The sequence below is a fragment of the Syzygium oleosum genome, unplaced genomic scaffold (assembly GCF_021117445.2).
Source record: "Syzygium oleosum isolate NSW1041296 unplaced genomic scaffold, Sole_v2.1 Sole_v2.19, whole genome shotgun sequence".
NCBI lineage: Eukaryota > Viridiplantae > Streptophyta > Magnoliopsida > Myrtales > Myrtaceae > Syzygium > Syzygium oleosum.
Window position 1 is genome coordinate 3,604,738 of NW_026607503.1, and position 70,426 is coordinate 3,675,163.

General features: G+C 40.5%; 7 protein-coding genes and 1 pseudogene across 7 annotated transcripts; 2 read left to right on the top strand and 6 right to left on the bottom strand.

Moving 5' to 3' along the window:
- Positions 1-1,353: 1,353 nt before the first annotated feature.
- Positions 1,354-5,143, top strand: LOC130140502 (uncharacterized). The gene is made up of 12 exons (XM_056320033.1): positions 1,354-1,910; positions 2,110-2,191; positions 2,374-2,450; positions 2,548-2,654; positions 3,267-3,384; positions 3,478-3,594; positions 3,682-3,773; positions 4,118-4,184; positions 4,274-4,352; positions 4,447-4,538; positions 4,674-4,817; positions 4,914-5,143. Exons 1-12 carry the CDS (start codon positions 1,776-1,778, stop codon positions 4,938-4,940), a joined length of 1,137 nt encoding a protein of 378 aa, XP_056176008.1. The 5' UTR covers positions 1,354-1,775; the 3' UTR covers positions 4,941-5,143.
- Positions 5,144-5,630: 487 nt separating this feature from the next.
- On the bottom strand, positions 5,631-9,950 carry LOC115662273 (UPF0481 protein At3g47200-like; annotated as a pseudogene).
- Positions 9,951-12,854: 2,904 nt separating this feature from the next.
- LOC130140505 (UPF0481 protein At3g47200-like) lies at positions 12,855-14,614 on the bottom strand. The gene is made up of 2 exons (XM_056320052.1): positions 13,944-14,614; positions 12,855-13,654 (listed from the first exon to the last, which is right to left on the bottom strand). The coding sequence occupies exons 1-2, from the start codon at positions 14,538-14,540 to the stop codon at positions 12,944-12,946; spliced, it is 1,308 nt and encodes a 435-aa protein (XP_056176027.1). The 5' UTR covers positions 14,541-14,614; the 3' UTR covers positions 12,855-12,943.
- Positions 14,615-22,233: 7,619 nt separating this feature from the next.
- LOC115662274 (UPF0481 protein At3g47200-like) lies at positions 22,234-34,192 on the bottom strand. The gene is made up of 2 exons (XM_056320099.1): positions 33,514-34,192; positions 22,234-23,147 (listed from the first exon to the last, which is right to left on the bottom strand). The coding sequence occupies exons 1-2, from the start codon at positions 34,123-34,125 to the stop codon at positions 22,428-22,430; spliced, it is 1,332 nt and encodes a 443-aa protein (XP_056176074.1). The 5' UTR covers positions 34,126-34,192; the 3' UTR covers positions 22,234-22,427.
- An 11,406-nt stretch (positions 34,193-45,598) lies between these two features.
- LOC115673910 (UPF0481 protein At3g47200-like) lies at positions 45,599-47,448 on the bottom strand. Its single transcript, XM_030596173.2, has 2 exons — positions 46,855-47,448; positions 45,599-46,578 (listed from the first exon to the last, which is right to left on the bottom strand). The coding sequence occupies exons 1-2, from the start codon at positions 47,440-47,442 to the stop codon at positions 45,697-45,699; spliced, it is 1,470 nt and encodes a 489-aa protein (XP_030452033.1). The 5' UTR covers positions 47,443-47,448; the 3' UTR covers positions 45,599-45,696.
- Positions 47,449-54,632: 7,184 nt separating this feature from the next.
- LOC115674060 (UPF0481 protein At3g47200-like) lies at positions 54,633-55,512 on the bottom strand. Its single transcript, XM_030596382.2, has 2 exons — positions 55,499-55,512; positions 54,633-55,442 (listed from the first exon to the last, which is right to left on the bottom strand). Exons 1-2 carry the CDS (start codon positions 55,510-55,512, stop codon positions 54,863-54,865), a joined length of 594 nt encoding a protein of 197 aa, XP_030452242.1. The 3' UTR covers positions 54,633-54,862.
- LOC115673934 (uncharacterized) lies at positions 55,511-57,204 on the top strand. The gene is made up of 3 exons (XM_030596201.2): positions 55,511-55,868; positions 55,954-56,051; positions 56,777-57,204. The coding sequence occupies exons 1-3, from the start codon at positions 55,511-55,513 to the stop codon at positions 57,020-57,022; spliced, it is 702 nt and encodes a 233-aa protein (XP_030452061.1). The 3' UTR covers positions 57,023-57,204.
- Positions 57,205-65,047: 7,843 nt separating this feature from the next.
- Positions 65,048-67,067, bottom strand: LOC115673909 (UPF0481 protein At3g47200-like). Its single transcript, XM_030596172.2, has 2 exons — positions 66,337-67,067; positions 65,048-66,064 (listed from the first exon to the last, which is right to left on the bottom strand). Exons 1-2 carry the CDS (start codon positions 67,018-67,020, stop codon positions 65,366-65,368), a joined length of 1,383 nt encoding a protein of 460 aa, XP_030452032.2. The 5' UTR covers positions 67,021-67,067; the 3' UTR covers positions 65,048-65,365.
- Between the last annotated feature and the right edge of the window lie 3,359 nt (positions 67,068-70,426).

Sequence of the window (70,426 nt, forward strand, 5' to 3'; positions counted from 1 at the left end):
GGCGGGGCGGAATCCGAGCAGCGGCAGCAGCGGCTTGTTTCTCTGGACGTGTTTCGCGGCCTCTCCGTTGTGGTAAATGTCGCCTCAGCCTTTTTCTTTCATCTTGTTAGGAAAGCGACGCGAGTCAATCGTTAAGATATTGGTAAAACTAGGAAACTTTTGGGGTTGCCCCACAATGCTCATTCTCAGTGGGCATTTGCCGGAATCCCAGGATCGGCGCACCGGAAAGTTGCCGCCTGTTCAACAGATTTATTGCTGTTGGATTGATAAAAATTGATATTGACGGGGACGTGAAACCTTTTTTAGGAGTAGCGACTATCTTTAATCCGGCATGGTAGAATCGGCAACGGAAGTGTTGAATTTGAGTGCCCGGAGGTCGTGGCCGGTCGGACGTATCTACTATTGTCCAGATGATAGTGGTAGACGCACTGTTATCCTTAGAAACATACGAAAGCTTTATCTTAATTATGGACAAGGTGTTGGTTAATTATCTTAATCATAGTCATTGATAATGCAATTGTTTTGCCTCCTTACTGTAGCTTGGGGAAATGAGCAATGGATTAGGTACTGTTTTCTTCTCATGCAATTCTCCTTAGTTTTGAGGCTTTGGCCGGCTATCAACCTCTCCATTTCTTGTGAACCTGAGAAACAGAGGAAAGAGAAATTATTGGAGAAGGTATTTTTAGTTTTATAACATTTTTATGTTAATAACCTTTGATGAAGCATCTAAGACCCACACCTGGCCCCATCGCATGGACCCTGCATGCCATGGATATTGTTGCTTCTTCTTTACTTAGAGCAAAAGTCAAGACAGAGGAATCTATTATTTATTCTTTGCGTATAAAGTTGCTTTCCATCCTACTCACATTAAGGGAAGAAAGGAGCTTTCTTCTTATTGCCACATTCTGAAGATATAATAATACGGAAAAAAGAACGAGTGTTCTTCCTAGTGCTACACTGTGAAGAAATAATTGTAACCCGGCATACGGTTTTCCTGCAATAGGGGAGGTTTTGGAATGATATGCTTTCAGGTGATGTCACTAGCTCCGGAGAGTCTAGACATGTCGAACTTCACTCCAAAACAGATAGGGCAAAAACTCCCACCCTAATGATGCATTAGTCAAAAGTTCATTTAACTTGGTAAAACTCATTCTGGGAGTGCTCGGGCATGAAATCTGTCCCCGTCAGTTTCCAAATGTATCGGAAGTGAATTACTCCTTTTTAAATATGTTGTAGGGAATTATTAGGTGCGCTAAATGAAGTCTATTTTAGCTCTGTGAGAAATGCAATAGGATGCATTGGCTCTTATCTGGCCATTAATTGCTATAGTTTTGTTGAAGGCAGGGACATTGTGGCTGAATTACGGTGGTAGTTCATATACCATGTTGTCAATATTTCTCTACGTAGAACTTTTACAATCTTGACTGATGTTATGATTCCCTGGATATGAAGTGGTAAGAAAGAAATGAGTTTCAATTCCAGTATTTATGCAACTTTCTCAAGTCAGATTGTTCATGTTTGCTCTGGAGTGGGATTTTTCCTGTTAGTTAAATGATCAATAATTAGCCCATGTACTTGGGAAGCTTTCAATCGTAAAAGGCATGAGAAACATATGATGTAATATTTCAGCCACATGCGATCTTGGAAAAGGTATATTAACGAACCATGAATCACTTAGTGACTGTATCCCTCAGCTTGCAGATTCTTTGATATATTTTTCTGGGTTCTGAAATTGACTTTTACTCTACCTGCTCTTAATTTGCTCTATTCAGCTAATGATTGTGGTGGATCATGCGGGTGGAATCTTCCCTGCCATCAACCATTCACCATGGGATGGTTTAACTCTGGCAGATTATGTAATGCCATTTTTCCTGTTTATTGTTGGTGTCTCACTGGGACTTGGGTACAAGGTACTTGTTGCTGATTTCTTTCTTTACATCTTCAAGCACTCAGTCTGATCTAATATGCTATGCTTTTTTAATCTTGAACCTCAAATCCTAAATCGTAGAGCTAGGTGCCTCCTATGTATGTTGCCTCTTTCTTCTTGACTTCTATTGAGGGAGTTACTTTAATGAACTCAATGATTTGACAGATTTCTTTTGCTTGTAGAAAATGCCGTGCAGAGCTTCTGCAACTCGGAAAGTCCTTCTTCGGGCGCTTAAGCTTTTGCTTTTAGGTCTTTTCCTCCAAGGTACTGTACGTAGTTCTTGGTTATATGTGACAGCCGTAACGTACTCTTTGCAGATTTTGTTGTTTACTTGCTGAATGAGGTTTACGTCACCTTTTCTTTCATCTACGACTGGATTTTTTTTTTTTCTGGTCTGTATCATACTAGGATCTTATGCCTTCTTTCTGCCATTTCTTTCCCTTCAGGTGGTTATTTTCATGGCGTTGGTAGTCTTGATTATGGAGTGGACATGGAACAAATGAGATTTATGGGAATACTGCAAGTATGTGCTTTTATAAAGCTCTTCTTTTAGTTGTTTTTTCTTATTGAAGTTTCATATGCTGTCTAATTACTTGGTAAACACCTTTCTGTCCCTCCAGAGAATAGCTATAGCATTTATGGTTGCGGCACTATGTGAGATTTGGCTGAAGGGAGATGATGATGTTAAGTCAGCATTTTCTCTGCTGAAGAAATACCGAAGTCATTGGTATGGTAATTAGATTAAATAGAGTACCTATTCTCACTATTGAATTGTTTTGATTTCCAGAGGCTGGACAAGCCAGTCCCAATGTTTCCAAAACTGGAAATACTGTGAATATCATTGCTCTGCTAGGCCATGCTAGTTGAGTGATTTTCTTCCATATTTAGGGCAAGAAGCCGGCTAGATTTCTCAGCTTGCTCTACAGGGAATTTTAGCGATTGACAAAATAATTACTCAGATAATGACGGTAATAGTTAATGTGGTGGTAGTGTTAATTAAAGAAGGTTTAAAACCACTTCCACTTGAATGGGACTTGTGCGTCTTCATTGATGGGAAGAATTTCGCTCGAGTATTATCAAGTAACTAAAGCAACAAATTTCTGCCTCATTCCCGTGTCTGTGAAAAAACCTCTGGATATCCGACATTCTCTACAAGACATACATGTTTTTTTTTTTCCTAGGGTAATGAATGGCCTTTGACTCAATAACTCTTCAGGGTTGTCAATTTAAAAGTTTTTCCCCTTGGTTGACCACATTTGTGATGATATTCCCTGAGACTGCATTATTCTTGTACCATGTTGACTTCCTTAGCTGATGCCATGTCCATGTCTTCTTCCAGGGCCGTGGTACTTGTGCTTACCACTGTATATATTTCATTATTATATGGCCTGTATGTGCCCGACTGGGAGTATCGGATTCCAACTGAATCTCCCTCCCTTTCACAAGAAAGAATTTTGGTGAACTTTTCTATTCATTGCTCAATCTTTTCCTGGATTGATCACATTGATAGATTTATGATTAACTAGGTGCTAAAAATTGTCCATTTAAAGGTGAAATGTGGAGTGCGAGGAAATACTGGACCAGCTTGTAATGCTGTTGCAATGATTGATCGTGAGGTGTTGGGAATTAGACATTTATACAGAAAGCCAGCATATGCACGGACAAAGGTCTCTTCATCATATTTGCCTTCTATGTCTATGGTTCTCCTATCTCAGATTTGTTTACTTGTTCTGATAATTCATTCTCTTTCACAGCAATGCAGTATTCATTCTCCAGAGTCTGGTCCTTTGCCTGCTAATGCTCCATCATGGTGCCAGGCCCCCTTTGATCCTGAAGGCCTTTTAAGGTGATTTTTGAGAACTACTCATCAGGGAATGGGGGAGGGACTAGGATGGAAGAGTGGAAGGTGGTAAGATAAAGAGAAGAGATGGGTTTTGAAGGGGGGGGGGGGGGGGTGAAGTTGCAGATTTTGCTATATTAGGTGCTATATCAAAAGTGGTTCTTTCTGTAAAAAGGCCAAAGGCATGTTGTATATTCATTATCTTTCTTGTTTCTGTGTTTAGGTTAGTGATTTAATTACCCAACTTGCCATCAATGATATATGTGGTTGCCTTCTTTGTGGAGAAGGACAATTGTTGATTTTTTACTGATTTCATGTATTCCAACAATGTGTATGCTTTACGTATGCAGTTCAGTGATGGCCGTGGTTACATGCTTGGTTGGCTTGCACTTTGGACATGTGATTGTCCATTTTAAGGTGAGGGAATAGTCTGTTGCCGAGATTTTATCTTACCCAATGGAGATTACCTTTTTGACCTCTTTCTTCTTTTGGCATTTTGCTTCCAGGATCATGGGGATAGAACTTTCCACTGGATGGTCTCATCTTCTTTTCTTGTGGCTCTAGGCCTGGCATTAGATCTTTTTGGTGATTTACTTTCGATCTTGATTATTTATCACAATCAACTATCAGTTCTGAGGACAGTCTTATTAATTATTTATCATTTGCTTTGTCGTTACAGGCATGCATGTGAATAAGGCTCTCTACACATGTAGCTACATGGCTGTCACTGCTGGTGTAGCTGGCATTCTCTTCACCTTAATATACCTGATGGTAATGCATTGTCGATTTCCTCGGTCATGTATTAACTCGTTAACATTTTACACTATAGTGAGGATCTTGTCCTTCTCAAGTCTTATCTTATGTTCCACACATTCTGGTTTTTTCTAATGTGCTTTTTCTCAACAGGTTGATTTCGGTGGACTTAGGCATACTACCACAGTTTTGGAGTGGATAGGGAAGAACGCAATGACTATTTATGTCCTTGCTGCAACAAATGTCTTGCCTGTTTTCCTCCAGGGCTTCTACTGGAGGCGTCCTGAGAATAACATTGTATGTTTGCTTCTCCTTCTATTATTCTATTTCAACTACAAAACATTACTCATTTGTCTGACAATGTCTCAAAATTGGTAACTCTTCTTATGGCAGCTGAGTTTAATCGGAATTGGAAGATGATAGGAAGCTTGATATCGATCTCCAACTCTGAAAGGACACTCGATCGCGGAATATTTATTGAAGCAACTAGCCACATTTATTATATTGCGGTTTGTTGCAATTCATACAGAAAATATATGCTCTGTTCAGTGAGGTTAGAGAACTGCAGTTTTCTCCACATTTATGGGCTTTCTGTACATAATTAGCAATTCGCTGTCACTTTATTCGGTATAGTATTTTATAATGGCGTTCTCTAACATTGAATCTCTTTTATAATTTTGTTGACGAAGGATATTGGAAATTTCAATATGATTGATTGCTTGGCGATTGGGATATACATGACTTTGAATTTTGAGGCCAATGGGGATTAGAGATTTTACTTTGAAAGCCATATTTGTTTGTCACTTGAATTCGCTGCAAACTTAACAAGCTTAATCATGAAGAAGATGGTGGTGCAGTGGAAGATTTCATTTGCCTAAAACTTGATCATCCTTCACACTACCTATCCAAATTGGACCAAACATGATGAAGACTGAAACAAGGGAATCTGTCTTTTGTAATTGATAGATTAAAAGCCGAATGTCCGTCATTTGAAGCATTTAAAGAGGGAAAATGAACGTGACTGAAAACAGGAGGAAAATCATTCATAACGACAGTCAACAATAGCGTCAGTCATCAGGAGAAAAATGTATAGAGGCAGGGGGAGCGCTAGCTAGGGCTATTGTTGTAGCTGAACACGGTATATACAGTCTGTATTATAGTGAGCCCGAAGACTGAGAGGAAGATGGAGGCAACGGGAGACGATAAAAGGATTCCTGAAGTGGGTCTGGATGAGATTAGCCCTCCACATGTTCCAGGGCTTCTTGCAGTACTTGTTGACCTTGCACACGGTGTTGAGGCTGCTGTCAGGTTTGAGAGTCACGTCCTTGGACAGCGAGTTGAACAGCTTGGCAACCACCTTGTTGCTCCCGAGGGAATTCTGGATGATGCCCCGGTCATGGAGCAGCGCGACATCCCATCCCTTGTTGATGATGTTGTCTGTGAAGAAGATGTAGGATGTGACCTCGTTCCCGGCCTCGCTGTGGAATCGCTCGAAGGCCATGACGTTGAGGTGCATGAACTGGGTGGTGTCGTCCACCTCGATCACAGGGAGCCTCAGGACCCCGCTGGTAAAGGAGATGTCCTTGCAGCTGGTGATCTTGCTCTTCTTGAACCGGATCCCTGACCTCGTCGAGCTCGGTGACCGACTGGATTATGTCATCGCCGCGCTCATGGCCCATGTCTTTGTCGCGACCTCCCCGAACTGGCCCAGCCGCCTAAGGGGTTTGGCTAATGGATTACTAAGTTAAACCTAGCTCGAGCTCTCCCAAGCCCATACCAATTCGCGACTTAGGTTTAAGTTGTTAACATGCAAATCAGTTTCATCTAGGAGTCGCCACTAATCGATTCTTGGTGGGTCGATTAGACACCCAAGTAAAGCACGGGAGAAATACTTTACTCCTACGAACCAGAGATTCAATGGGTACGGGGACTTGATTACACTAATTGACTAATTAGTGCCCCTTCGGTACCTAATCTTGCTCAATTCACCACCTGACATGTTCACACTAATTGGGAGTCTCAAAAATTCATTCCTAACCAAGCTAGGGGGAACGACGATCACTACATGAACCTAACATGCATAATCGACCACATGCGAGGTTGAATTAAACGCACCGTTCAAAGTGTGTGAACCAAGCAACATGCAATCAAAAATGACATTAATCATGCAAGAGGGGCAAGAAAAGCTAATTCCAAAGTCCAAATAAATTTTCTGGTTTTTCAAATTTTTTTCGAATTTTTTTTTAAAAAATAATAATAATAATAATAATAAAATAATAAAATAAAATAAAAATAAAATAAGCAAAAATAAATAAAAATAAGTAAATGAAAAAAAATAAAAAAATAAATTTTTTTCCGATTTTTTAAAATAAAAAAAAAAGCACAAAACAGACCGGGTCGGGTCTCCACATCCGACCCGGAAATTCTCTTTTTAATTTTTTTTTTAAAAAAATAATATATTTTTTTTTCGATTTTTTAAAATAAAAAAAAAAAAAAAAAGCACAAAACAGACCGGGTCGAGTCTCCACATCCGACCCGGAAATTCTCTTTTTAAATTTTTTTTTTAAAAAATAATATTAAAATAATACGAAATGGATCCGGGTCGAATCTCCACATCCGACCCGGATCGGGACTGACCCGGGCGCGCCGGCCCGGGTCCATGAACGGACCGAGTTCATTTATTGAACCCGGTCTGGCGAGTTGAAAGAAAGAAAAAGGGCTCAGTCCGAAATTTTTTCATTAAAAAAAAATAAAGGCCCACTAAATATGAAAAGGCCAAAAAAAAGACAATTAAGCCCAAACCCTAATACAAACCAATTCGATTTCGACCCACGAACCCGAATCACCGAAACCCTACCCGATTCGCCCGCGCGTCCGACCCGGTTCGCGACCCGACTCGCGGCCGCCTTCGCACGCGTCACCCAGTCGCGCCAGCCCCGCGGCGCGAACACCGGCGCCTTCGAGCCTCGGCCTTCATGGCCGAGGTCACGCCCGACCAACACCCACCGCCGCGTCTGTTGCCACCGCTCGGCGTGACTCGCCTTCGCCGGCCAGTCGAGACGCCGGCTTCTCCGAGCCCCAGCCTTCGTGACTGGGGTTCCCGGTCCGGCGGCCGCGCCCGTGCTCGGCCGTCGGACGACACGCCCGACCTCCGCGGTCGGGGCTTTGGCCGTGCGGCCGAGCCCTTGCTCGGCCGCCGCTCGGCTCGCGGCTGCGTCGCCGCCCAGCCCGAGGGCCGCGGCGTCCTCCGCTCGGGTCACCGCCGTGGCGGCGGCCGGCACTGCGGGACCGTCAGGCACTCACGCACAAAACAACAAAAAAACACAGCAGAGCAGAGGCAAATCCAACAAGCTTAGTTCAGGCATAACATCAAACAGTTGGCGTGCGTTACAAAGACGAGGGATTTCCGGCACAATCGAGGCTCAAATGCATCCGAAATTCACACACAACAACACGCAGAGTAATAGGACCGAGCCCGAGGTGTCACTGGCCGGGACTCGCGCAAGCCGAACGGCCGCGAGCTCCGGCCAGTGACCCCCCAGAAAAACAGAGTACAAAGGAAAAAACAGGAGCGGCGGCCACAGTCCCTACCCGACTAGGCGGTGGCGAATGGAAGGCGACCGCGGTAGATCGGGCTACGCCCGCGCGCCTTGCACACCCACGAGCCGGGGTCCTCGGGAGACCGACCCCGAATCGAACCAAACCAAAACGAACCCGGCGAGTGCTCGGGACCGGACCTACCGTGAAAGGGGACTCGTCGGCCGCGGCTGAGGCGCGACGGTCACCGACCGGGGACCGTTCGCCTTCGATCTCGCACTCCGAACTCTCTCTCTTGCTAGCTCTCTCTCTCTCAGCTCTCCCCTCTCTCCGGTCCCCCTCTCTCGGCTCTCCCTCTCTCCGGTCCCTCCGTCGATTTCTCTCTCTCTCTCTCGGCTTTAAGGGCGACCGGGGCGCGGAGCCGGCCGGCAGGCGCGCATGGCCCCTGCCACCGCCAGCCCGCACTGCCGGCCTGGCCCCGACCCGCGGATCACGCCGGTGATCGCCTGGACTCCCCCTCCCGCGCCCCTGCTCTGCCTCTGCTCCTCTGCCCTGTTCCTCCCCCGTACCCTCTGAAACGTTGACTGGGGAGGGGGAGAATGAACAGACGCGGGCCGGGCCGAAGGAAAGAGGGCCGGCCCACGTGGGAAAATGAAACAGGAGGAAAAGATAAAAAAAGGGCCGCGTAAAAAAGACGAGGAAGAATGGGCCGACTGTAATTTTTTTTTTTTATATGTCCTAATAGACCATATTAATGCAAATGCGCCTAATGTCTATATGCCATGCAATTTAATGAAAATGTTTTTTGTTTAGTGGTTTAAAAATTAAACCCTAAAATTTTTTATAGGATAAAACCCTGAATAATTTAAGCAAAATTTAGGTGTCAACAGTCTTCCAGCCTGTGACGGACCTTCTTGGGCTTCTTCTCATGGGACAGCAGGCTCTTCCTGAAGACGTCCAGGACGTGGATGCATTTGCCCATCGTCGTGAACCCCGTGTCGGGAGAGCAGAACTTGAGGATGAGCCTGTTGATGAATTTGTCCTCCTGCGTTGTTGGAGCAAAGTCAGTGCATTGAATACCAGATTGCTGTCGTATTGATAGTACCTGCGTAAAAGGAAAAGGAAGAATTTCCGGTAGCGGTGATAGATTTGATAACGAAGTTGTCTGTTGATCTCCAATCGGGAATCCAACATTTTTGGAGCATTAGATTTCATTGATCCCAGGTAGGGTCCATTCGAGATCAATTAGCTGAACATGGTACGCAGTTTGCGTGCTTGCAATAACATCTCTTACGGCGGAACGAAATCTCGCTCTCGACGTCGACCAGCTGATCCAACACTAACATCGGCAGCTGATTCTCCAGCATCAGCTTGTCCCACCTTACGTACTGCATTATGTGGAGCTTCCCGTGTTTGCGGAAGATGTGGTCGTTGGGCACGTAGTCGTCCACCTGCGCAGAGGATCTTGAGCATGAAGCGGCCGTCAGTGATCATCAGCTCCAGGAACCGGCTTGCCATGCCATTGCCGTCGCCCTCCTTCCACTTTGGTTCCAGCGTGTCATAGCTCTCCTTGAGTTCTATCGCCACCTCTCTCAGGGACTCGATGGAGGGCTCGAGGGGCTTCCCAGACCGCCTGAGGAAGTGGATGAGTGTGGGGTGCTTGTGGTCGTCCATGGGGCGGAAGTGGTCCTCGCCGTGGTGATAGGGGCTGAAGGAGACAGCCTGTGGCCGGTCCGCTTTGCAGCTGAGGTCAGTCACGCAGGCGGGGAGCCTCTAGATGGACCGCTTCTTCCAGTACTGTTGCTCGCCGGAGGGCATGAGCTTGACGCTCTCGTCGACCTGGACGATCCAGTTCGTCTTGGTCGGGTCCGACGGTGGCGGCAAAGGAGCCATGATTTTCCAAGCTCAGAACCACCTTCCGATTAATTATAACTTCTCATTAATTAATTTCGCATGGCACACAAGATCGGTTGTAATCATCTCGTGTGAAATTGATAAGCTTCCATTAGTTTCGTATGGAGAAAATTTAATCCGAGCAAAAATATATATCAGAACTCAAGTCAAAGTCAAACTATACCTGCATAGTCATGTTTCAATCAAAAGAACTTGGATCCATTATAACTACTTCTGAGCTCCAACTAAGTACTTGGACTCATTATAATTGCTTTAATTAGTAAACAGTAAACACAAATTTTGCTTGAAAAATGTCGATTTAATTCGAAAGCGACTAATTCCATAAACCAATCAAATCAATACATCATTTCGTGAATTAATTTTCAATATCAGTGATAGTATCCGTGACACGACTTTTATGTCGTACTATTATTTAAGATGCCTTGATTCTTATGTTCTGCAACTTTTTACATCAGCCAACTCTTTGAATTCCCTCCTTTTTAAGATAAATTACACGACATGCATCTTAAGCCCTAAGTTCTAATTAGCTATTGACGATCCCATTTGGGGGCACTTTTGCCCCGTACGACACATGCAATTTTCAATCCCAAGAAAACCACTGTAGAAAATTCCTTTCTTGCTGAAAGAGTATGTGCCTCGGTTTCTCTTTCGAAAACTAATAAACTGATTAAAGGCTCCAATGGAAGAAAAGAGAAGAAGCTGATTAGAGGCTGTTCACTGCTTTTGCTCTTAGAAGAATCCTTGTGAAGCTGGGATGGTATAAGGTTTAAATTAAATTCATCAGCACGAGGGCGCACATATTGTAAGAAAAGCAAGAAAATAAATAAAACAAACGAGGGAACATGGTGGTTTGGATAAAGAAACCATAGCCAATTATCACGATAACCTTCAATTATCAAGTCAATTTTAATTCCGGCGATGGGGCGGCGGCCATGGCGGAGGGAAGAGAGAGAAGAAAATAAAAAAAAGGAAAAAAAATAGAGAAAGGAAAAGAGACAAAAATGCCTATGGGCCAAAATATTGTGGGGTAAATATGTCACAAGTGATATAGTTTGGAGTTATCGTGTCACAAAAAAAAGTTCAGCATAAATTTGTCACAAGTGGCATAGTTTGAGGTTTTTCGTGTCACAAAAAAAATTCAAGGTAAATTTGTCACAAGTGACATAATTTGGAGTTTTTGGTGGTATTTTCCCTAATAATTTTGAAGAAACTAATAGCGCTTTTTGACGCGTGGATAAATTTGAAACTAGAGTAAAAATTGGACTTTTTTTTTTAGACAAAAGAATGTTCCGAGCAGAATTGGAATTGAACATAAAATTAGGAGTTTTTAAGAGTAATAGGCCTTCTTCAATTGTCGGTACTATATCAAGACATTGTACACTAAAAAGAAGCGGCACAGATTTTAAGTGACAGATACTGCCTTTTCACTTTTTACCATGGAAACCAAAATTAGCCTCAAATGATGAGCATAGGCGATCTAAGAAAGAGGAGCGATCGTGTGCTAATCCACAAATGGTTTCCATCTTCTGATACTAAAGATGCGGAGGGGTTCTAGGCTCATGTATCTTCGCCCGTCAAACTCTTGACAAGCAACTTCATCCCCGCAACATTAGGCTGGATTCATCTAAAAATATCCTTGTCAAGAATCGTAACCGTGGGACCGAATGCAATCACAGCGGTTGATCATGTGAAATACGTGTGTGGACGCCGTGTGGGAGCCAATTTTCTTTTTTTCTTTCTTTCTTTCTTTCTTACTTTGGATTTTGGTTCAAGTCTCGGGCATCTCTTTTCTCGCCCTTTCGATTTTCTTTCCCTTTTCTTGGAGGGAAGGGGCACCGGTCGGGGTGGGGATAAGCTTGCGAAGAGAAAGAACTGTGTTGCGGATGGCCCCATAGTTCCACAGTGCGATGGCGTTGTACGAGTGGGTGAAGACGGAGGAGAGAATTAGGCTTCTCCGGATCCTAAGACGAGGTTTCTATGTGCTGATGATGCCCATGTTTTATTGGCAATGACGACATTGAGACGGATTTCCGACTGGAGATCGGCCTAGCCGCCACAATAGTGGCTAGAGTCGTCAAATGGATGGATCGAGTAGAAAATGATATGATCCAAATTGACCTATTTATATATAATACAAATTTGGTGACACATACTCGATCCGACCCATATTACTAAAACATATTTATATTTAACCAAACTTATGAAAACCTCTACATGCTAATTTATATTCCATTAAAATCCATATTTACGATGCGTATACATTCTTAGCTACTTTTTTTTTTCCTTATATTTGCTTTACTCTTTCTAATTTTCTATGCAATATGATATTTGTCTTCTTGAAATTAGAAAAAAAAAATAAAGCTTACACGGTCAAAGTAAATCTAATTTCTATTGTAGCTAGATTATGATTATTTTTCAAAATATAAATCTCAGGAATACCAGGATTATGGTCATCGCATACACACACAGTGGCAATCTCACCAATGGATTCTTTTTTGGCTATAATTTCATGAAGCAATATATCGTGAGCATAGTCCGCAAGCCCATCTTTAATCTCTCACCCTCTTAAACCATCAAATCCTCCATTTGAGTACCGGAAGGTCGTGACCAATGGGGATTAGAGTGACCGTGAAGGTTAAATTCGCTGCAGCTTCTTAGCAAATTTGATCAAGAAGAAAAGGGTGCAACGGAAGATTTCAGTTGCCTATAACTCGATCATCTGTCTACCCAAATTGGACCAACGTGAATTAGACTGAAACAAGAGAATCATCATTTGATAATGATATATAAAAAAGCCAAATGTCCATCATCCAAAACATTCAAAGAGGGAGAATGAACAAGACTGAAAACTAGAGGTAAATCATTCAGAACAAACAATCGACAACCGATCAAGAGATAATGATCGAGCATCAGCGCATCCGGAGAAAAACCCAAAACTGCAAAAAATATATTGCACAGAGGCAAGGGTAGGTTCAACCCTTGTAGCTGATCACCATATATACCGTCTGAATTATGGTGAGCCCGAAGAGGAAGATGGCAGCGATGAGAGCCGATCTAGCCCAAGGATTCCTGAAGTGGGTGTGGATGAGCTTAGCCCTCCACGCGTTCCAGGGCTTCCTGCAGTACCTGCTGACCTCCTTGTGCACGGCGTCGAGGCTGCTCTCGGGATCAAGCGTTACATCCTTGGACAGCGAGTTGAACAGCTTGGCGACCGCCTTGTCGCTTCCGATGGCATTCTGGATGATGCCCCGGGCGTGGAGCAGTGCTACGTCCCGCTCGCTGTCGATGATGTTGTCCATGAAGAAGATGTAGGAAGTGACCTCGTTGCCGGCCCCAACTTGGAAGCGCTCGAACGCTATGAGGTTGAGGAACATGGACTCGGTGTTGTCATCCACCACGATCACGGGGAGCCTAAGGACCCCGCTGGAAAAGGAGATGTCCTTGAGGCTCTCGGTCTCGCTCTTCTTGAATCGGATCCCGGCCTCGTCGAGCTCGGTGGCCGACCGGATAATCTCCTCACCGCTATCGTGCCCCATCTTGTCCAGCTCAGGCTGGGCCGTCTTGGGCTCCATCAGCATGCTCTTCCTGAAGACGTCCAGGACGTGCAGGCATTTGCCCATCTTTTCGTAGCGCGTGCAGGGGCGGCCGAACTTGAGGATTAGCTTGTTGACGAATTCGCCGTCCTGTGTTGTTGGAGTAAAGTCAGTACATTGAATCCCAGATTGTGATCGTACCGATACTATTTGCGTAAAAGGGGAAAACATGAAGTTTCCGATGGCCGTGAAAGATTTAATAAAGATATTGTCGGTTGATCTTGAACCAGCATCCAATGCGTTTGGAGCATTAGATTCGGAGGATCCCTCGAAGGGTTCATGTGAGATCATCAAGATGTACTGTTAGGTGCACATAGCAGAGCGGTTAGTGTACATGAAATAGCCTCTTTTACAACGGACCGAAATCTAAGGAGGTAACCTTCTCGACACCGACCAGCCGATCCAGCACTAGCATCGGAAGCTGATTCTCCAGCATCAGCATATCCCGCTTAATGTACGGCATTATGTTGAGCTTCCCGTGTTTGCTGAAGATGGGGTCGTTGGACGCGTAGTCGTTCGATGTCTCTGTCGCGGACTTCAGGATCTCGAGCATGAAGCAGCCGTCAGTGATCATCAGCTGCAGGAATCGGCCCGCCGCGCCCTCGCCGCCACACTCCTTCCACTCCGGGCCCAGCGCGTCATAGCTCTCCTCGAGTTCCTGCGCCACCGCCGTCAGGGACTCGAGGAAGCACTCGAGGGGCTTCCCGGACCGCTTGAGGAAGTGGAGGAGCGCGCGCTGCTTGTGTTCCTCCATGGGGAAGAGGTGTTTTTGGCCGTAGTGGTAGGGGCCAAAGGAGACAGCCTGCGGCTGGTACGCCTTGCGGTTGAGGTCGGTGACGCAGGCCGGGAGCCTGTAGACACACCGCTTCTTCCAGTTCTGTTGCTCGTCGATGGGCATTTGCTTGAGTTTCTCGTTGATGTAGACGGTCCAGTCGGTCGGGTTCCGGTCCAGCAGTGACGGCAGATCAGGAGCCATGGTTCCGCAAGTTCCACAGGTTCCAAAAGTGTATGCTCTGGAGTGTCTTGTGCTCTCTCTCTCTCTCTCTCTCTCTCTCTCTTTTTATGCTGGAAGGAGTGGGAGAAGAGGTGAATTTATGAAGATATGGAGACAGAGAGATGGGAAGAGTGTCGGGGGGATAAAGTTTGAGATTGTCGGAGCCCCAATGCTTCAAGCTGAAGAGGTATTACTGGACAAGCCACGAGAGTGGGAGTCACGCGTGCGCACAGTGGTAAAGAGAAAAAGTGCCTAGCGTTCCATGGAAGCCGTGGGAATCTTTGCTTCCAGGTACGATCATTGTATATTCGATGCGGCACTAAATTTAAAATAGTGTCTCTTTTTGCTTCATTTGGTAACAATTTTTTTATATCGTAGGTTTGGGGTACTCCGGATTTCTTACTTGAGTTCTCGTTTTTCGGCGGTTGACGCCCTTCTTCAATGCATCCGTCCCATCCATGGCATTTCGATATTACGTGTGCATGGTCAGCTCATGACAATTATATAACTTATCGTTAAATTGACTTCAGATGGCACGCAAGACAAGTTGTAACCATCTTGTGCGAAATTCAAACTCTACTATTGGTTTCGTGGGGAGAAAAATTAATTCTAAGGAAAAAGATATGTTACAACTCAAATAGAAGTCGAACTATATTAGCAAAGTCAAGTTTCTAAGTTAAACTAAATATTAGTGAGGGTTTTTTCTTCTTTTCGTTTCAAATCACTAGTGTAATTAGCCACGAGCAATAATGAGCTCCAATGGAGAAGAACTTGGATTCATTATAACTGGACAATCAGTCATAAATCCTATTATACGGATATGAATTCAGTCTCGAACTTTCTAATTTCGCCAATTAAATCCTAAACGTTTGCGCGAAATTTAATGTGATCTTTCCAGTCAATTTTCGTTGAAAATCGCTAACGTAGCCGTTCAGTCATCACTGGCCATCCCACATGGCACACCGTAAAGGTTTAGGACTCAACTAACAAAATCAAATGGACTAAATTAGCATCCGTAGTATAGGTTTGGGATTGATTAGACGATTTTCCCCATTAGAATTGTTTATGAGCTCCAATCGAGAAGTACTTGGAGCCATAACAGTTTTTGCATCCAAACATGACTTTTCACTTCATACTCACTTCTTTTATCATGCAATTCTTTTAATTCACTCTTTCGAGATAAATTACAGCACATGCATCTCAGGCCTTTAGCTCCAATTAAGAATATTGATGACCCATTTTGGGTCCCATCTGTCCGTACAACATTTTCAATTTTTAGTCCCGAATGAACCAACTGTAGAACATTCCTTTCTTGCTGCCAGAGAAAGTGCCATCCGTTTCTCTTCCAGAAACTGATTAAAGGCTGTTCCCTGCTTTTGCTCTTAGAAGAAAGAATCCTTGTGAACACGGTGGTCTGGATAGAAGAAACCCTAGCCCATTATCATGTATTATAAATGATTCTGTCCGCCACGTCATTATTCAAAGAAGAGGCGGACTTTAATAATGGATGCACATAGGGCATGTACCATTATACTTTCTAACTTAAAAGCCAGACTTAACCTCAAAATGATTAGTATCGGCTCGCTAAGAAAGAGGAGCGATTATGTACTAATCCCCAAAAGTTTTTCATCTTCTGATACCAAGGATGGGAGTTCTGGGCTTCCCGAGCTTAGCCTGTCGAACTCTTGACACGGAACTTTCCAACCACATTAGGGAAAAAACCACCAAAAACCCCAAACTTTCCCACTTGTGACACATTTACCCCGAACTTTTTTTTGTGACACCAAAAACCCCAAACTTTGTTATTTGTGACACATTTACCCCGATATACATTGTCCATGGGCATTTTCGTCTTTTTAGCTTTTTCTTTTTCTTTTTACTTTTTTTTTTTCTTTCCGGCGAGGGCCCTCGCCGGATCCGCGAGGGGGCCCTCGCCGGCGTCAGCGAGGCCGCCCGGCCAGATCCGGCGAGGGCCGCCCTCGCCGGCGTAGGGCGAGGCTCGCCCTCGCTCGCCCGAGCGAGCGGCGAGCCCCGCCGAGCCGGCGCGAGCCTCGCCCTCGCACGGGCGAGCGAGGCGAGCCTCGCCGGCCGGGCGAGCCTCGCCCTCGCTCGCCCGAGGGCGAGGGCGAGGCTCGCCGGCGTCGGCGAGCCTCGCCCGGCTGGGTGAGGAGGCGAGGCTCGCCCGACGCCGGCGAGGCTCGCCCTCGCCCTGGGCGGCGAGGCGAGGCTCGCCGCCGGCGAGGCTCGCCCTCGCTCGCCTAGGCGAGGGCGAGCCTCGCCCTACGCCGGCGAGGCGAGGCTCGCCGGCCGCCGGCGAGGCTCGCCCTCGCTCGCCTAGGCGAGGGCGAGCCTCGCCTACGCCGGCGAGGCGGCCCTCGCCGGATCGGCCGGGCGAGCCTCGCCTGGCCTAGGCGAGCGAGGGCGAGCCTCGCCGGCGTCGGGCGAGCCTCGCCTGGCTTTGGGCGAGGAGGGCAAGGCTCGCCGACGCCGCGAGGCTTGCCCTCGCACAGGCGAGCGAGGGCGAGCCTCGCCGGCGCCGGCGAGGCTCGCCCTCGCTCGCCCGGCGAGGCGAGCCTCGCCGGCGTCGGCGGGGCTCGCCCTCGCTCGGGCGAGCGAGGGTGAGCCTCGCCCGACGCCGGCGAGGGCGGCCCTCGCCCGACGCCGGCGAGGGGCCCTCGCCGGAAAGAAAAAAAAAAGTAAAAAGAAAAAGAAAAAGCTAAAAAGACGAAAATGCCCATGGATAATGTATATCGGGGTAAATGTGTCACAAATAACAAAGTTTGGGGTTTTTGGTGTCACAAAAAAAAGTTCGGGGTAAATGTGTCACAAGTGGGAAAGTTTGGGGTTTTTGGTGGTTTTTTCCCCCACATTGGACCAGGTTAACAATTAATTTACCCACCACTCCCGCCAAAAAATATCCTTGCCTAGAACCGTATCTATGCTATAAATGTAATCACAGTCGTTGATCAAATGAAATACGTAAAGTGGATGCCATCTGGGACCCAACACAACAACGATTGCTATTGATCCAGTCCATGTGGACCCGGGTCCCAGACATGGAAAATCCCCCCAGAGCATGGCATGTTTGAAAATTTCTAGGTCAATTGATACATAAATGCCTGTCTGTGGTCAAAAGTTTTTATATGGGCAATCTTATTTCAGATGGGCCAAATATTCCAAAAGAGGCAAAGATCTTTTATTCCTACGATGCTTCTCTTGATGTCTCAACAAATCCCGATATAGGCCTCATCTGTTTAGAACGGAAGCACTGTATGAGATAGATGATTCGTATCATTTCAAAAGGACTCGAGGAGGCTGCCCAAACATGCTTCTTGATTTTCTCTGCAACCCTCCGAAAACTTTCAGGCCCATCAGATAGTCCATTTGATTCTATTCCTTATTGTTTTCTAAACAATACTTAAAACGGTGTTCAAGGGCTTTACTAAACTAAACTCCCACTAACATTCTAAAATTAGGTTAAGACCAATTAAGTCTTTTTGCCAGTATTGTTTTTCCAATTCAACTCTTCGAACTTTTTAACAAAATCAAGTCCTCTAACATGCTTCATTTGTACAATCAAATTGCCAATCATCAGCATCAAATGAGCTTTAAAGAAAAAACATAATCTTTTCATTGTTAAATACTTGTTCATCTAGATTTAATATCAAAATATGAATATGTCATCATTAAAACGTTTAAGATTTGGTGACATAAAAATTACTTTATGAAATATAAAGAGAGAGCACATGCCTATCGTCTAGGTTGACATAAAAAATAAGGTCTCTCTCTACATGACGAGAGCGCCTTTGTCGGTAGTGCCGATGATGACTACCGCCTTCATCAACTTCACCTGCGGTGAAAGTGGCAACAACCATCGCCATCTTACCTCTTACATTGTAGTTAGATTTCAAAATGTCTAAATTGTATTAATATTACTGACCTTCTCACATACTCTTGAAAGGGTCAAAACTCACACTATAATGCGCATCAAATGTCTCTTAAGAATTATGAATGAGAAATACAAACGCGAATAGAAAAAGGAAAAGAGGCATCACTCTCTCCAAAGTACGTAAGGCACACTATGGAGGTGGTGGTGGATTTTGGCCCTTCAAGATCGGCTACCGTCGCTAATATGTCGAAGCAACTGGTGGAATACTGTTCATCCCGAACATCAATCCTCACACAACACAACTGAACGATGTGGAGTCATATGAGGCCCTCAAATTGTAACCCCCCACCGCCATTTCTCTTTTGACCCGAGTCCTCCCTCTCGCCCACTCTCTCCTTACGTCGCACCCATCTCCATAACAAACAGGGTGATGCAGCTGACAGACAATTTGCCACAAGTTTTTCTACGTCAAACAGGATCTACATCACCTGGTTTTCTCTTTTAATACACCAATTAGATCCTGTGAAAACTATGACTTTGACAAAACTTCGGTTTCATTAATTAGCAGGTTCTATAGGGCCCGTCTGTCTCTACTCTTCAATTGCATGTTGTCCTGTTTGATGGTCCAATGGCAAATTGGGAGTTAGCTCACCCATTGCCAATCAACATCTTTATCACTTTTTTCTTGTAAAAGAAATTATTTTTAGTATTGGGTTTAGGTTTCTTTAATGTCCCTATTCCCCGTTTTTTTTGGTCCGTATTTAATGTCCCTATTCAAAGTTAGTTTTTGTCTTTTAGGATTGATGATATCTCGCTTTGTACATTCTTACACGGCCTTTTGTTACTCTTCAAAAGGCTCTGACTAGGTGTAGCCCTCATCAATAATCAATGATAATCTGCCATACGACTTAGTATACCATTTTCTATATCAAATTCAGTATACAAAGCATTATTCCATGAAAAAAATTCAGCAAACCAAAATTTTACAAGCGGAACAAGTGAGCCGTCTAATTATACTTTGAACCAGATGTTTTTTGAGAAAGTAGCAAATGAGATAGTCCAACACTAGAGGAGATGGAAAGATTGGATGTTGTGCATACTTCATCATTTCTGGTTGTATCTACCAGCAAAGTGATCTATAGAAGGGGTGACTTGCTGAAAGCAAAGGGTCCTTTCTTTTGCATTGTGTTCAGATATTATTCTGGATTATTTTACGCACATTTGAATTCATTCCAAGTCCTTGGTGGGGCCAAAGTCAAGCCCTCAACGTTCGGATCACAAAATTCTCACATCTGATAAGAAATTGTTCAAAAGGTCATATATGTCTTCGACGGCATTTTAATCAGAAACCTCCTTGAGCAACCATGCAAGCCCTTATTTAGAACAAGTTCCACTTGAATGGGACATATGTGTCTTCACCGATGGGAAGAATTTCACTCTAGAATTTCATCAAGTAAGTAAATGGAACAAAATTCCGCCTCATTGCCGTGCCGTGTCTATGGAAAACCTTTGGATATCCGACATTCTCTATAAGAAAGACCTTATTTTTTTCTAGAGTAATGAATAGCCTCTTACCCTGTAACTGTCCAGTAATCAATTTAAAAGTCTTTCCCACTAGTTGACCGCATTTGTGATTCTTCCAAGGCTGTGGTACCCGTGCTTACCACTGTACATGTTTCGTTATTATATGATTGATACGTGCCTGATCGCAGAGAGTATTGGACTCCAACTGACTCTCCCCCTCCCTTTTTCAAGGAAGAAATTTTCGTTAACTTTTCGAGTCATTGCTCAATCTTTTCCTGGATTGATCACATTGGCATGCGTTGTGATTAACTAGGTGAAACGTGGAGTGTGAGAATAATACTGGATGCCGCAATGATTGATCGTGAAGTGTAAGGGGAATTCGACATTTATACAGAATCGGCCATGAGCATTTATGAGCTCCAATCTGGAAGAGCTTGAATTCATTATAATTGCTATAAACATTAAAAAAATATATCTCATGAAAAATGTTGATCTAATATGAGAGCTACTAATTCCATAAACCGAACACATTAATACATCGTTTCGGGAATCAATTTTTCATTTTAGTTTTAGTATCCCTAACATGACTTTGACTTCATACTCTTTTTAAACTATCTGAATTGTTACATTTCATAACTTTTTATACTAGCCATTTTTATTCACTCTTTGAAATATATTACACGACATCCATCTTAAGCCTCAAGTTCTAATTACGAATATTGATGACCCATTTCGAGTCCCTATCGCCGGTACAACACATTCAATTCTCTTTCATAAACAATTGAAGGCTCTAGTGGGAGGACAAAAACAAAAATACTAATTAAAGGTTGTTCACTACTTCTGCTCATGGACTCGGGTCGGACAAAAATTTCTTCTCGGAGCAAGGCATATCCGAAAGCCTCTAGGCTCATAGATACAAACTGTTGTGCAATCAAAAGTTTTATACAGGAAATTGTCATGATTTTAGATGGGCCAAAGAATTTCGAAAGAGGCAAATTTCTTTTATTCCAACGGTGTTTCTTTTGGTGTATCGGCAAATCTCAACCGTTGATATATGCCTTATCTATATAAATCAGCTGTTGAGATTTATTGAAGCATTGAGAGGAGTATTGTACGAGAGAGATAATTCATGTCAATTCAAAAGGACTAGACAAGCTAGCTCAAACCTGCTCTTGATTACTTCAACAACCCAACCATGCTTTTATTGAATTTTAAATTGGGTTGGACCACTTTTCACTCTTCACTTTTCACTCCGTTACCAGATTTCTCTCTTTGACCTATGATCTCCTTCCTATTTATTTTTTAGGAGAGTGAAGAGATTCTAGTCCAAATTCTGAAGTTAATAAGATGTATTCATATATAAAAACAAAGTATGACAGTTTGAAACTTTTTTCTCAAACTAACTGTTCCCCCATTTTCTTTTCTTCTTTTAATTTTCCTTTTCTCTTTCAACAAAAATCTCTCTTTTCTCCTATCTTCCTTTTCTTCAATTTTGGACCTACGCAAGTCCTTAGAAAGCTCAAGGGGAGACAGGAAAAAGGATTCCCCAGTATGTTGGGAGGATGTTTCCTGTAAGTTCTCTGCGTATTCCTACTCTCTCGAGACGAAAAACAACGGGAGGGAACTTAGGAGACATGGGAAGGGACTCTCCGTATTCCCTATTCCTCCATTTTCTTTTCTTCTTTTAATTGTCCTTTTCTCTTTCAACCAAAATCTCTCTTTTCTCCTATCTTTCTTTTCTCCAATTTACTTTCCCCCCAACTTCTTTTTCCCAAATACAAAAGGACAAAGAAAGTGCGGACTCGGGAGATCACATCGAAATCATGCACAATTCAAAACATAATAGAATATCTGCACTAAACTCGATTTGAAATGATATGTCTCTCATTCATATTTAATATTACTTTGAAGTTTTCAGGAAGGATGTTGGAAGTTTCAAAAATATTTGTTTCTCAGGAGTAAAGTATGTTGGTGGTTTGTCGTTGATGATTGATTGTTTGGCAATTGGGAAATATATAGATTCCTTTAAATTTTGAAGCCAATGGGATTAGAGATCAGTTTTCTTTTTGGTCAAAATTAGAGATGACTTTGAAGGCCACATTTGTTTTTCATTTAATTTTGCTGCACCTCTTTACAAATTAATCAAGAAGAAAATATTGCAACGGAAGATTTCATTTGCCTAAACTTGATTATCCTTCAGACTACCTATCCAAATTGGACCAACATGAAGAAGACTGAAAAAAGAGAATCATCACTTGGTAATGATAAATAAACAGCCAAATGTCCATCATTCAAAACATTTAAAGGGGGAAATGAGCACGTCTGAAAACAGGAGGAAAATCATCAATAACAACAATCAACAACCAATCAAAAGACAATTATCGAGCATCAGCCATCAGGAGAAAAACCACAAAATGGAAAAGAAGAATTATTGAGAGGGGAGGCAATGGGAGGGTTCATTTGTAGTTGCCGAGCGCGGAATATACGGTCTGAATTATGGTGAGGGTGAAAAGGAAGAGGGCGGCGATGAGAGACAATATAGACCAAGGATTCCTAAAGTAGGTGTGCTTGAGATTAGCCCTCCACATGTTCCAGGGCTTCTCGCAGTGTTCGGTGATCTTCTTTTGCACAGATTCGTCACCGTTGTCGAGAAAGAGCGTCATGTCCTTGGTCAGCGAGTTGAAAAGGTCGGCGACCTCCTTGTTGCACCCGAGGAAATTCTGGATGATGCCCTGCGTACGGAGCAGCGCGATGTCCCGCTCGGTGTCGATCATGTTGTCCATGAAGAAGATGTAGGCCGTGACCTTGTTCCCGGCCCTAAAACGGAAGCGCTCGAACGTCATGAGGTTGAGGAACATGGGCCCGGTGCAATCGTCCACCATGATAACAGGGAGCCTCAGGACCCCATCGGCAAAGGAGATGTCCTTGACGCTGCGAGTCTCGCTCTTCTTCAATTGGATCCCAGCCTCCTTCAGCTCAGTGGCCGACCGGATTATCTCCTGGCCCTTCTCACGCCTCACGCAGTCCAGGTTGAGCAGGTCCCTATTGGACCTTTTCTCGAGGAGCAGAAGGTTCTCCCTGAGGACGTCCAAGACGTGTAGGCATTTGCCCATTGGCGCGATATACGTGCTGTGGGGGTAAAAATTGAGGATGAGCCAGTTGACGTAATCTTGCCCCTGCATTGTTGGAGTAAATTTAGTGTGTTGAATATTTTGAAAATGTATCTTGAGTTTGAGCCCATAAAGTTATTGGCTTATAATTGAGGGTTGGAAAACACTATAAGTGTTTCAGTGACTTGAGTGTAGTTGTAATTTTCAATATATCGTTGTATCTATAGTGGAATTACGTGTTGCTCTCCCCGCGAAGTTGGTCACACTGATCAAATCACGTAAATCCAATGTTCTATTTATTTTCTTATTCTGCTTATGGTTGTGTACAATCCCATGTTTTTTGCAACAATTAGTATGAGGTCCAAGCTTGGCTGAGTTGAGCAAATCGATGGCGACAGAAGAAGGAAAAATGAAAATTGATAGATTTGATGGGGAGGATTTCGGATTATAGAATATGCAAATTGAGAATTACCTATATCAAAGGAATTTGTACATACCCCTCTTTGAGGAGAAGCCAAAGTGGATGAAGTAAGCTAATTGGGTTCTAAAAGCTAGATAGGTGTTGGGTATCATTCGACTATCGTTGACCTATAAGATCGCGTTTAACATCGTGAAAGAGAAAATGACTACAAGATCGATGAATGCCTTATCGAACAAGTATGAGAAGCTAGAGGCGAAGAAGCAAGCTGATTGGAATTTACTGGATAGATAGGTGTTGGGTGTTATCTGGCTGATGTTGGCTAGTAATTTCGCAATTAACATTGTGAAAGAGAAGACCGCTACGAGATTGATGAATGATTTGTTGAACATGTACAATAAGCCCTCTATGATCAACAAGGTCTACTTGATGCAAGTTTATTTCATTTATAGATGGGCACAGGTGCGTCGGATGCTAAGCATATCAATGAATTCAATTTGGTCATCAGTCAATTGAGTTCGACCGAGATTGACTTTAATGATAAGGTACATACTTTGATTATATTATTCTCATTATTTGATGTTGAAATACTACTATTACTGCTATTAATAATACCTTTTTCTCTAGAAGCTTGATATGTGATAATGTTAGCAATTTGATTCTAAGTGAGGCATCCGTAGAAAAGAATTTAGTAAACCTATGACTGTTGATTTAGTAGGTGAAGGTGGAGGAAGATCTAATACTTTGTTAGCAGGATTAGTGTGAACCCAAACAAACAAAGTTAGTCTAGGATGTGTGGTGTTATCTTTTGAAATTGTTATAAAAGGGGGCATCTCAAAACAGATTGCCTTAAGCTGATAAATGAGAAAGGTAAAAGAATTAGATTGAATCTACTTATGATATTACTGCAATAGCTGAAAGTGTCACGAAAAGTGATTATTATATCTTCTCTACCGCTATGAGTTCGCTATTTGACGGATGGTTATAGATTCTGGATGTTCGTTTCGTGCTATACTAAACAAGCACCGGTTTTACTACTTATTAGTGAACAAATAGTGGTAGTGGTAAAGTGCAGTTGGGGAACAATGTAGAGTACGACGGTGTTATGGGTGTTTTTAGAATTAGAATGCATGATGGTATCGTGAGGACATTGACTTGAGTGAAGTATGTTCCAGAGTTGAAGGAGAACCCCTTTTTCTTGAGTGCCCTAGAATCATCTAAGTGTCGATATTTTCGAAAGGTGGAGTTTTAAAGGCCGTTCCAGATGTCTTGGTGATCGTAAAAGGGATCAAGCACAATGACCAGTATGTGCTTCAATAGGTGACGGTGACCGGTTTTGCCGTGCAGACGTCGAATACATCTACTCGACAGTTTCAATTGTGGCATATATGTGTGGGACACATTAACAAGAGAAGCCAAAAGATGTCGATGAAAGAATATGCTATGTAGTTATGTGGCTAAGGAGCTGAATATATGCAAGTGCTGCAACTTAGACAAACGGTAGATAGTGTAGTTTAGTATGACTATTAGAAAACCACAAAGATTATAGAGTTGACTCATTCAGATATTTGCAAGGCGTCGCGATTATCTTCGAGGAAGAGTGTTAGATTTATGCTGAGAGTGATGGATGACTACTCGAGGAGCACCCGAGTCTTTGTGCAAAGGCATAAGTTTGATGCTATTGTCAGAATCAGGCAATTGAGAGCTTTAATAAAACAGAGATTCGTAAGAAGATCAAACATATTCAAACTAACAGTAGTATAGAGTTTTGTTCGAAGCTATTAAATAAATTTTGCATGAAGAAAAGCATAATGAGACACAGTATTAGTGATAGTGAACCACAACAACTTACAGAGTTGATCAACAGAACATTGCTAGGACCCATAAAATACTCTCTAATGATGATATGGCTAGGAAATTTCTGGCGGATGCACTTAGTACTGAAAGTTACCTGATGAATGGATTCCTATCGACTGCAATTGGAGTTCAGACTCCCGAAAAATGTGGTTAGATGACATTGCTAATTATTTTGTTCTTGAAATATGTGATTGTCCATTCATGTTCGAGTGAGTTATGTTAAGCTCGATGAGAGGGTAAGAAAGTGCATGTTCCTAAGCTTTGTACAAGGTGAGCGGAGTTATCAATTGTGGTTCTCGAGATTAAATTCACCTATTACCAATAAAGAAGCTACATTTGATGAATCTCCAATGATTTTGCATATGAGTGATTGTGGCAGTATTTATAAGGATTTGAACAGTGTTTCAACTCAAGGTGAAGTTGCAACTAGAAACTCCTAAAATATATGGGTGATGGGAAGATCTCTCTAAGATAATATTTATTTATCTTTATTAATTGATAAATGCAAATATTGTCTATTAAAGGTAATGTTTTTATAAAGAATACTTTGTTGGTCTTTGAATAATAGTGAAAGACAACTAAAAGCTAGATGGAACTTGCTAGAGGGTGACCAAGTCTAGGAGAACCAGGCGATCGTGAAGACTTGGAGAGACAATGATAAGGTGAACAGCTTAGTGAAGTCTTGCACTAATATAGAAAGACCAATGGATAGCAGTTCGTAAGTCGATCTCTAGCGGGCAACTTAGATTAGGCTCACTGGATCGTTCATAAAGATAGCTCTCTCTATATCAACTATATCTATGACATTCATTGTGTTATATGAATACAAAGACCCAAACCTCTTTCCAGTTTAATTCTAATTGGTATATAACGGTTAGTCACAAGTTCTTTAATTCACGAAAGAAGAATCGAAGACTAAATCAAATCAATTCATTCCTATATTGCTCACTCAATCATAGGACCGGAAGATTGACAAAATACATATTCAATTTAAAGAAACTTTACATTTCCCAAGAAATTTTATTGTATGGACGATCAGGTTTTCAGTAATTGTATTCATCAAATTCAAATGACTAATTGATCTTCTTGAATATTCTCCGACGGCTAAATTAGAGATTGAAGGTTTATATAAGAGAATCAAATCAAGCTAAAGGGATCGAAGGAAAAGTGAGAAAGCTACAACACTGATAGTCACGTTCTCTTTGATTACCGCAATCGTGCCTCTATTCACTTGTGTTTCACTCTATCATGAGTTCTTTTTGACTATTATCTATGATTAAAAAGTGTATAAGTGTGATAACAGTGCTTGTGTTCTGATTTTGGGATCTATCAGCTGTGGGTAGAAGCAACTCGTGTTATGTTGCAACTACTCACCAGGCTACTAGTGAATTCGAGTCCTGTTGGTAGTTGTTAGTCCGGGAGAGTGAAAAATTAGCTCCACAATCGGTATCAGAGTTTCATTGCTTGCTAAATTGAAGTGCTTTTCTTATTAGCATAAAGATTTGGATTATGGCTAACATTATTGGTGCAAGTTTTGTTGAAGGAGAATCCACCACAAGACCTCCATACTTTGATGGGACTATACAGTTACTGGAAATGTCGGATGAGCGTCTACATTCAATCAACGGATTATACAATGTGGAACATCATTGAGAATGGTCCATATGCTGCTCAAATTGTGACAATAGTTATTTCAACAATATCATCTCGAAGTGAAAGCCAAACAGAATAAACAACACCTCCAATGGCTACAATCACTCCAGAAGAACAGAAGACAAACTCTTAATGCCTAAGCTTTACTTGTTTTCTACTGTGCTTTATCTCCGGCTTAATTAAAGCGTGTTTTTTCATGTAGTACAGCCAAAGAAATCTTGGATAGACTTGAAGTTGTCTTTGAAGGAATTGATAGAGTTAGAAAGACCAAAATGATAATTTTCTGGGAATATAGGAATGTTCAAGATGAAACCAGACGAGACAATCACACAAATGTGTATGAGGTACACTGAAATCACCAATTGTCTTGCCTGACAAGGAAAGGTATATACTAGTGTAATGAATGCGAACAAGTTACTAAAGGTACTCCTAAAGAAATTGAGTCACGTGAAGATATCAATTCGTGAAACGTTGACAATTCAACCACTATCACTGTTATGTATTAACTGCTTACGAAATTATTAGTGAATTTCAGTCTTGTTTTTTTTTTTTTTTTATGACCCAGGAACCCCCCGCACGGGCGACAGCCGGAGGGGTAAACCTGGGGTGACGCTAGCGCAGGACCCACCACCACGGCGCCACACTTAAGAATCCCTAACGACTACGCTGGGGTTTGAACTCCGATCCCTTCGTGGGGGGACAAGAGCGCAAGCCAATGCAGCTGCTGCGGGCGGTGGTGAATTTCAGTCTTGTTGGTGGTTGTTAGTCTGGGAAAGTGGGACGTTAGACTTAACAATTAGTATCAGAGCTCCGATGCTTGTTGAATTGAAGTGTTTTATCTATGAGCATAAAGATTTGGATTATGGCTAACAGCATCGGTCCAGGTGTTGTTGATGGACAATCCACCACAAGACCTCCATACTTTGATGGGACTAATTACAGTTACTGAAAACGCAGGATAAGTATAGATTCAATCAACGGATTATTCAATGTGGAACATCATTGAGAAATGGTCCATACGTTGCTCAAGACAACAGTATTTCCAACAGTATCATCTGGAAGTAACAGCCAAAGAGAGCAAACACCTTCAATAAGTACAATCACTCCAGAAGAATTGACCAGAAGACAAACTCTTAATACTAAAACTTTAATTGTTTAATACTATACTTTATCTCCTTTTGAATTTAAGAGCATATCTTCATGTATTACAGCCAAAGATATCGGGTATAGACTTGAAGTTAATTAATAGAGCCAGAGGGACAAAAATGAGCAATCTTTTGGGAATATAGAATACGTTCAACATGAAACCAGATGAGACAATCACACAGATGTAAATGAGGTACACTGAAATCATCAATAGTCTCGCCAGTCAAGGAAAGGTATATACTAGCGCAGAGAATCCGAACAAGTTGCTAGGGGCACTCCGAAAGGAATGGAATCATGAAGGCATCAATTTGTGAAACGTTGAGAATTCAACCACTATCATTGGATGAGTTGACAGGAACTGTGATGGAATATGAAGCTGAACTTCAAAATGATGAAAACAACCAGAAAGGTTAAGAAATCTTCTGTGTTTAAAGATAACACAATTAATACAGATGACTCAGCATCGTCTGAAGAGGATGATGAAGATGAGGAGATGACTTTATTAACAAGAAAGCACAAGAGCTTCATGAGAAAATTCAGAAACTTCGAAGGCTAAAAGAAAATGAAGGAAACTGAAGAAAGGAAATTTTCCAAGCACAAGGATTAACACAAAGGTAAGGAAGTTCGTTGCTTTGAGTGCAGGAAACAGGCCATATTAAGCCGAATTGCCCTCTACTCAAGTAAAAAACAAATGAAAATTTGTGAAGAAAACGAAAGCATTGAAAGCCAAGACCCGGAGTGATACGGAATGTGAATCAAACGACGAGGAGGATGAAGAGCTAGCAAACTCGCTTGTGAGGAGGTATTTATTTCCAATCTCACTTGCGATGAAATGCAAGGCTTTCTAAAGGAAATGTCTAAAGAGCATCACAAGGCTTCGAAAAAAATTTGAATTAAAGAAAGAACTTTCTAAACTAAAACCACAAGATATTTTGCAAAAGGAAGAACTTGATTGTCTAAAGAAAACACTTACCTATTATAAGGGATGAACGAGATCTTTCCCAAAAGTTAAAAGTCTCTATTAGGGAAGAAGTCCAAAAAATCTGCAAGAAATTTCTCTTGGATTGAAAATTCTTCAAAAGATTATATTTATACAAAGTCCTCATTTCCATAAATCTGGATTAGGATTTGAAAAGGAAAGTGAAACTCGGAATCTCTTTCCAAAAGTTAAAAGAAAGATTGAAGAAAAACCCTTTTGTTTATGTTTATAAAAGTCATTATGAAAGGCAATTTTTTAAACCAAGAGGAAAACGATTTTGTAGTTGCTCAAATTGCATAAATCCTAATTATTTCAAACAACATTATCCAAAAGATTGAAAAAGGAAAACATGATTAAGTGGAAATTTGACGCGTCAGTTAACAGAAAAGGACCCAAACGCATTTGGTTACCCAAAAAAATGATGAAATTGTTTTTCGTTGTAGGGTTCGTAGAAAAAGAATAAATGTTATCTAGACAGTGGTTGCTCGAGGTATATGATAGGGAACCCTACCAAGTTTATAAGCCTTACCTAAGTCAATCGAAAAAATGTCACATTTGGAGGAAGTGGTAAAGGTAAGATTGTTGGCAAAGCGATCACCAAGTTGGGAAATCTTGTCATTGATGACGTTCTCTGGTCAAAGGACTCAAATATAATTAATTAGCATAAGTCAACTATGTGATAGATGATTTAAAACAGCTTTGAAGAAGATAAGTGTGTTGGGATAAATAAAGTTAAAACTCAAACATTACGGGGAGACATCATGGTAATATCTATCTACTAGACGTAGAACCTAATTCTATTTAATGCTTTGTATCTATGAAGGATGAAATTAACATTTGGAATAGAAAGCTTGGTAATATCAGTAGGAAACAAATTTTAAAATAGTCCATTAAAGATTTTTTTTTGGTCGGACATTAAAGATTTAGTACGTGGTTTACCTAAACTTAAGTATGAAAAAACTAATCTATGCTTTTTTGTTTTGGTCTGTTACTAATCTATGCTTTGCATGTTCATTAGGAAAGCAAGTGAGAAGCTCATTTAAATTCGGGAAAATTCCAAAAAGGGGCCCGAAGTGGAGTCATTTTCTCAAATAAGGGTATGAAGTAAACATTATCTCAAATAAGAGCCTGAAATGGCCAAATTATTTCAAATAAGGGCCTGAAGTGGCCAAATTGTCTCAAATAAGGACTTTTGGCCGGCCAATGACTATTCCGTCGCTGGAGAAGGGGTATTTTAGTCAAAAAATTATAAATATATATTTTTGATTTTTTTCACTTTCTTTTTCTTTTCCTTTTTCTTTTTTCTTTTCCCTCTTTTCTTCTTCCCTAGCGGTCACTGCACTTGGCTAGCGACGGCCTCAAGTGAGGGCCGCCCATGCTAGCGTCGGGCGAGGGTCGCCCTCACCGACGTCGGGCGAGGGCCGCTCTTGCTTGGGCTGGCGAGGTCGAGGGTTGGCCTCTCCGAATCTGGCAAAGGCGACCCTCGCTAGGCCAGGTGAAGGCGGCCCTCGTCCAACGCCGGCGAGGTCAACCCTCGCCTGCCCAGGCCAGGATGACCTCCGCCGGTGGAGGGAAGAGAGGGAAAAAAAAAGGAAAAGAAAAAGAAAAAAACAAAAAAAGCAAAAAAGAAAGAAAAAAATTCAAGAAAGTAAAAAGACGAAAACACCCTTTAGCCGGTGAAGTCGGGTCCTTATTTGAAACTGATATGACCACCTCAGGCCCTTATTTGAGACAAGATTTACTTGAGGCTCTCATTTGAGACAAGATTCACTTGAGGTCCTTATTTGAGACAAGATTCACTTGAGGCCCTTATTTGAGAAAATGATGGTACTTCAGGTTCTTATTTGAGACAAGGTTCACTTTAGGCCCTTATTTGAGAAAATGACTCCATTTCGAGGCCTTTTTTGAAATTTTCCCTTTAAATTCATAAACTCTGTATCTACAAACCCAATTCTGTAACTACAACAACTGGACTTATTTAGACCAACTCGAAACTTGAGTCTCGATGGTAAGAGATGTTGATAGTAGATGATTATTCTAGATTAACTCGGATTCGCTTTCTAATTCAGAAGCATGAAGCATTTCGCTCTCTCATAAAATTTGCCAAAAAAGTTCAAATTGAAAAATGTTTTAGCATTTCATCTATCATGGGAGAGAATTTGAAAATAAAAAATTTTCATATTTTTGTGACAAAAATTGTTTAGAACATAATTTTTCATCTCCTTGCACACCACAACAAAATAGAGTTGTAGAGGGAAAGAATAGATCTGTACAGGACCATGTTGATAGAGCGTGGTGTTCCTTTATATTTTTGGGCTGAAACAGTATCTATTGCTTATTACATTATATAACAAGTTTTTCTAAATCCATTTTTGGAGAAAACCACCCATGAGTTATTTAAAAATAGAAAACCAAACAATTCATACTTTCATGTTTTTTGTGCAAGTATTACATTCTAAAGAATGCAAATGATAGTATTGGTAAGTTTGATCAAAAGGTGGACAAAAGTATATTTCTTGGTCTTTTACTAATAGTAAAGCATACAAAGTGTTTAACAAGAACACGCAAGTAGTAGAGGAGAAAATTAATGTCAGGCTTCAAGAAAATGTGAGTTACAAAAGGTTACTGAAGATAAGGAAACTGTTCAGCAGGTAGAAACACTATCAACCAAGATCTGCCTAGGGAAGAACAACAATCCAATCTAATGCATCTATAAAAAGAACTAGAAGAACAAATTAAGCCATCCTAGTCCCTGGCGATAGAGGCAAAGGAGATTGTAGGGAAAACCTCTCTGTAATATTATGCAGTTGACAAAACCTTTTATTTCTCTTATTTATTGCTAAATGCATATGTTGTCTATTTTATAAGATGTTGTCTATTTCAGGTAGACAAAGAACGCTTCGTCGGTATCTAAAGCTTACAGTGAAAGACGACTAAAAGCTAGGTGGACTTGAATAGAGAGGGTCAACAAGTCTAGGAGAATGAGATTCTTGAAGACTTGGAGAGACCATGATTAGGTAAACAGCTGAGTAAAGTCTTGATCATTCATATACTCAGGAAGATCAATGGATTGCAATTCGTAAGTCAATCTCTAGAGGGCAGCTTTATCAGACTCATTGGATCGTTGATAAAGGCAGCTCTCTACATCAACTATATATGTATGACACTTATCGTGTTATCTAGATACGAAGACCTAGAACTCTTTCCGATTTAATTCTAAATTGGTATCCAAAGGCTCGTCACTAGCTCTGGAATTCACGAAAGAAGAATCGGAGACTGAATAAAATCAATTCTTTCCTATTTTCCTCACTCAATCAGAGGAATGGATGATTGACAAAATTGCTGACTCTATTTATCGAAACTATACATTTGCTAAGAAAATTTCAGTGTATAGTGGCTAGAGGTGATGGCTGAGTTGGTGTCTTGATAAAATTCACGATTATGGCAAAGTTCAAGTGCAGCTTGGACTTGAAATATCTTTGTAGCATTTGAGCCCATAAGGGGCTATGAGAGATTAGCAGTGATCAGGCTCACGTGAAGCGATTGTGACTTAACTCAAACGTCAAGTCAAGGTGAAGATTGTTGAACATATATCTTGAGTTTGAGCCCGTAAAGGAAACTTGATCCAAGAAGATTTCCTAATTTGAGTAAGTTTCCTAAAAGAGATTTTCTATTTTGGATCCAAACATTATATAGTTCTTAAATGGGTGTTGATTTTTTCCTATCAAAGAGCAGATGAGCTTTTGGCCATAACAGTTAATAGTGCGATGTGCTCGTGGATTACATCCTAAAGAAATTGCAAGTATTTTGAAGCCAATAAACCTTGTGGTGGGATTTGTGAATTCATTTGTAAAGTTGCGACATTGTTTCACAAGGAATTGTGAGGGTTAAATATTATGTGAGTTATCAGGTATACTTGGGATTGGGAAACATTAATAATATTTGAATGACTCAAGTGTTGTTATAATTTCTATTATATCGCTTGATTTATAGTGGAATCATATGCTATTCTCTCCGTAGAGTAAATTACATCGACGGAACCACGTAAATCCAATGTTCCATTTATTTTCTTGTTTTGTTTATTGTTGTGTTCGATTGCTTGTTTTTTGCAACATAATACAGCATTGTTGGCACATAGATAGTACTTGAATGATTTTTTTTGGGGGGGGGGGGAGGGGAGCAATAGTGGTGATAGAATTAATAGTGAAATTGTGGTTGATCTCGAACTGTGCATGCAACACGTTTGGAGCATTAGATTCAATGGATTCCATATGGGTTCCATCTAGATCACCAAGATATTCAGTGAGGTGAACATAGCATGGTGGTTTGCGTGCGTGCAATAAATTCTCTTATGACACAACGAAAGCTAAGGAACTAACCTCTTCGCCATCACTCTCGACGGCGACCAGCCGTTCCAGCACTAGCATCGGCAGCTGATTCTCCAGCATCAACATGTCCCGCTTTATGTATGGCAGTACGTAGAAATGCCCCTGTTCACTAAAGATGGGGTCGTTCAGTGGGTAGTCTTGCGGCGGGAGCATCCAGCTCCTTAGGATCTCAAGCATGAAGCAGCCGTCAGTGATCATCAACTGCAGGAACGGGCCCGCCGCACCCTCGCTGCCACTCTCCTCCCACTTCGGGTCAAGCTTGTGGTAGCTGTCCTTGAGGTCCTGCTCCACCTCTCTCAGAGACTCGAGGAAGGGCTCGACTTGCTTCCTAGACCGCCAAAGAAAGTGGACGAGCGCGCGGTGCTTGTGCTCTTCCATGGGGAGGAGGTCGTCCTTGCCGTGGTGGTAAGGACCAAAGGAGACAGCCTGCGGCCAGTAGGCCTTGCGGTTGAGGTCGGTGATGCAGGCGGGGACCCTGTAGATGGACCGCTTCTCCCAGTACCGTCCCTCGTCGGATTTGGTGGGCATGCGCCTGACGCTCTCATTGACTTGGACGATCCAATCGGTCTCGTTCAGGTCCGGTGGTGGCTGTGAAGGAATCATAGTTCTGCAAGTTTCACAGGTTCCCCAAATTTCTGTTGTGGAGTGTCTTGTGTTCTTTTTTTCAAGCTTAAAGGAGTCAGAGAAGAGGCGAATCTATATCTATAGGAGAAGGGCATAAAGTATGTGTCACTTTTTGTGCCTAGGGTAAAGAGAAAAACTTGTTTGGGCATGTCTCACGAAAACCGAAGGAATCGAATTGCGTGCCCACGATTCACGTGATCTCCCGACGATGGATGAGCCTTTGAGTTCAACGAATCTTTCGAGTGTCTGCCTAAAATTAAAAAGCTCGTATGAATTGAGTACATATAATGTCCGTATGGATATGGAGTTAGCACATACGGGGTGACACTAGATTTAAAATAGTAATTTTTTTTTATTTCACTTGATGGTAATTTTTACCTCGTATGTTTGGAATATTCCAAATTTCTTACTTGAGGACGTTTTTTAGTGTGGGCTTTTCGTTTCCTCTCTTTCTTTATTTTTTTATTTCAATCACATAAGCATAATCGGCCACGAGCTTTTATGAGCTCCAATCGGAAAGATCTTGGATCCATTATAATTGCTATAAATAGTAAACTTTAAACACAAATATCTCATGAAAAATGACTAATTCCCTAAACCAATCACATTAATACATTATTTCGGGAATCAATTTTTCATGTCAGTTTTAGTATCCCTTACATGACTCTTTTTTTTTTGGTCGAACCCTAACATGACTATGACTTCATACTCATTTTTAAAATGCCCCAACTGTTACATTCCTTAACATTTTATACCAGGCATTATTATTCACTCTTTGAGATACATTACATGACATCCATCTTAAGCCTCAAGTTCTAATTACGAATATTGATGACCCATTTTGGGTCCTTGTTGCCCGTACACCACATTCAATTCTCTTTCATAAACGGTTGAAGGCTCCGCGGAAGGACAAAAACAATTGAAGGCTCTTGATTAAAGGCCGTCCATTGCTTCTGCTGTTGTACTCAGGTCCGGACAATAATTTAGGCCTGTCGAAGCAAAATGCGGATGGACGGTCAAAAGTTTTTGGATTAATAGAACGGAAAATTCAAAATTGACATATTTGTGATAATTTTATTTTAAATTAATTTTTTAATCATAAAAAATCTCGAATTGGTATATTTGTGATAAATTTATCCTCCGTTAATTTCCATTAAATTAAATTAATACCAGAAAAAATCATAAACCGGTACGTCTGTGACAAACGGAGGGTAAAATATAAAATTGATACATTCGTTAATTACCGCGTGTCATTTAACAAAACAATTTGATAGTAAAATTTAACGGAAATAAACTGAGGGTAAATTTGTCACAGGTGTACCAGTTTGAGGGTTTTTGGTGGTTAAAAAATTATTTTGGGGTAATCACAGACGTACCGGTTTGGGGTTTTTCGTAATATTAGCCCAAATTTTTTATATGGAAAATTTCACGATTTTAAGCGGCCCAAAAAAAAGGGCCTAATACTCTAAAAAATCTTCAATTTTAGCTTTTGTGCCAATTTTACTTTTTGTCTTGTAAAAAAACCTCTAACTTTATGTTATGTGCCACTTCTATCATAATTTTTTTTTCTTCCATAAAAAATCCTCAATATTATGTCATGTCCCAATTATACCCTAAACTTTTTTTGTCCTATGAAAAATCACAAACTTTAGGTCTTGTCCCAATCTTGCCGTTCAATCCCAATTTCATCAATGTTTCTTTTGGTATCTCGACAAATCTCAATCGTTAATATAGGCATCATATGTATTGATAAACCATTGAGATTTATTGAAACACTAGGAGATTCAATATCATTTGGAAAGGACAGGACATTCCTGTCCAAACCAGCTTCTCAAAGCAACTTTTCCTCGGTTTTCTTTTCTTTTTTTAATTTTACATTTGTACTTCAACAAATATCTATCTCTTTTTTTCGGGATAAAAACAGTAAGAGTGTCATAACTTTCGTACGACACTCACTTGAGCGCCATAACTTATTTTTCATTCACTTAAGTACCACAAATTTGAAAACTCGATCACTTAATCGCCATCGGCAATTTGCATCGCCAGAAAATCCGACTAGTCATCTTACGTGGCACCGCGGGCGCCGATATAGATAATTTTTGCAAGTTTTCGCTCACTTAAGTGCCACAAATTTGAAAAATCAATCGCTTAAATGCCATCGACAATTTGCCTTGCCTAAAAATCCATCGCTGGCCTCGCCCAGATCTAGCGAGGGCCTTCGTGCCCTCGCCCGCGATGGCCCTAGGTGAGGCCATCGCGGCCTTTTCGGTCATGGACAAGGGCGCGATGGCCTAGACGAGGCCATTGCGGCCTCGCTACGAAAGCCCTCACCAGCCACCGGTGATGACCTCGCCCAGGGCCTTTGAGGCCCCACTGGCCGAGGGCGAGGCCTTTACAGTCGACACACAGAAAAAAACAAAGAAAAAAAAAGGGAAATACAAAATGCAAAATAAAAAAAAATCCACATAGAATGATTTGCCTAAAATGACACTCAAATGATTGATTTTACTTCGATATAGTACTTAAGTGAGCGAAAAAAAAAAAGTTATGGTACTTAAGTTGTTCTTATCCCCTTTTCATTCCTATCTTCCTTTTCTCCACTTTGCTTCTTTAGGTTCATTTCTATCTTCCTTTTCTCCACTTTGCTTCTTTAGGTTCTTTCGCGTAATTTTTTTTGTCCAAAAAAAAAAGGGCAAAGAAAGCCCAGACTCGGAAGATCACATCGAAATTATGCACAATTCAACATATAATAGAATATCCGCACTGAACTCAACTAAAAATGATATGTCTCTTGTTCATATTTTACATTACAATGGCCTCTATTTATTATACCGACGAAATAGAGCCTTATGAAACACTTGCACCGACACGAGAAAAACAGACATTTGAAGTGTCCTTCTTTGATCGAACCAAAATTTTTACATATCAAAGATTACAAATTCCTTTAATTCTTCCGAATGATATCACTTTTTAGGCAATAAAAAAGAAAAGTTAGGGAAATTTTTTGTGTACGAAAGCTCTGTTTGTTTCGCGAAAAACATTTTTCGAGAAAATATTTTCCTCATTTTCCGGCATTTGGTTCGCTTAGGAAAATGAGTCCACAGAAAACTTACGGTTAAATTCAGAAAAATGATTTCCGCTTTCGAAAAGTTCCAAAATATTTTCCAAAATATGAATAAGTATTAGCATTTAGACCCAAAACTCCACGCTTGGGCACGAAAACCTTAACGTTGGTTCTCATGACCCGGCGTTTAGGACCAAGTCTCTGACGGCCTAGCTAAGGTCCATTGATGCCGAGCCTAGGCTTCCAACGCACAGGTGCCCGTGCTCGATTGATTGAGGTTGGGCCTAAAGCCCTGGTGCCCGTGCTCGATTCCCCGACACCAGAGCCCAGGCCCATAAAGGCCATGCTTGGGTCTACAAAGGTAGTGCACGGGTCCTTGATTAATGAAATGTCGGTTCTTATAAAAATATTTAAAATGAAATTCGTATTTTTAAATTTTTTTCTTTTTTCTCATTTTCTTTCCTTTTTTTATTTTTTTTCTTTTTAGTTTTTCTTCTCCCTCATATAGTAGTCGGAAACGGCAGCAGTTGGCCATAGGTGAGGCTCAAGCTTCGCTGATTAGGCAAGACTCGTCCTTCGCATGTGGTAAGTTGCTAGCCGTCACCGTGGCCGACCACCGGCCAAGAAAGAAGGAAAAATAAAAAGAAAGAAAAGGAAAGAAAGAAAAAAATTAAAAAAATTAAAAATTTGAATTTTTTGGTAATTTTTAGATTTTCCCTACCAAATGGTGGAAATTTTTTTTTAATTCATTTTCGAATTTCAGCTAAACACCGAAAAATATTTTCATTTTCTTGGAAAATGAGTTACTGGAAAATATTTTCCAGAAATGTCACATTTTCTATGAAATAAACAGAGCCGAAGTCTTTAATTCCTCAACATGCTTGTTCATTTTTCCAACCACTGAAAATTCACTTGTAGGACCTCGACGCCCACGCCCGGGACCATCAAGGCCATACCCGAATCCCTGGTGCCCTTTACCGATGCTATGGCACCCAAACTCGAGTCCATAAAGGTCGTGATCGATCCCTGACGCTCAAGCTATAGTCCCAACCCTTAGGCTTGGATCCACAAAGATTGTACATGGGTCCTCGGCTCAGGTTCTTGATTAATGGAATTATTCTTATAAAAGTATTTTTTTAAAAAAAATCAAAATTTTAATTGTTTTTATTATTTTTTAAATCAAAATTTTTTTCTTTATTCTTTTTTTGTTTCTTTTTCTTTTCTTTTCTTTTTTCTTTTTTTCTTGTCTCTTTTCTTTCTTTTCCTTCCTCCTTCTTCCTTTGTCGGCCATGTGCCCCGACGATGGCCAACAGCTCAACGACTAGCCCGGACGCAAGCCGGTGAGCTCAAGACTTGACCGATCCTAGTGAGCCCAAGCTCTGCTGAGGCCAGAGAGCTCGGGCTCAGTCGAGGCCGGTGAGCTCAAGCTCGCCTATGGCTGTCACTAGCCAGTCATGGCAGAGGAAGGAGGAAAAAGAAAAGGAAAGAACAAAGAAAAAGAGAATTTTGATTTTTAAAAATAAGATAATAAACAAATTAAAAAAAAAGAGAAATATAAAAAATTTAAAATTCGAATTTTTTTAAAAATAAAATAGAAAAATCATTAAAAATTCAAAAAAAAAATTCTGAGATAAAGTCACGAGATTGAAATCATTTTCTAATGAAATCCAAACATCATAAAATAATTTTGATCATGTATCACCAAACAAAGAAAAACAAAACGTATTCCTAGAAAATGCTTTCCTGGAAATCATTTTCCTTTGTCATTGAGTTTTCTGCGAAACAAACGCATTCTTTCAATTCATTTAGGAGCCTCCATTATTCTATTATGGGCTAATTAGGAGCCCGAGTAAGACGCGGAATCTCATCTTATTCTTGTGAACCAAAGATTCTAAGATTAGGGATTTGATTATACTATATTAATCTAACAGCCTTCCGATACCTTTTCTCTTTTACGAAACGTTTGCATGCAATCTTCATCAATCTTATTGTCTAAATCCTCTAACATGTGAAATGTGATAATGTGGTGATACGTAAGCAATTAAAGTAAACAATCAATCAATAATGAGCAAAAAGCTAATAAACTAAATATATAAATAACACGAAAAATAAATAACCCAAGCCGTATCTGGCAAAAATTAACGGAGCCCATCACGCCCTCTGAATTCCTGCAAACACATGCAACCGCGGCCTCCAAGGTTTCTCCATCGAAGGACCCATCAATACTTACCCATCAATATTAGTTTTTAAAAAAATATGTGCGAAGCTAGGATGCATAAATTATCTAAAATTCCTAAGTGCTAAATGACATGGGTAATTTAATAAATACTCAACTCTATATAATATAATAATTTAATCCTATGATGCAACCTACATACAATATTAATCTACTTCTTTAGAAAGGACCAAATCACTTATAGTTCTAATAATTAATTCTAGATGAAAAAGTTAATTCTAATTGCGAAAATTAATATGGTGCTGAAAAATTAATCTAATGAAATGCAAACTCATTAATTAATTGAATACCTAAAGTCAAATTAACTAATTAATTACCAAAATTAACTAATTAAAACCAAATCAGTTAGAAACCCGAAAAGCTGAAAGCTAATCCTAATTAAATTCAAATTAGAAAATTACCGATAATTAAGTAAATATCCAAAATTAAATAAATTCTTAACTAATCTCCGAAATTAACTGAAAACGGACCTAAACAATTAGTCACCTAAATTAATTAAGTATGGAATTAATTAAATACAGAAAAATTAACTGACTAATTATCTGACTTACTCGATTAAACTAAGTGAATTAATTTTTTTTGTCAAAAACTAAGTGAATTAATTAACTAATCAAAGACTGAATAACTTAAGATGCACTCTATAGCAAATTATTTCCTAATCTCTCTAAGACTTCCTTATTTTCGATCTTTCTTATATTTACCATTTTTATAAAAACCCAAATTAAATCCTAAAATCTACTAAAGCCGAAAATTATTTCATGGCCGAAATTAATGCATAGTATAATGAAGATTAAAGTGACACTAAATGAATCTATCTTGATAAACAGCAATAAGTTAAGACTCCCACATACAACTAGGTTTCCTGACGTATCTAAATTTCCTAGTACATCTAGGTTTTAATTTTTTTTATTCTCCATTTTTCCCATTTTAAAAAAATTAAAAAAAATTCCTTCTAAATCAGGCTGAAAGTTTTAATTAATTTAATGACGATAATTATTAATGCTGAAACTAATTAATTAAATTCTAAAAGTAAATTAAATACCGAAATTTATAAGTCGATTTACTAAGTCTTAATAACCGAAAGTTATGTATTAAAACCCCGAACAAATAGACTCTAGATTGTCTAGTCAATTAAAACGTGACTTAAATTTCCTTAAATCATGCATCTTTTAAAGAAAATTGATGAAGACCGAAAACTACATAAAAATCCTAAAAACTGCCGAAAATTAAAAATAATAAATCAACAGCCAGTCAAATTCCTAGTCTAGAGTGAAGATTCAACCAACATACTAAACAAATTCAAGATTACAAATTTTTCTAATTAATCTATATGCAACATGTGAACGAAATAAGGTAAAGATCACTTTTTTTTTTTTTGGTCGGTAGGTAAAGATCACTTAAAGACCCGTTCTTTATGCAAGAGTGCTTCTAATCTAGCATGAGCATGGTATAAGCATGCAGGAAAAATGGAGTCATGAAAACAAAGGGGGAATCTTGAAAGTAAAGATCAACTCTTTTTATCCAACCACGGCGATCAAAGATTGATCCTAATCCTACTCGGATTAGAGATTATACCTAGATTGAGTTACCACCAAGGACCGCCTTGGGACGACGTCGAGGATGGAAAGCCGCTGTTGGGTTTTTCCTAACTTAAACTATACATTAGTGTGAGCTTTTCGTTTCTTTTTTTTTAGTTTCAATCACACAAGCGTAATCGTCCATGAGCATTTATGAGCTCCAGTCAGAAAGAACTTGGATCCATTATAATTGCTATAAATAGTAAACATTAAACATAAATATCTCATGAAAAACGACTAATTCCATAAACCATTCACATTAATACATCATTTCGGGAATCAATTTTTCATATCAGTTTTAGTATCCCTAACATGACTCTTTTTTTTTTTTTGCCGAACCCTAACATGACTTTGACTTCATACTCATTTTTAAAATGCTCCAACTGTTACATTCCTTAACTTTTTATACCAGGCATTATTATTCACTCTTTGAGATATATTACATGACATCCATCTTAAGCCTCAAGTTCTAATTGCGAATATTGATGACCCATTTCGGGTCCTTGTTGCCCGTACACCACATTCAGTTCTCTTTCAAAAACGATTGAAGGCTCTGCGGAAGGACAAAAATAATTGAAGGCTCTGCGGAAGGACAAAAACAGAAGCACTTGATTAAAGGCCGTCCATTGCTTCTGCTGTTGTACTCGAGTCCGGACAATAATTTCTCCTCATAGCAGGGCATGCCCGAAAGCTTTTAGGCCTGTCGAAGCAAAATGCGGATGGATGGTCGAAATGGAAGTCAAAAAGCTAAAGGTGTTTGGTGACTCTATTCTAATAATTCTCCAAACCAATGGAAAGGGGAGAACTAGAGATGCCAACCAGTGCTTTATCACGAGTACCTGGAAGAACTCGTAGAAGAGTTTTGATGAGATATTTTTTGAGTACTTATCAAGACTCACAATCAGTTTGCTAATGTGCTTGCAACATTGTCATCCACACTACAAGTTATAGCTGGATTAAACATTGAGCCACTGAAGATTGAAGTTCTTGCAAAATCGGCCTACTTCATGACGGAAAGACATGATATTAAGATATCATAAATTACATCAAAAAGCAAGAATTCCTCAAGGAAGTGATTTGGCTGATCGAAAATATATCATGAAGCATAACTTCCTTAGTTGATGACATACAACATAAATTATTCAATAGAGAATGTTGGATATCTAGAGGCTTTCCATAGACACGGGAATGAGGTGAAATTTTGTTCCATTAAATACTTGCTAAAACTATAGAACGAAATTCTTCCCATCATACATCTAAGAAGACACACAAGGGGAAAATTATCAAAAAAATCTTAAACTTATTATAACTGTGTCAATTCATTCTTAAAACTTTTTTTTGACCAATTGAGTCCTAAACCTTTTGCATTTGTACCAATTCAATTCATCCAACCAATTTTGGCTAGAAATCGCTGACATTGATATCTACGTGGCGCGGCCGACGCTAACGTGAATATTTTTAAATAATATTTTATTAATTTTTGAATTTTTTATTTACAGGGCCAATTAGAGGAAGAAGGGGAAAAAAAAAGAAAGAGAAAGAAAAGAAAAAAAGGATAATAAAAAGAAAATATATTATTTAAAAATGTCTACGTCAACTAGGGGTTTGCATGATTCGAGTGGGAGGGTGGGCAATTCTCACCCTCGAACCGGGAACCGCCCGCTAAGGACCGGTTTCGAAAAATTGGAACTGGAAACAGCCCGTTGATTCCATGGACCCACCAAGGAAGCGAATGACATTTCTCGAGTGGGTCCATGAAACCGGTCCCATCAAGCTTCACACGTCAGCATTGTAATATGCAACAAAGAATTACGCAACGAAAAGAAATGATTCTAAAATAATTAAAATTACACATCATCATTATGTTCATACTACAATGGTTTTTATCGATTTGGGGTGACTGATGCAGTGCAACATCATTTCTGTGGTATTGAACAGTATCTACTTGTGGCCTTGTTTATGCAGATATTAAAGTAAACAGGAAGATTCGAAAGACCTATGGGTAAATAAATTTAAACGAGAAAAGAGAGAGATGGATGACTCCCTTACCATTCTGTCAAAGCTTTTCTCTGTGTTTTTATCCCACCTTCACCAATTACTATCAAGAAAGCATAGGCTTTTGCTTACTAGGTCTGGGCATCGACGGAGAAGAATGAAAGAGTGAGAGTATTGAGCGAGTTTCATATTTAGGGATTTAGAATTTTTCTTTCTTTTTTTAAATTAAAAATTAAATAAAATATCTAATATATAATATTATATTGCCAGTCCAGTCCGGGTGGACGGGTGGGCAGTTCCAAACTTGAAATCGGGAACCAGCCCAGTACCCATCAGTTCCAATTTATTGGAACCGAGAACCGGATTGGTTCCCTTAGGAACCATCAGTTCTGGGCCGGTTCGACCCAGTTCTGGGCCGGTTCGACCCAGTTCTGGGCGGTCTGGGCGGTTCTCGGTTCCTTTGCATACCCCTAACATTAGCGTCAACTACGTCATGTAAGACAGCCAGTATCTATGTTAGTAATTTCCGGTCAAAATTAGTCGAATGGACTGAATTGGCACAAATACAAAATGTTTAGGATTTAATTGGCCAAAAAAAATTTAAGACACAATTACAATAACTTTAAGACTTTTTAAATAATTTTTTTGACGTACATGTCCTATCCATTCAAGTGAAAGTGGTTTTTAATAAACAAGAAAAGGGTGTCGAGTACTAAAAGTGACACCTCAAATAAAAATCTGACATATCCTAAATAGACGAGGTAAAAATTATTACAAATAAAATGAAGAAAAATACTATTATAACTCTATTGTCACATCAAATATCAAATATGCGAGTTCATACCTCAATCAGCATTACTTGTATTCAATTGAAACGACCTTGTAGATTTAAGCAGACACTTGTGAGGTTTATCGAATCCAAACGCTCGTACACAGTCACAGGATGTCGTGCTTCGCGTGCATGCAATTCATTTCCTACGGCTACCATGAAACATGCTTAAACACTTCTTCTCTCTACCTCATGCACAAAAAGTGAATTATACATAAGCCCGTCAAACGGCTGAGTCGGATTCGATCCAAATTAACTCATTTAACTCGTTAAGATCAATTTTTATACATTACAAATTTAATAACTTATATTTGATCCAACATGTACCTGACTCATACTCGGCCCCACCCGAAATCCATGTTAGCAATTTTTTTTGCCATAAATTGTTGTATTTGAATAATGCACCGGCTCTATGAACCTATATCCAACCCGATGCATAAATTATTGATTTCAAAATCAATTGTGCTCATAGAATACGACGGTAACATTGCGTGAAAAATATGAACAAGAACAGAGGATCCAATTGATTTGGTGCCCAATCGTCCGTCATTGATTGATAAACATCAAATTGATTCGATTCTATGGCATTTCGAGACCCTCGATTGGCCTACTTTTTAAGGAGTATACATGCATGTCGATTAGGCGTACATCAAATTCACAGAGTATTGGCAACGAAAATTCCTATAATATGTTCACGGTTACAACTTTAGGCTCGAAACTTTGTCCGGATAATTCGCGAAATAGCTATCTATCATCTATATTGGGGTTGCTCCTAAAAGCGAGAAAATATTAGGTACCCCAAGCGATACCAAGTCAGTAAAAAAATAAGTCCATTCTTCGTGCGTCACGTGTGCCTCGCGGGCCCACCTGCCAAAAAAAAACTCTCTCTTCTACTCTTTCTCCTCGCCTCTCTCTTCTGCACTTGCCTTTTTTCTCTCTTTTTTGCCGCCACCATGGCCATGGATCTTGAGCTTGAGCCCAACATCTCGGCCTCCATTGCCACATAGCTCAATCTCGCGGTTGCGAGCATGTTCGAGCTTCAAGCTCGCGGCCATGGCTGGTCATGGTCGCTCGAGTTTCGAATCCCGTCGATAGCCGCTAGATCTAGAGACTTTTGGCCAAGGATACTTAATCCGGAGTCTCGTCGTCGCCATAGCTGCAGAGCTCGGATTCGAGCCTAGAACGCGAGCTCGAGCACAACCGTTCGACCATGGCTGCCATCTGTTGAGCTGACGGCCATGGCGGCCCGAGTTGCGACGACTCGCGGCCATGGATGCTCATGCTCAAGCGCACAGAAGCCGTGTAGATGGAGCTTCGAGCTTGCGGCTACGGCAATTAGACTCGAAGTCTCGTGGCCAGGGACACTTGATTTGAAAACTTGCAGCAGCCACAGACGAGAGGTCAAACTTGAGCTAATGGCCATGGCCAAGAAGAAACCGCAGTGAAGAGAGAGAAGAGAGGAGAGAGAGCAAGTGCAGAGAGAGAGAGAGTTTTTTCTGACAGTTGGGCCCGCGAGAGACACGTGGCAGGGCTTGTTTTTTGCTGATGTGGTATCACTTGGGTACCCACCCACTATTTTGTTGGTCCTCCAATGACCGACATAGTACAAGAACGTCTTCTCCTAGAGCTTAAACGTGGACTCTTCTTTTATTACAAACATTAACTACTTCCCAAGCGTTTTTCTGCCACAAAATTCACCAACCATTGAGAGAGAGAGCGAGAGAGAGAGTATTGTAGACAATTCTAGAGAGAGTATTTAACAATCACAACTGATCAAGAGAGCCATTAGGAGAAAACCTAAAAAATGGAGAAGAAAAAAATATTTTACAGAGTGAGGCTACGGGAGGATTCATTTTTTGTAGCTGAGCACGGCATATACGGTTTGAATTGCAGTGAGCCCGAAGAGGACGACGGCCGCGATGAGAGACAATATAACCCAAGGATTTCTGAAGTGCGTGTGCATGAGATTGGCCCTCCACATGTGCCTCCTCTTCTTGCAGTACTCTTTGACGTCGTTCATCACGCCACGGAGGCTGCTGTCGCAGTCGAGCATCAAGTCCTTGCCCAGCGAGTTGAACAGCTTGGCTGCCGCCTCATCACTCTCCATGTAATTGTGGATGATACCCACGGCGCGGAGCAATGCGACGTCCCGCCCCTTGTCGATGATGTTGTCCATGAAGCAGATGTAGGACATGACCTCGCTCCCAGCCCCGACGTGGGAGAGCTCGAACGCGATGAGGTTGAGGAATATGGACTCAGTGTCATCTTCCACCAGAAACTTGGGAAGCCTCAGGACTCCGCTGGCAAAGGAGACGTTCTTGAGGCTGTTGGTGTCGTTTACTTCGAACTGGACCCCGTGCTCATGGAGCTCGGTGGCTGGCAGGAGTAGATCCTCGCTGTCCTCGTTCTTACCCTCCTCGCTGTCCTTGTTCTTACCCTCCTCGCTGTCCTTGTTCTTACCCTTGTCCTTCTTCTTGGTCTCCATCAGCATACTCTTCCTGTAGACGTCCAGGACGTGCAGGCATTTTCCCATCGTTGGATTGTTCGCGCTGGGGCTGTCCTTGTTCTTACCCTCCTCGCTGTCCTCGTTCTTACCCTTGTCCTTCTTCTTGGTGTCCATCGGCGTCCTCTTCCTGCGGAGGTCCAGGTCGTCCAGGCATTTTCCCATCGTTGGATTGTTCGCGCTGGGGAAGTAGAAATTGAGGATGAGCCTGTTGATGTAATTGTCCTCCTGCATTGTTGGAGTAAAGTCAGTGCATTTTCTCTTCCTCCTGCTGTCGTAACTCGTAAGGATTGTCCTCGTGTAAAAGGTCAAAAAAGAAGTTTCCGATAGTGGTCATAGATCTAATAATGTTTCGTCGGTTGATCTCAAACCGTGCATCCAAAACGCTTGGAGCAGTAGATTTGATTCCTCTGAGATTGCCAAGATGTACTGTGAACATAGTATGGCGGTTTACATGCGTGTAAGAAACCTCTCTTACGATGGAGCGAAATCTAAGGAACGAACCTTCATGTCACCACAGACGGCGACCAGCCGATCCAGCACTAGCATCGGCAGCTGATTCTCCAGCAGCAGCATGTCCCGCTCAATGACCAGACTTACGTAGAACTTACCGTGGTTGCTGAAGATGGGGTCATTGGGCTCGTAGTCGTTCACCTCCTCGGTTCTGGTCCTAAGGATCTCGAGCATGAAGCAGCCATCAGTGATCATCAGCTGCAGGAAATTGCTCGCGGTGCCCTCACCGCTGCCCACCTTCCACTCCGGGTCCAGTGCCTCGTAGCTTGCCGCGAGGTCCTCTTCCACCTCCCTCAGGGACTCGAGGAAGCATTCAAAAGGCTTCCCGGACCGCTTGAGGAAGTGGAGGAGCGCGCGGTGCTTGTGTTCCTCCACGGGAAGGAGGTGGGGGTACTTCTTGTGGTGATAGGGGCCGAAGGAGACAGCCAGAGGCTGGTAGGCCTCGCGGTTGAGGTTGGTGCGGCGGCCGGGGGCCTTGTAGATGGACCGCTTCCCCCAGTGTTGTTGATCGTCGGAGGTCATGGCTTTGAGGCTCTCGTTGACTTGGACAATCCAGTCGGTCTCGTTGCTTTGAGGCATGGTTCCGCAAGTTTCTGATCTGGAGTGTCTTATGTTCTTTTTTTTTTTTTTAAGCTGAAAGGAGTGAGAGAAGAGGTGAATTTATGGAGAAAATATTAGGTGCCTCTGAATCACGAGAAGAGCGAGCCCAGCGCGGGAGGCAGCCGAGGACCCAGAGGGCCGGGGATAGATGGAACAGCAGCCCCGAGAGCGGCAACGGCGACGTGCCAGACGCAGATCTGAGCTCGGAGCGACGTGAGGCTCTCCCTCTTGGGCGCAGACCTGAGCTCGGCAGAGGCGGAGAGGCTCGGAGTCCAGCAGCTGCGACGGAGGGGCACTTGGGGGAGGCGACGTGCCAGGCGCAGATCTGAGCTCGGAGCGACGCGGGCTCTCCCTCTTGAGCGCAGATCTGAGCTCGGCGGAGGCGGAGGGGCTCGGGATCCAGCAGCCGAGACGGAGGGGCTCTTGGGGGAGGCGACGTGCCAGATGCAGATCCGAGCTCGCAGCGACGCGGGGCACTCCCTCTTGGGCGCAGATCTGAGCTCAGAGCGACTGGCGGGGCTCTCGGGAGAGGCGGAGGCGGAGGCGGAGGCGGTGGAGAAAGAGAGAGAGTGTGTTTTGGCTGTTCTTTCCCAGGAGTGCAGGTAAAAAGGGCCTTGTAAATTGAAAAGAGGAGAGAGAGAGAGAGGGGGACGTTTTAGGCGGGAACTTAATTTTTCAGCTCTGTCCCTACACAGAGAAAAGAAAGCTTTTTTTTTTTAATTTTTCAGCAAGTCCAACTCAGCGTCACGTGTCTCCCGTTGAGTGGAGCCAACTAAGCTCATGCGCGCCACGTAGGCGAATGACCCGGTGTATGCTAATCACTGAATATTTTGTCAAAAAAAGAGGGGGGGGAAACGCGAGCGGGAGAAGGACAGAGTAGGTGATGGCAATTTATGAAGAGAGAGAGAGGGGAGGCCAAACTTAAACGGAGCCTGACACGGTGGGCCCCTCGGACACGTGTCGCCATCTTAGAGTTGTGATTTCTCCACGGTGAAATCACCAGAGGCACCTAATATTTTCTCGTGAATTTATAGGGAAGGAGAGAGAAAGAGAGAGAGAGATGGGAAGAGGGTTTGGGGGTGACCAAGTGAGGAGTATGTCACCTTTTGTGCACCAGGTAGAAGACAAAAAGTGTTTAGGTAATGTCCCATGAAAAACGTGGGAATCGAATTGCATGCACGCACGCACGCCATCCCCATAATCTTACTCTTACGACCGTGTACGAGCCTTGGGATTTAATGAATCTCCCGAGTGTGTCTGCCTAAACTGAAAGGCTCGTTTTGAATTGAGTGCATGCAATGTAATTTGGGTACCGACGTCACCTATTTGACGTGACATTAGATTTATAATTTTTACCTTTTGTATAATCTAAATTTCTTACTTGAGATCTCCTTTTTACAACTCAACGCACTTCTTCCATATATACATCTCATGTAGCGAAAAAAAAAAATTTCCACAAAGAGTGACTTTCCGATAATATATATGCTTAGTTAGCTCAAATAATCACGTAACTTTATATAAATTAACTTCGGATTGCACACAAGACAAGTTATAATCATCTTGTTTCAAATTCAAAATCTTCCGCTGGCTTCATATGGAGAAAAATTGATTCTAGTAAAAAGATATATTAAAACTCAAATCGAAGTCAAACTAGTATGTCAAAGTCAGTTTTATAAGTTAAACTAAATATTCGTGTTGCTGGGGAGGGAATTACCATCTAACGAAGAAATCAAAATGCACACCAAAACCTCCCTTGTAATTCCACAATCATCTAAAACGCCTAAGAAAAGTAGGATTTTTTTCACCAATTCAAAATCAGAATAAGCAAAACCCCAATAGGAAGAAACTCAAGATGACCCTTCCCCTAACTCCACAAGGGGAAAAAGAAAACAAATCCAATTCACAGTCGGGCAAGGCTAGCATGAGGTCGCGGTGGTTGGTTGTGGAAGCTTTGTGGGCATGGCTATTGACAGTAGCAGGTTGAAAGGAAGAAAGGAAGAAGAAGAAGAGAAATGCAAGGCGCATAAGAGAGAGACAAGAGACTTAAAGTGGGCCGCCATCTAAGGCATGTGGCGATCAATGAGTGAAGTAGAACGTGACTCATGTAAACATTCAGTGCTTCGCTAGCTTTTATTGAATCTTAGATTGGGTTGGGCCATTTTTCGCTCCGTTACTAAATTTTTTTCTTCGATCTATTATCTCCTTCCTATCTCTGTTACTAAATTTTTCTCTTCGATCTATTATCTCCTTCCTATCTACTTATGAACGAAAGTGAAGAGGTTCAAGTCCAAATTCTGAAATTAATAAGACAAATTCGAAGATAACGAAGTATGGCAGTTTTTAAATTTTTCTCAATGCAACTTTTCCTCCGTTTTCTTTTCTTCTTTTAATTTTATTTCCCTTTCAACAAAAATCTCTCTCTAACTTCCTTTCTTCCTTTCCTCCACTGTACTTCTTTATGTTATTTCCCCTAACTTTTTATTCCCATATATAAAAGATCAAAGGAAGTGCGGACTGGACACATAGCATCGAATCGTGCATAATTTGAAGTATAATAGAATATCTACACTAAACTCAAGTTAGAATGATATGTCTCTTATTCATATTTTACATTACAATGGCCTCTATCTATTAAATCGACGAAATTGAGCTTATGGAACACTTTCATTAGAATGAGAAAAACCGACTTTTAAGTGTCCCTATTTAATCGAACAGAATTTTCACATATTAAACATTATAAATTCCTTTAATTTCATTCAGAACGATATTGTTTCGTAGGCTATAATTTAGATTGGATCAACGGAGACGTCAGAATCGCTCCGATAGGAAGGCACATGGCAATCAATGAGTGAAGTAGAACATGACTCGAGTGAAGTAGAACGTGACTCACACGAAGATCCAGCATTTCTCTAACTTTTATTGAATCTTAGATTGGGTTGGGCCACATTTCGCTCCATTACTAGATTTTTCTCTTCGATCTATTATCTCCTTCCTATCTACTTCTGAACGAAAGCGAAGAGGTTCTAGTCCAAATTCTGAAATTAATAAGACAAATTCGGAGATAACGAAGTATGGCAGTTTTTAAATTTTTCTCGATTTAACTTTTCCGCTGTTTTCTTTTCTTCTTTTAATTTTCCTTTCTCTTTCAACAAAAATCTCTCTTTAACTTCCTTTCTTCCTTTCTTCCACCGTACTTCTTTATGTTCTTTCCCCTAACTTTTTATTCCCATATATAAAAGATCAAAGGAAGTGCGGACTGGACACATAACATCGAATCGTGCATAATTGGAAGTATAATAGAATATCTGCACTAAACTCAAGCTAGAATGATATGTCTCTTATTCATATTTTACATTACAATGGCCTCTATCTATTAAATCGACAAAATTGAGCTTATGGAACACTTTCGTTAGAATGAGAAAAACCGACTTTTAAGTGTTCCTATTTAATCGAATAGAATTTTCACATATCAAACATTATAAATTCCTTTAATTTCATTCAGAACAGTATTGTTTCGTAGGCTATAATTTAGATTGGATCAACGGAGACGTCAGAATCGCTTCGATAGGAAGGCTCTGGCGTGTTTCACCATTCTAAGGACCAGTTCAGTCGCAATCAGCGGGAGATGTCACGTCCTTCTATAGCTAGCAGATCAAGAAGTCCTTAATTCCAACCACTGAAAATTGACATGTGGGTCATTTCAATACCGAGCGCGTGATGCTCTTGTCTACTAATTGTTATCAGATGTGCTGCTTCCACTTTATCGGGGCTTAAGATAGCTAGATGATGTTCCTAACAATGAAATTCGAGGTCAGTTTTTGGTTAAGAGGATATGACAATCTCATAATTTTTTAAAGACCTTCACCGCAAGGATTGGAAATTCAACGTGGTACGACACTTCTGATGAAAGTTTTTTAAAAATTTATGGCACATAAGTGATCGATTGAAAGTTGAAACACTGGAGTGAACGTTATCCATAAGTCATGGCACTCTAGTGATTGGAAAAATAAGTTATGATACTCAAGTGAGTGGCGTACAAAAGTTATGATGCTCGTGATGTCCTTATATCCAAAATGAGAAATCAAATTGTGGTTGATAACGCTTGGGAGAGCCCGTTACGAACCCGACTTACTTTAGTCCATTAACTCCAATGTAACATTATATGGGCTTAATTAAAATGCTCATAATACCTATAAGCAATTTAATTAATATTTTTGTTTAGGGGTCGGGGTCAATACCTAATTCTTTTATGCAATGAATGCATAATTGAGTTGTCAAAATTTAAGTATCAACAACAAGCAATTGTGTAAACCCTTCAAACTAGGAAACTAGCTCAAATCGAAGACATATTCGTAACATTCTCTGTACATAATTAGCAGTTTGATGTCGGCTTATTTCTATCTAGGATTCTATAATGGCGGCCTAGAACGGTTAATATCTCTAGCTCTTTTTATTTCAGGAAGGATGTTGGAAGTTTCAAGATATTTCCTTTTCAGTCATAAAGGTATGTCTGTTCTCTGTGTTAATGATTGATTGCTTGATGACCGGAAATTACATAGATGACTTTGAAATTTGAAGCCGAAGGGGGAAGAGAAATGACTTAAAAGGCCATATTGGTTGTTCACTTAAATTCCCTGCAACTTGTTAAAATTTTAATCAAGAAGAAAATGGTGCAATGGAAGATTATATTTGCCTAAAACTTGATCATCCTTCACACAATTGGACAAATACGAAGAAAACTGAAACAAGAGAATCATCATTTCATAATGATAAATTAACAGCCAAATGTCCATCATTCGGTACATTTAAAGAGGGAAATGAAAAATTCAAAATCTTCCACTGGCTTCATATGGAGAAAAATTGATTCCAGCAAAGAGATATTAAAACTTAAATCAAAGTAACTAGTATGGCAAAGTCAATTTTATAAGTTAAACTGACTTTCGTGCTGCTGGGAGGGAAGAAATCAAAATGTGCATCAAAACCTCTCTTTTAATTTTACAACCATCTAAAACGTCTAAGAAAAGCCAATTCAGAACTAATTAAAACAAGCAAAACCCCAATAGGAAGAAACTCAAGATGACTCTTCCCCCAACTCCACAAGGGGAAAAAGAAAACAAATCCAATTCACAGTCGGGCAAAGGCCAACATGAGGTCGCGGTGGTTGGTTGTGACTTTGTGGGGGCTTTGTGGGCATGGCTATTGACAGTGGCAGTGGCTGAAAGGAAGAAAGGAAGAAGAAGAAGAGGAGAAATGCAAGGCGCATAAGAGAGAGACAAGAGACTGAAAGTGGGCCACCATCTGGGCAGATATTGATCAATGAATGGAGCAGAGCGTGACTCACGTGAAGATCCAACACCCTCCAATATTTTCTTGTATTAGACTAAGGATTTGTGTCATCTCAAAAGAATTCGACAAGCCTATCTAAATATATTCTTGATTATCTCAACTAATCTAGTCGGCTGTTATTAAGTCTTAGATTGGGTTAGGCCACATTTCGTTCCGTAACTAGATTTTCCACTTCGACCTGTCATCTCCTTCCTATCTACTTCGGAACGAGAGTGAAGAGATTCTAGTCCAAATTTCAAAATTAATATGACATATTCGGAGATAACGAAATATGACAGTTTTTAAATTTTTCTCAAAGCATCTTATCCTCCATTTTCTTTTCTCCTTTTAATTTTCCTTTTTCTTTCAACAAAAATATCTCTCTCCCCATCTTCCTTTCCGCCACCATACTTCTTTATGTTCTTTCCCCTAAGTTTTTATTCCCATATATAAAAAGGTCAAAGGAAGCGCGGACTCCAAAGATCACATCGACATCGTGCACAATTCAAAGTATAATAGAATATCTGCACTAAACTTGACTTAGAATGACATGTCTCTCATTCATATTTTACATCACAATGGCCTCTATCTATTAAATCGACAAAATTGAGCTTATGGAACACTTTCATTAGATAGAGGAAAACCGACTTTTAAGTGTCCCTATTTAATGGAACAGAATTTTCACATATCAAACATTATAAATTCCTTTAATTTCATTCATAACGATATTGTTTCGTAGGCTATAATTGAGATTGGATCAACGGAGACGTCAGAAACTTGGTGATCTGCCAGCTATAGAAGGACGCGACATCTCCTGTATGATTGCGACTGAACTGGTCCTCAAAATGGTGAAACACGCCAGAGCCTTCCTACAGGAGCGATTCTGACGTCTCCGTTGATCCAATCTCAATTATAGCCTACGAAACAATATCGTTATGAATGAAATTAAAGGAATTTATAATGTTTGATATGTGGAAATTCTGTTCGATTAAATAGGGACACTTAAAAGTCGATTTTTCTCATTCTAATGAAAGTGTTCCATAAGCTCAATTTCGTCAATTTAATAGATAGAGGCCATTGTAATGTAAAATATGAATGAGAGACATATCATTCTAACTTGAGTTAAATGCAGATATTCTATTATACTTCAAATTATGCACGATTCGATGTTATGTGTCCAGTCCGCACTTCCTTTGATCTTTTATATATGGGAATAAAAAGTTAGGGGAAAGAACATGAAGAAGTACAGTGGAGGAAAGGAAGAAAGGAAGTTAGAGAGAGATTTTTGTTGAAAGAGAAAGGAAAATTAAAAGAAGAAAAGAAAACGGAGGAAAATTTGCATTGAGAAAAATTTAAAAACTACCATACTCCGTTATCTCCAAATATGTCTTATTAATTTCAGAATTTGGACTAGAACCTCTTCACTTTTGTTCATAAGTAGATAGGAAGGAGATAATAGGTCAAAAAGAAAAATCTAGTAACGGAACGAAAAGTGGCCCAACCCAATCTAAAATTCAATAAAAGCTAACGAATCCTTAATTTAGGATATGAAAATATTAGGTGGCGCTGGATCTTCACGTGAGTCACGTTCTACTTCACTCATTAATCGCCACGTGCCTTAGAAGGAGAAGGGTCATCTTGAGTTTCTTCCTATTGGGGTTTTGCTTGTTTTGGTTTTGAATTTGAAGCCGATGGGGGAAGAGAGATGACTTTGAAGACCATATTTGTTGTTCACTTAAATTCCCCGCAACTTGTTAAAATTTTAATCAAGAAGAAAATGATGCAATGGAAGATTTCATTTGCCTCAAACATGATCATCCTTCCCACAATTGGACAAATATGAAGAAAACTGAAACAAGAGAATCATCATTTGATAATGATAAATTAACAGCCAAATGTCCATCATTCGGTACATTTAAAGAGGGAAATGAACATGACTGAAAAGGGAAAATTATTGTACAGAGAGGCAAATGGTGGGTTTTGTTGTAGCTGAGCACGGTGTATACGGTCTTAATTATAGTGAGTGCAAAGAGGAAGATGGCGGCGATGAGAGACAATAAAGCCCAAGGACTCCTTAAGTAGGTCTAGATGAGATTAGCCCTCCACTTGTTCCAGGGCTTGTTGCAGTACTCGTTGACCTTATTGGACACGGCAATGAGACTGTTGTTGGGTTCAATTGTCGTGTACTTGGCATCAAGTGGAACAGCTCGGTGGTTTCCTTGTCGCATCCCAGGACATTCAGGACTATGCCCAAGATGTGGAGAAGCGCGACGTCGCACTCATTGTCGATGATGTAGTCCATGAAGTAGATGTAGGACGTGACCTTGTTCCCGGTCCCGACGTGGAAGCGCTCAAATGCGATGAGGTTGAGGAACATGGACTCGGTTGCTTTTTCCACCACAATCTCAGGGAGACTCAGGACCCCGCCGGCAAAGGAAATGTCCGTGAGGCTGCCGGTCTTGCTCTTCTTGAGCCGGATCCCATGCTTGTTGAGCTCAATGGCCGACAGGACTAATAGAAGGCCCTCGCACCCCACCTTGTCCAGCTTGGGCTTCTCATGGAGTAGTAGGCTCTTCCTGACGACGTTCAGGACGTGCAGGCATTTGCCTATCCTCGCGGTGTGCTTGCCAGGGGAGCAGCAATTGAGGACGAGCCTGTGAGAGAAAATATTGGGTGCCCTATGATTCCACCATGGCAAATTACGAGTCACTCACCGGGCGACATGTGTAGCCCGGGCCCCACCGTGTCAGGAGTCAGAGAAGAGAAAATTTTCAAACGAAAAGCAAGACTCTCTTTCCTCTCTTTACTTCGCGCTGTCTCTCCACTTCCAGATCTCTCTCTCCAAGTCACGCTCTGCTCTCTCTCCCTCCCGACTCACGCTCCGACGAACCACGCCGTCGCCTCCACCTCTGCCTCCGACGAGCCACGCCGTTGCCTTCGCCGTCCACCCTTCCTCGTCGAACCACGCCGTCTCTCTCTCGACTCGCTCCCTCCCGACTCACGCTCTGCGAACCACGCCGTCACCTCCGACGAGCCACGCCCTACTCTGTATCACGCCGACGCCGCCTCCGCCTCGAAAGGTACATATTTTCCTAGATCTACTCCAAAATGTGTGTAATTTTTGCATTTTGAGATATTTTGAAGGGTTTTTTCTTCTCTTTACAGTCCTCTCTCTCGACTGGCTCTGTTCTCGCCGTCCGACGAACCACGCTGCCGCCGCCCTGCTCTGTACCACGCCACCGCCTCCTACGAAGCCTCGAGAGGTACAGATTTTCTTAGATTTACCTCAAAATGTGTGTAATTTTTTTGAAGGGTTTTTGTTTCCCCTTCACAGAACGACGAATCTGCTCTCTCCTTCAAGTTAGGGTTTTGTTTGATAGGAAAGAGCGACGAATCTCCTTACCAAAAAAAAAAAAGAGCGACGAATCTACATTGTGGTATAAATTTTTAGTGCCTACATTGCTGATGTGTGATGCCTGGCTGATGTCCATCGGTCTCTTTGAACTCTAACTTCAATATCGGTTCATACAGATGAACAATCGGTAGCATCGTCTAAATCAGATCGCTTGTCATAGCTAATGACCATCAGAGGACCAAATCATTTGAATATACATGAAGAACCGATTGAAATAAATGAAAATAAGTGTTATCCTATCGAATCATACAGAGAGTGAAGCATTAAATTATTTATTTGGGGACTTAAGCATGTGCTCTTCATGTTTCCAAACAGCTACTCCACTATTGCTTGGGCAGCTTCACTCCACAAGGGTGTTCAGCTATATGACCGATACAACTGTAATCTGACTGGCTAAGTTCTTGAAAAAGATTGTTATTGCAACAGGATTGGCGTTTGCATTTTAGGACCTACGCATCAGTTAGATGGAATAAACTGGCATCTGTTTGTGTTTAGTTAACTGGCAGTGAATACAACTTGCTAGTAAACTTTCGAACTTTGTGATTGCTTCGGTCTGACTGCTGCCGTATGGAGAAAGCTGTGAAATTGAAGGAACTGCTCAAGAAGAGGAAAGTGTGGAAGAAGAGATCATGGCCTCAAAGAGATGATAACGCTCAACTGCTGTTTGCCCTCATAGACGCGAAATTATGTTCCATGGTTCTTAAGATGGAGAGGATCGTCAAAGGACAATTGTTCTGGTGCGAAGAAAAGACAAAGAAACTGGATTTGTCTGATGGGAAGTTGCATAGGGATCCCTTTCCTATCCTTTTTCCTTGTTGAATGTCATCGGAGAGATTGTTTTGGTGATTAGGCTTGGTGTAGAGACAAAAATACTCAAAAAAACTTGCTTCTATTTCAATGGGCAATACAGCATCCGTCTGAACAGTCATTGGTGGATCATAGATTGATTGTTGTAGAGCACGGTCGGTCAATGCTACTGCCCTGGCGGCTATTAATTGAAATTTTGAAGTTCAGGGTAGGCATTTGAATGGGGAAATGAGGGAGAGGCAATGTCCCAACAGGTTGACCTTTTCTGTGTAGTGATGAGGAACTTGTTCAATTAAAAGCATGTAGATTTTGCCATGCCTTCTTACTCTTTACGTTGAGCCGTTTCCTGTTTTACGGATCTTATTAATTGGCAGCATGTCAAATTAACTTTGATAACCATATTTTTTGTGGCTTCGCATTTTCTCGGTCCTCTTCTAATCCATTATTTCACTGTACTTTCAAATTTTTTTGTAAAAAGATTATTACGGACAAAAAATTATGGTTACAGAAACTAAGGTGCTTAATTAAAATCTACGGTGATTCAATCTTCCCAATATTCCACTTACGCAACGTGGGCGACATGATCAACAAACAAAAAGGGCACCCACCACCTAGCACATATTCCTTCTCCAGAGAAGTAGGAAATCAATCATAAAGCATAGCCAAAGATCTATAAATTGCAAGGAAATCATGCAAAAGAAGAATAGGAGAAGGAAACAATTCTTTCCAATAAAAATTTGCTGGAACAAATTAATCAATGGGCAAAAGAAATGACCCACGTTATATTAAAGAGTAAGAAGGCATGGGTTCCCTATCTAACTTTCAATTGAGTGAGTCTTTTAGATACTCAATGGGTTAGGAATGTTCATGTTATATTAGGAGGGACTTAGGGATGAACTCCACCATAAAGTAATGAAAAAAAAAAGAAAAAAAGAAAAGAAAAGAAAAAGGAGAAAGAATGATGATAAGTGGTGGCAGCAAGATTATCTTAAAGGAGTGAAATTGGAGATAGTGGTATTGGCTCTAATTAGATCCTAGAAATCAATGTGTTCATGGGTGATCAATGTGTTCATGGGTGATTTGAGCTTAAATTTACCGTTATCTTACTGTTAGCCCCGCCTTACATTACAAACCGAGGAAAGTCCTATTGATTTTTGATTGAATGATTTACTTACATTAGTGGAGAGAGGAATGAAAAACAAACCTATCAGATTTGATCATAATTATAAAGAGTTTTTGAGAGGTTGCATACCAATGTGAATTTATCTGGATTGCATATAATTCGAAAAGATTAGGACTCACAAACACTTGGATCACATAATTGGAATTGGTCTTGACTTATGACTAAATTTCAATGATTGGATGAAATTTGTGTTTTTCTTTGAATTATGATTTTGAGCAATTATGAAATGATGCCATGGAGGGGGTTGTCAGCTTGAGTTTGTGTTATATCTTGCTTTTGCTCGAGGACTAGCAAAATGTTATGTTTCGGGGTTTGATAACTCTATAAAAATAGAATTATTTTACTTATTTTAAGCAATAAATAATGCAATATTTGTAAGAAAATATTTGGATTTTCTTCTATTTACTCAAATTTTCCTTGTTTATGCAGAATAATGAGATATTGAGAAAAGAAGGAAAAAATGGCAAAAAGAAGGAAAGAAAGATGTCACCGGCAGAAGATTCAGAAGGTGGATGCCAAATCGAGAATTATGTGATTTATTCCCTAATTTTATGCGATAAGAAGCAATTGCCTTGTGTTAGGAGTCTTGGATGTTATCCTATAAATAGGATAACATTGAGAGCTTGAGGACGACTAGTTTTCTTTTAGACCGTTTCTTTTATTGTTCTAGGAGTTTTTTAAGTATTTTGAAGAGAAGATAGAATTCTTGTTCTTTGATTCAAGATGTTGGGTTTAATTTATATTTTCGTTTCTTCTTCTATTATGTTCTAATTTTCTTTTGTTAGGACTATGATGTAGCCTAACCATGATGATATGAATTTCATACTTCTTATCTTCTGCAAGTGATTTCATTCATGTGAGTTATATATTATTGTACTTAATGCCTTTAACTGACTAGCCACCATTTGAATGATCTGATGTGCATGTTTGAGACTGAGAAGTGATAATATGCAATTGCTCCTTATAATATATAATCATGAATTAAATGTGGATAGAGATATATCATGTTATTTGTGTGGCTTGCAGTGATAAGGTGATCCAAAAGATTCATTATAAATCGGAAATATTCACAAATTTTAATTCACTTATATTTATTTAAATTCACATAGAGATATAGTGGATTGGTAAACTGAGTAGATTTGCTATACCTAGAGATAGGATAGTAAATAGACTAAAAAATTTCGCTATCACATGTTTGATATTATTCTTGTATGGATAATGATCTAAAATTCATATCTAGTGGTTATGGTGAAATCGGATGCTTTATCATATTTTATTTTATTGATTATTTGCCTTTAGTTTCGAAATTTCGTTTATAAGATTGTCAATTTTTATTTATTTTCAATTATATTTTGATTTGTTAGATAAATTTTAGAATTAGTCCATTTTTAATATTTAATTGGTTTATTAATCATTAATATCCGTGAGACGATACTCTTCTCATCATTATATTATTTGTTCATTGCCCCATTCAGAATCTTACGAACAGGTGTGGTCCTCGCCACGATAATATGGGCCAAAGGAGACGACTTGCAGCCGGTAGGCGTTGGGGTTGAGGTTGGTGATGTGGGTAGGGACTCTGTAGTAAAAGAACAAAGGTGTTTGTTTCTTGATCTGAATGTACAATTGTTGACTACACATGAAATATCCGGCTATGTAATCGTGAGCTATTGAAGAGCTTCGACGATACTTCGATATAACATAGGAACTGAAAATAGTCTTACATCTGTACTAGAATTAGAACTAGCGGCCATAAGTGTGAAAACTGGCTTGCAACCCTCCGTTTGTGCACGTTTGAGAATTGACAAAGCATATTAGTGTTCGCACAAATAAAGTCCACCAGAGAATATCCTAACTAGGGGTGTGCAACCGGACTGGCCCACCTGAAAAACAGGTTCAGGAACCGGTTCTAACAAGAACCGGTCCAGGAACCGGTTCCATTTTTTGGAAACCGGTTAGAATCGGTCCGGTTTCCGGTTCCAAGTAAAAACCAACCCGAATCGATTTTAGAATCGGTTTTGAGATAATGTAAAAAAAAGTAAAAACCCTAGATCACGTTACTCTACTTCACCGGTTTTAGAATCGGTTTCTGGTTTAATATTGGGATCTATTTCACAACTATGAGCGAAACAACACGGCTTTAAAGTCATCTAAATATTGTATGATTCAGATGAGATATATAGACATTTCTCTAGTGAGAGCAGATGCTTTACTGCTAAGTCTTTTGATTTTCCTTTCAGGATATTTTATTAGGAAACAGAAGTGAGGAGTTCTCTCATCATGGCGCAAAAAAAAGAGCTAAACATGTTGAACAGATTCCCTGGAAAATGTGACTCTTAAAGATTTATGCAATTGGACTATGTCTTGCCACATAGTGCTTTTGGATTGTTGATTTTGATGGATTATAATTTCAATTGCTTATTTTGGGGATTGTTACTTTTGGTGGATAGTGGTTTTTGTTATTCATCTTTTACTTTGAATCGTTTTATTGCTACCTATATTATTTTGCTGGAAAAAAATGATACCGAAAAAGGAACAAAAAAAAAAAATAGGATCTCGGGTAGACCCTAAAATCGAACCGAAAAAATAGGGTCGGTTCCAAAACAAGGTCCAGGGAAAACAGGGTTGGTTTCAGATTCCAAAAATTGGGAACCGGTTATAACAGAGTTGGTTTTAGGTTCCAGGTTTGGACCCAACTTACCCTAGAACCGATCACTCCTAATCCTAACCTCCACACCTAGAAAATAGCGTAACGGCCCCATATCCTTCATCGCAATTTTGCTTCTCAATGTAGAGATGAACCCATCAAGCCATTTTGGATCATCATCTGTAATAATCATGTCATCTACATATAAAAGCAGAGCTAGAATGCCATGATCTGATTTTTGAATAAATAACAAAGGATCCGCAATGCTGCAAACGAAACCATATGCCAAAAGAAAAGAGCTAGAGCGATCAAACCATGCTCTGGGTGCTTGGTTAAGGCCATACAAAGCTCTCTCCAGTTTGCAAACATAAGAAGGATGATTTTTGTCCTCAAAACCTGGCGATTGCTCCATATACATAGGTTGCGATGGAAAACCATATAAGAAGGCATTTTTAACGTCTAATTGTTTGATAGGCCAACCTTTAATAGTAGCAATGGTGAGAACTGTTCTTATACTTCCTGGACGAACAACTGGCGAGAAAGTCCCTAGGAAATCTACTCCTACTACTTGAGTATATCCCTTGGCGACTAGTCTTGCTTTTAATATTTTTTTAAAGTACCATAGGCTTTAACTTAGACTTAAAAATCCATCTACATCCCACAACATTAGTATTTGAAGGACGTGGAACAAGAGTGCGAGTTTTATTCCGATGCAGTGTCTTGAGTTCTTCTTTCATTACCGCTGACCACCTTAGATGCTTCAAAGAAGAGTGTACATTGTTTGGCTCCTTCAGTATAGAATCCATCATATGTAAATTGGCATATTTTGGATTAGGCTTCACAATACCAACACGTGCTCGTGTAATCATTGAATGATTTTGAGTGGGTGAACGTGCTATTGAAGAATCTTGAAGGACATCCATAGATTTTTGCTGTAGTGGAAACAACCAAGTATATCGCGTATAATCATCCACAAAGCAAACATAATACTGACACCTTTGACATGAGATTGTTAGAGCCTTTCCCCATAATTCACAATGTATCTTTTCAAAAGGCTTAGTAGTACTAGATTTGGAAGGCCAAAAAGGAAGTTTAAATGCTCAATCCATTTGACAACTACTACATATGGTAGTAGGTCTATTCCAAGCACTAACAGTAATATCGCCTTTATTTTGCAAATTACAAATTGTCGTCGGTTGTGAATGTCCCAACCTTTGATTCCAAGTACTTTCATCAGCTTTCCTGAACCGATTCGAAAATAGTGCTTCTTTTGGCACATTTGAGGTATATAGATCACCTTCACGGTTTCCAACTGTTAGAACATTTCCCATTTTCCTATCCTTTATCACAAAACTAGCGGCATAGAGCTCAAAATTTAGAGGATAGTCAGTTGTAAATTGACTCACTGATAATAAATTCTTTATGCTATTTTGGCTCAAATTGATATGAGCATCACTAGTATGGAAAATTTTAAGTGAATCGCCATTTTCAACCATTACGCTATCTTTCACAATATATGGTCGTAAGTTGGAAAGGTTACCTTCATCTCCGGTCATGTGATTTGAAGCTTTGGTATCAATGAACCATTCTGAATCCTGAGTATTTCCAATAGTAAGTGCAGTAAATGCCTTTGGCACGTCTGATGGGAGGAAAGATTGATTAAATCGATTAAAGCAATCTAACAATATGTCCCTACTTGTTAAATATTTGATAGGAAACGATTTTGTCTGTTCCTTTCACGAGCTTCTTGATCTTGATTTGATTAAATTGTGGCTCGGGACCTTGTGAATGCATAAAATTAGCCCAAGAATTTTTCATTCTTGGACCATTGTGAGAAAACCCTCTTCCATGCGAAGAAAAATAATTTTTTGTTGGAATGTTGGAATTGTTTGCCCTTCTTGCTGCTCTTAAAATTAGTTCTTTGACAAAAGAAAGCCGTCTCGTGTTGAATTACGGGGGAACTTTTACTCGTGAGCTGACTCTCGAAGTTTTACAATTGCGAAATCAGGTTAGAGAATATCGGCATTGGATACTTCAACATGGAGGTTGTGAATGAATCATATTGATCACCTTAGCCATTCAAAAAAAAGACACCCTTCTTTTTGTCCTTAAGGGGACATCTGATAGAAGATAACTCATTAAAATATTTTTGAAAAGCACCAAGATACTTGTGAAGTGATGAAAAATTATTTCTATGACATTTTTGAATTTGTAGAAAAATTGAAACTTCACATTCCTCAAATACCTTAGCAAAAATATTTTGTAAAGCTAACCACACCCCGGCAGATGTCTTCAAGTCTACTACTTGAGCAAGAACGTCTTCGGAGAGCGTCGCAATTATCCATCCCGTAGAAGGTGATTTGACCTTCTCCATTATAAAAACTCTGGATTTGTCACTTCCTCCGAGACTCTAGCTTCTTTTCCGGAATCAGAGGGGGTGACTATTATTGGACTCGACATCTGGTACTCGCCATCAATGAATGCTACCGGATCTTGACTTTCAATTAGTGCAATCATCTGGGCTCTCCGACAAGAATAATTTATTTGTGTCAGTTTTAGTTTCAGTGACACAAAATTGCTAATGTTCAAAGATGAGGGGTATGATTACTTAGGATTAGTGGAAGCTATGGTTAAGGATCGATTTTTTTTGAAGATATGCTCTGATACCATAAAAGAACAAATGTGTTTGATTCTTGATCTCAACGTACAATTGTTGATATGATTTCCGTTATATATAGATATTATAAATGTTACACTTCGTAAGGAAATAATACAACAATGAAAAATAATAAATGAAGATATCATTATATTAGAAGAATTGTCAAATCACTTGATTCTAACATCTCCAAAAATCATCTTATGATTTTGATTGATATCTTGAGATTCTTCTTTCTTAATTGATAAATCAATGCCTTTACATAGATGGACCGCTTCTTCCAGTACTGTTGCTCCTCGTGGTTGGAGGGCATGAACTGGGGTCTTCTTTTTTTTTTTTTTTATAAAGCTGAAAGGAGGGAGAGAATAGGTGAGTTTATGCATTGTGTTTGGGGGTGCCCAAGCCCAATGCATCAAGTTAAAGAGGTACTACGGGACAAGCCATGTAAAGACAAAAAGTGCTTAGGTATGTCCCGCGAAAAACGTGGGAATGCACGCCATCCACATCATCTCACGACCGTGCATGAGCCTTTGAATTCAACGAAACTCGTGAGTTCTCATATTCAGTACTTGCACAGTTGCACTGTCATTTGTGGTACGGACTTGTATATTTGACGCGACATTAGATTTATAATATTTACTTTCTTTGCTTTATGATGATAATTTTTACCTATGTTTGGGACATTTTAAATTTCTTACTTGAGCTCTCATTTTCAGTACTCGACACCCCTTCTTCCGTACCTACATTGCAAGTAGCAAAAAAATAAAAGGACAAGATATTTGAAAAGGAGTAATGTTCTGATAATATATGCACTAGCTCATGACAATCATATAATTTCTCATAAATTAACTTTAGGTGGCACACATGACTAGTTATAATGATCTGGTGTGAAATTCAAAAACTTCAACATGTTTCATATGGAGAAAAATTTATTCGAGGACGAAGATATATTAGAACTCAAATCAAAGTCAAACCATTATGGCAAAGTCAATTTTCTAAGTTAGACTAAATTCTAGCGGGTTTTTTTTTCTTTTCTTTCTTTTTGGTTTCAAATCACCATTGCGCAATCAACCGTGATCATTAATGAGCACCGATGGAGAAGAACTTGGATCCATTATAACTGTTTCTAAATTCCAATCAAGAAGTACTCGAATCTATAAATAATTGCTATAATTAATAAACAGCAAACACAAGTATCTCATGAAAAAATGTCGATTTAATCCGAAATCAACTAATTCCATAAACCGATCAAATTAACTTATCATCTTCAGGATCAATTTTTCATATCAGTTTTTAGTATCCCTATTGTGACTTTGACGCAATGGACAAACATGAAGAAGACTGAAACAAGAGAATTATCATTCGATGGTGATAAATAGCAGATAAATGTCCATCATTCAAAACGTTTAAAGAGCGAAATGAACATGACTGAAAATAGGAGGAAAATCATTCATAAGTGTTAGTTTGATATAGTATGAAAAAGGGTGAGAAAATGTAAGGTTAGTGGGTGACTAATTTTGGAGCAAAGAGAGACCAATAGAAAATTATGGATTTTATATTACAAGGCTCAAAGTACAAGGGATGCTTATGCTTATCCTATTTATAGTCCTCCAATGACCGACATAGTACAAGAAAGTCTTCTACAAGAGCTTCAACGTGGACTCTTCTTTTATTACAAACATTAACTACTTCCCAAGCGTTTTTCTGCCACAAAATTCACCTACCACTAAGAGAGAGAGAGAGTATTGTAGACTATTCTAGAGAGAGTATTTAACAATAACAACAATCGACAACTAATCAAGAGAGCCATTAGTAGAAAAACCAAAAAATAGAGAAGAAAAATATTGTATAGAGAAGCAAAGGGAGGGTTCATTTGTTGTAGCCGAGCACGGTATACACGGTCTGAACCATGGTGAGCCCGAAGAGGAGGACCCCGGCGATGAGAGACAATATAACCCAAGGATTCCTGAAGTAGGTGTGGATGAAATTGGCCCTCCACTTGTGCCTTCTCTTCCTGCAGTACTCTCTGACCTTGTTGATCACGTCATGGAGGCTGCTGTCGGGGTCGAGCACCACGCCCATGGCCAGCGAGTTGAACAGCTTGGCTGCCGCCTCGTCACTCTCCATGGCATTATCAATGATGCCCCTGGTGTGGAGCAGCGCGACGTCCTGCCCCTTGTCGATGACGTCGTCCATGAAGAAGATGTAGGACGTGACCTCGCTCCCAGCCCCGACGTGGAAGCGCTCGAATGCGATGAGGTTGAGGAACATGGACTCGGTGTCTTCATCCACCACGATCCCGGGGAGCCTCAGGACCCCGCTGTCAAAGGAGATGTTTTTTAGGCTGTTGGTGTCACTTTTTTTTAAATAGATCCCGTGCTCACGGAGCTCGGTGGCTGACCGGATTATCTCCTCGCTGACCTGGCTCTCCGCCTTGTCCTTCTTCTCGGGCTCTTTCAGCATGTTCTTCCTGAAGACGTCCAGGACGTGCAGGCATTTTTCCTTGCTCACGCTGTCCACGCTGCGGGAGCAGAAATTGAGAATGAGACTGTTGATGGATTCGTCTTTCTGCATTGTTGGAGCAAAGTCAGTGCATTTTCCCTTCGTCCTGCTGTCGTATGGATTGTCCTCGCGTAAAAGTTAAAAAACAAGTTTCCTATAGTTGTCATAGATCTAATAATGAATTGTCGATTGGTCTCAAACCTTGCATCCGACACATTTGGAGCATTAGATTTGATCCATCTCATATCGCCAAGACGTACTATTAGGTGAACATAGTACAGCGGTTTACATGCATGCAAAATCCTCTCCTACGACGGAGCGAAATCTAAGGAACTAACCTGCACGCCATAGCAGATAGCAACCAGCCAATCCAACACTAGCATCGGCAGCTGATTCTCCAGCAGCAGCATGTCCCGCCTAATGACCGGATGTACGTAGAGATCCCCGTGTTTGCTGAAAATGGGGTCGTTGTCTTCGTACTCACCCTTCACCTTTCCTGTCGCATACCTCAGGATCTGGAGCATGAAGTAGCCATCAGTGATCATCAGCTCCAGGAACTGGTCTGCCGCGCCGTCAACGCTGCCCTCCTTCCACTTCGGGTCCAGCGCATCGTAGCTCGCCTCGAGGTCCCCTGCCACCTTCCTTAGGGATTCGATGTAGTGCTGGAGGAGCTTCCCGGACCGCCTGAGAAATTGGAAGAGCACGCGGCGCTTGTGGTCCTCCATGGGACGGAGATGTTCTTTGCCATGGTGATAGGGGCCAAAGGAGACAACCTGTGGCTGGTAGGCCTTGGGGTTGAGGTCAGCGACGTAGGAGGGGACCTTATAGATAGACCATTTCTTCCAGTATTGTTGCTCATCGGAGGACATGCCCTCGAGGCTTTCGTTGACTTGGATGATCCAGTCGGTCGCGTTCGGATCAGAGGTTCCGCAAGTTTCTCTTCTGGGGGATGTTATGATCCTTGTTTTTGCTTTTGTTTTTCTTCTAACACTGGAAGAAGGAGGAGAAATAGGCGACTTCATGGAGAGAGAGAGAGAGAGAGACGGGAAAAGTGTTGGGGGATAAGATGGGGGGTGCCCAAGCCCAACGTCTTGAATTTGAAGGGGTATTACGGGTCCAGCCATGTATGTCTGAGTCACTTTTTGTGCACCAGGTAAAGACAGTGGGGAAGCATGTCCCGTGAATATCGTGGGAATGGAATCGCCGGGCTCATATTAACTGTGTACAAGTAATGTCGATTGGGGTATGGACTTTGTATATTTTATGTGACACTGGATTCATGATAATTTCTTTTTTTATTTTATTTGGTAATAATTTTTAGAGAAAATGACACAAACAGTCCTTGAACTTTGGCCCAATGTGCAATGTGGCCCCTAAACTTTTAACTTAATCAATGTGGTCCCTTGACTTTTGGGACATGTTCAATGTAATCCCTGAACTTGAATTAATGGAAGAATTACATTAACATTTTCATATAGTTTAGGGACTAAATTAAACTTGTACCAAAAGTTCAGGGACCACATTGCACATTGGGTTAAAGTTCAAGGATTATATTGAACAAATTAAAAGTTTAAGGACCACATTGCACATTGGACTAAAGTTCATGAACTGTTTGTGTCATTTTCCCTAATTTTTACCTCCTATGTTTGGGATATTACAGATTTCTTACTTGAGGTACATCGCATGTTGCAAAATAAAGTAATTTTTCACAAAGAGTGACGTTCCGATAATATATATACGGTTATCGAGAAAAGTACCAAAAAAGTCCTAAACCTATTGCATAGGTATTAATTCAATCTTAAACCTTTCAATTGTGTCAATTTAGTCATAAACATTTTCACATTTTGCCAATTGAGTTCATCCGGCTAAGTTTAATTAGAAACCGTTGATATGGACGCGGTCCGTCCTACGTGGCATGGCTAGCGCTCACGTGGACATTTTTATTAATATTTTTTATTTTTTTTATTATTTTGTTGTTTTTTTCTTCTTCTTTTTTTACTTTCATTTTGGCTAGCAACGGTTGTGGCCCTTGCTAGATCTCGGCGAGGGCCGCGAAGGCCCTGGGCGAGGCCATTGCGACTAGCGAGGGTTGGCTGGCCCTCGTCCAGTGGCCGACAAGTGTCGCCGGAGGCCAAAATGAAAGGAAAAAAAAGAAAGATAAAAAATATTTAAAAAATCAATTTTTTAAGAAAAAATTATAAAAATTGTCCACGTTAGTGCTGGCTATGCCACATAGGACAGCTAGCGTCCATGTCAGCAATTTTCGGCCAAAATTAGCCAAATGGACTCAATTGGCAAAATGTGAAATTGAAAGGTTTAGATTTGAATTTGTACCAATGCAATAAATTTATGACTTTTTTGGTACTTTTCCCGACAGTTATCTCATGACAATCATATAACTCCTCATAAAATAACTTCAAATGGCACAAAAGACGGGTTATAAACATCTCGTGTGAAATTCGAAAACTTCCACTAGTTTCATATGGAAAAAAATTAATTCAAGCAAAAAGATATAGTAGAACTCAAATCAAAGTCAAACTATTATGGCAAAGTCAATTTTCTAAGTTAAACTAAATATTAGTGTGGGTTTTTTCTTTTCTTTTCTTTTTCGATTTTGAATCACCTAAACATAATCCACCGCTAGCATTTATGACCCTTAAACAACAAGAACTTGGATACATTATAACAGCTTATAAGCACCAATCAAGAAGTGCTTGAATCTGTTATAATTTATATAATTTGTAAACAGTAAACACAAATATCTCATGGAAAATGTTGATTTAATCCGGAAGCGACTAATTCCACAAACCAATCAAATTAATACATCATTTCGTGGATAACTTTTCCATATCAGTTTTAGTATCTCTAACATGACTTTGACTCCATAATCTTATTTAAAATGCCCTAATTCTTAGGCTTCGTAACTTTTTATATCAGGCATTTTTTATAACTCACTCTTTTGAGATAAATTAGTAGTATGGCAAAGTCAATTTTATAAGTTAAACTAAATATTCGTGCAATCACCATCCAACGAAGAAATCAAAATGTGCATCAAAACTTCCCTTTAAATTTCACAACCATCTAAAACGCCTAAGAAAAGTCGGGTTTTTCTCACCACTTCAGAACCAGAGTAAGCAAACCCCAATAGGAAGAAACTCAGGACGACCCCTTCCCTAACTACACAAGGGAAAAAGGAAAACAAATCCAATTCTCAGTCGGGCAAGGCTAGCATGAAGTTGTGGTGGTTGGTGGTGGGGGCTTCGTGGGCATGGCTATTGACAGCGGCAGTGGCTGAAAGGTAAAAAGGAAGAAAAAGTTGAAGAGAAATGCAAGGCGCAGAATAGAGAGACGAGAGACTGAAAGTGGGCCGTCGTCGAGGCACGTGGTGATCAATGAATGGAGTAGAGCGTGACTCACGGGAAGATCCAAGCCCCACCCAATATTTTCTCGTCCAAGATTAAAGATTCATGTCATTTCAAAAGGACTCGATAAGCCCATCTAAATCCACTCTTAATTATCTCAACCACCCTAGCCAGCTTTTATCGAATCTTAAATTGAGTTCCTTTCGCTCCGTAACCAAATTTTCCTCTTCAACCACTTATCTCATTCCTATCTACTTCTGAATGAGAGAAGAGGTTCGAGTCCAACTGGCAATAGAATTCGGAAAGAGACAAAAATCTTTTATACCAACTGTGTTTCTTTTAGTGTCTCGGTGAATCTCAACTTGTGATACAGGATTTATCTGTGTAGACGAGTTGTTCAAAATTCCGGATTTTAAAATAAAGAATTATTTTAAAAATAAACATGTTGTCAATAAGGATTTATCTCCGGTTGGCACAGATGTGAGCCCCGTGATTGATATAGAAATTTCTTTCATTTTCACAAAATATAATTCTATTTGCAGATTTTACAGATTCCTACAATCCAGCATGTTGACTTTCCATAGTTGACTTCTTGACATGGGGATTGGAGGTCACTGCTCATGTCACCTTCCCCGTGACTTGCGGAACATCTAACTTCTCCCCCCACCAAAAAAAAATGTTTCTTTTCAAAAATCAAATTCGGGTGGAGCCATTTCCAAGTTTTTATTTTATTTTTAAAACACAATTCGATCTGTTATGTATTTTGAACAACTCATCTACACAGATAAATCCTGTATCACAAGTTGAGATTCACCGAGACACTAAAAGAAACACAGTTGGTAAAAAATAATTCTTTATTATAAAATAAAGAATTATTTTAAAAGAAACACAGTTGGAAAAGGAAAAGGAAAAGGAAAGGAAATGCCCACGGTAATGTATAGTTTTAGTTTCATCCGAAATATTGACAAGAGACTGAGAACTAACCCAAATCACATCTATCTGTTATAGACTATAACAGATCCAAGTTCTTTCCGATTGGAGCTCATAAATGTTCATGGCCGACTAC

Excerpts from the sequence above, each read along its gene's own strand:
- LOC115662274 (XM_056320099.1), bottom strand. The coding sequence starts at position 34,125 with ATGATTCCTTCACAGCCACCACCGGACCTGAACGAGACCGATTGGATC. Across the intron at positions 23,148-33,513 it reads TCGAGAGTGATGGCGAAGAG|GGGCAAGATTACGTCAACTG; the intron begins GTTAGTTCCTTA and ends CCAACAATGCAG.
- LOC130140502 (XM_056320033.1), top strand. The coding sequence starts at position 1,776 with ATGATTGTGGTGGATCATGCGGGTGGAATCTTCCCTGCCATCAACCAT. Across the intron at positions 2,192-2,373 it reads TTTAGGTCTTTTCCTCCAAG|GTGGTTATTTTCATGGCGTT; the intron begins GTACTGTACGTA and ends CTTTCCCTTCAG. Across the intron at positions 4,539-4,673 it reads TCACCTTAATATACCTGATG|GTTGATTTCGGTGGACTTAG; the intron begins GTAATGCATTGT and ends TTTTCTCAACAG.
- LOC115673910 (XM_030596173.2), bottom strand. The coding sequence starts at position 47,442 with ATGCCTCAAAGCAACGAGACCGACTGGATTGTCCAAGTCAACGAGAGC. Across the intron at positions 46,579-46,854 it reads CCGTCTGTGGTGACATGAAG|GAGGACAATTACATCAACAG; the intron begins GTTCGTTCCTTA and ends CCAACAATGCAG.
- LOC130140505 (XM_056320052.1), bottom strand. The coding sequence starts at position 14,540 with ATGGCTCCTGATCTGCCGTCACTGCTGGACCGGAACCCGACCGACTGG. Across the intron at positions 13,655-13,943 it reads GGCTGGTCGGTGTCGAGAAG|GACGGCGAATTCGTCAACAA; the intron begins GTTACCTCCTTA and ends CCAACAACACAG.
- LOC115673909 (XM_030596172.2), bottom strand. The coding sequence starts at position 67,020 with ATGAAGTCGCCTATTTCTCCTCCTTCTTCCAGTGTTAGAAGAAAAACA. Across the intron at positions 66,065-66,336 it reads CTATCTGCTATGGCGTGCAG|AAAGACGAATCCATCAACAG; the intron begins GTTAGTTCCTTA and ends CCAACAATGCAG.
- LOC115673934 (XM_030596201.2), top strand. The coding sequence starts at position 55,511 with ATGTGTAGCCCGGGCCCCACCGTGTCAGGAGTCAGAGAAGAGAAAATT. Across the intron at positions 55,869-55,953 it reads CGCCGCCTCCGCCTCGAAAG|TCCTCTCTCTCGACTGGCTC; the intron begins GTACATATTTTC and ends TTCTCTTTACAG. Across the intron at positions 56,052-56,776 it reads CTCCTACGAAGCCTCGAGAG|AAAGCTGTGAAATTGAAGGA; the intron begins GTACAGATTTTC and ends TGCCGTATGGAG.